The 72,089-nt window shown below is 37.8% G+C and overlaps 1 protein-coding gene across 5 annotated transcripts; it reads left to right on the top strand.

Moving 5' to 3' along the window:
* The first annotated feature begins 40,167 nt into the window (after positions 1-40,167).
* On the top strand, positions 40,168-61,277 carry LOC145119516 (homeobox protein knotted-1-like 11). 5 transcript variants are annotated; one of them, XR_013713883.1, is made up of 8 exons: positions 40,169-40,822; positions 51,833-52,147; positions 52,711-52,831; positions 52,938-53,131; positions 53,331-53,462; positions 53,571-53,707; positions 53,841-53,963; positions 61,152-61,277. XR_013713883.1 is itself a non-coding variant. In XM_079055181.1 (7 exons), exons 1-7 carry the CDS (start codon positions 40,325-40,327, stop codon positions 53,878-53,880), a joined length of 1,428 nt encoding a protein of 475 aa, XP_078911307.1. In that variant the 5' UTR covers positions 40,168-40,324; the 3' UTR covers positions 53,881-54,095. The 5 variants fall into 5 exon arrangements, 4 of the variants coding, with proteins under 4 accessions (XP_078911307.1, XP_078911308.1, XP_078911306.1 ...); XM_079055181.1 differs by lacking the exon at positions 61,152-61,277 and having other exon boundaries at positions 40,168-40,813; positions 53,841-54,095; XM_079055182.1 differs by lacking the exon at positions 61,152-61,277 and having other exon boundaries at positions 53,852-54,095.
* The last annotated feature ends 10,812 nt before the right edge of the window (positions 61,278-72,089 follow it).

Genomic DNA, 72,089 nt, shown 5'->3' with positions numbered 1-72,089 from the left:
CGGCTGATCCATGATGTGTCTCGGGCTCTTTTGGTCCGTGTATATGGTACAACGGACCCCGTAGAGGTAATGTCTCCAAATCTTGAGAGCAAATACCACCGCTCCCAGTTCCAGATCATGAGTAGGGTATCTCGTCTCGTGCGACTTCAGCTGCCGCGATGCGTAGGCTATCACTCGTCCTCTCTGCATGAGGACCGCTCCCAGTCCCGTGATGGATGCATCACAGAACACTACAAAATCCTCAACACCCTTCGGGAGAGTCAAGACTGGAGCCTCGCATAGTCGTTGTCTGAGGGTCTCAAACGCCCTCTGCTACTCGGGGCCCCACCGGAAATCCACCCCCTTCCTCGTCAGACGAGTGAGGGGTACTACAATCTTGGAGAAATCATGTATGAATCTCCAGTAGTACCATGCCAATCCCAAGAAGCTCCTAATATCTGATGGAGATTTCGAAACCTCCCACTACATAACCGCCTCAATTTTGGCCGAATCGACCAAAATCCCCTCCTGGTTAACGAGGTGTCCAAGGAACTGAACCTCTCGTAACCAAAACTCGCACTTCGAGAACTTGGCATAAAGCCGTTCGCGTCTCAAAACTCCCAATAGCTCCCGTAGAGGCTCCTCATGCTGCTCTCGGGTCTTGGAGTACACCAAGATATCGTCTATGAACTCGATGACCGAGCGATCGAGCATCGGCCTGCAGACCCGATTCATCAGATCCATAAATATTGTCGGCTTGTTGGTGAGCCCAAACGCCATCACCACGAACTCGTAATGTCCATAACGAGTCTGAAACGCGGTCATCTCCATGTCCTCCTCTCTAACCCTGACCTGATGGTACCCGGACCTCAGGTCTATCTTGGAGAACCAAGATGCTCCCTGCAACTGATCGAAAAGATCATCTATCCTCGGGAGTGGATAACGTTTTTCACCGTCAACTTGTTCAACTCCCGGTAGTCAATGCACATCCGGTGTGAACTATCCTTCTTCCTGACAAAGAGAATCGGCGCTCCCCACGGAGAAGTGCTCGGACGAATGAACTGCTTGCCCATCAATTCCTGCAACTATGATGACAGCTCCTACATCTCTGGTGGTGCCAACTGGTACGGCGCCTTGGCGATAGGGGCCGCACCTGGAACTAGGTCGATCCTAAACTCGACCTGCCTCTCCGGAGGCACTCCGGGTAACTCCTCTTGGAACACGTCAAAAAACTCCCTGGCCACTGGAACCTCTGATACTAAAACCTGATCCATGACCCGCGTGTCCACCACATACACTAGATAACCCGCACACATGTGCTGAATGTACTGTCGAGCTCTGGCAGCCGAACAAAACCCTGATCCCAATCTGGTGCCCTCGCCGTAGACAATCAGTTCTCCCCCACTTGGGGTTCGAACTACCACCCGCTGACCCTCGTATTCGATCATGGCACCGAAGCGACTAAGCCAATCCATTCCCACAATCATACATACATACCCCATGGGAATCGGGATCAGGTCTATCGGGAAGGATACCCCGAAGATCTCCAATACACAACCCCGATAGACCGAAGAAGCGGAAATCTCATGTTTGTTGGTGATAGAGACTCACAACGGACACTCTAGCTCTCCTACTGGCAAACCGAACTCCCTACTAAATGTCTGAGTGATAAATGACCGACTCCCCCCCCCCCCCTGAGTCTAATAATACCAAACCAGGTAAGGAGTTCACTAAAAACGTACCTAATTACAGGTAAAAACATATAAGCATAAAACATATATAATTAGTCAGATAAGGGATAGAAACATACGAGCGATCACGTCTGGTACTGCTCTGGCCTCCTCTGCTGTAAGCTGGAAGGCGCGTCCCTGAGCCCTCGGGGGTGTTGCTCTACCCTGACTCCCGTCAGTAATCCTCAGTGTAGCCGACGTTGGAGCCTGCGCCGGCCTGGCAGCGAGCCGTGGACAGTTGGTCTTCACGTGACCAACCTGATGACAGTGGTAGCAGATCCTGATATCTTGAACCGGGGCTAGCTGGCGACAATCCCTCACAAAGTGCCCCTCCTTGCCGCATTTTCGGCATGCGCTACCCGATCTGCAAACCTCTGAGTGACCCTTCCCGCACTTGCCACAAGTGCGGCCCTGCTGTCCCCCTGACCTGGAATTAGCGGTCTTAGACCGCTTTGGCGCCAGCTGCGACTGTGTCGGGGCCTGCCGCTTCTCCCTCAACTGCAGCTCAATCTCTAACTCACGTAGCCTAACAGCCTCCTGTAACTACAGAAGCGTATCAGAACGTTGGGTCGCCACAAACTGTCGAATGTCAGTCTTGAGCATGCTTAGATAACGTGTCATATGAGCCTGCTCAGAAGCAAACTCCGGGCAGAACATCGCCCTCATCGTGAACATACGGGTGATCTCCGTGACCGTCTCACCATCCTGTCTCAAATCCAGAAACTCCTGAGCTAGCCGCTCTCGCTCAACCCGTGGAATGTAGCGAGCACGAAACATATCCATGAACTGCTCCCAAGTAACTGTAGCTCTCTGGTCATCAGAACACGATCTAATCATCAATCTCCACCAGTCCTTTGCCCCAGACCTCAGCAGGTTCAGGGCACATCTGACCTTCTAGTCAGTGGGACATGAGCACGTGAAGAAACATCCCTCCACATCAGATATCCACCTCATAGCTTTTATGGGGTCCTAAGTCCCATCAAAAGTCGGGGGCTTCGTGTTATCGATGTCCCGGTACTGGAATGCCCGACTGGCTCTTCCCCCTGCCTCTTACAACCGTTGTAGCTGCTGCAGCAGTCGTCTCAGTGAGGGTTGCGTAACACTCATCGAAATACTCCATCATGGCGGTCTTGATAGACCCAAACATATCTGGTAACTAAGCCCGGAACATCGCAACAACCTCATCATGCAGGATCTCCCGAATCCTGGCGTCCATCTCGTCTGGCCCCATATGGCCGATAGTCTCGGGCACTACTGGTGCGTCCTATCCGCCGCCTCCCGATCTTGACCCGGATCCAGTTACAAATCATCGAGTAACCACCATGCTGAAAATATACTAGGAAGATATCAGATACTCTATATAATAATTCGGGAACCAACTCCCAATAAAACCCTAGGGGTTGTGACTTCCTTGCTACGTGTATGGGTCTTGTGATTTCAGTAGTACGGGCCCATACTACCTTCCACACCTACCCATATTTGTCTCAAGTATCATCACAACACCCTAACACTATACGTAACATGGCATGCGCTCACTCCTCACCCCTAGAGGAAGGCTAAGTATCTCATAACTGGCAGACTAATCCCAAACAACTCATCCATCAAACTTCCACCAACCCTGCAATACTAGTGTATGCTAGCCATACATAACGCTGGACCCTATAGCCATTCGAATACTCGGTCCTACTCTAAGCCCACAACCAGACAAAGAACAGGAAATAAAGCTAAACCAAATATTCTCAGGCTATAAGATCTTAATTATATACAACCTATGATGCATACACTAAGCAACTACAGTAATGATGTCAATTTCATATAAGGAAAACCCAAAGCTATCAGGCATCATATAATCAGGCAATTCTATCATGCAATTCCTGAAGATCCCTAGCCTAGCACTAGCATGTTGTTCTAACATATCACATAAATCAAATAATCTGTAAGGTATTTTGGGGTCTACTTACTGGCTCCGGCTGATCGTACACTTCCATCCTTCTTTAGTATTTTGAAAACCATTTTAAAAATAATCATTTTAAAATCTTGTCCTTAGTTTGAGACTAGAGACACATGAGTGTTTCCTCCAATTCACTCAAACCAAGGCTCTGATACCAACTTGTAATACCCACAAAAATATGCCAAATTTAAACCTTTTAAAACATTTCAAAACCAATAATTATTAACAAACTTGTTTTCAAAATGGTTTAGTGTTAGAGTATCCCAGAATCAAATCATAAAATATAAGGAAGTGCACGATCACGCCTTCGCCTTCCCGCGATCATCAGAAGTACCTGAAACAAAATCAACAACTGTAAGCCCGAAGCTTAGTGAGTTCCCCCAAAATACCAACGCCATACAGATATAACCATATCATATAAACAAACACAACATGCATAATGAGCCATCAGTTTGATTGGACCGCCTCACAGGCCATCAGTCTATCTGGACCGCTCTCCGAGCCGTCGGCACGTCCGGACCGCCTCTCAGGGCCTTCAGCCTATCCGGACCGTTTGTCGGGTCTTCGGCCTTACTAGTATGCCCTAACCGGGTCTGCAGTCTATCCGGTCCGCCCTGGGTATCTTGGCCTACAACATAAAGTAGGACCTGCCTCAACCCAATCCCCCAGACCAACAAACATGTGCACATACATATCATACGTTAGCTAGCAAGTACAGATAGTCATACAGATCTAACATATCACTAATCATGGTAACCATCCTATAACCAGGATACCAATCTAATCGATCACTAACATAACAACCATCCTATAACCAGGATATTGATCTAACCGATCACTAACATAGCAACCATCCTACTGTCACACCCCCGGACCAGACGGCGGAAACGTCCGGAGGCGGGTGACTTCATTGTGCAGTATCATAACAATTAAATATAAATGAAACAGAGCAGTCCAAACATCATACATTGAGATAACAAACTTACATTGTTTACATATTGTATTTGTTCTTCGAGTTCCACAAAAGAGATATAAGTGTTGGGTTATCAGCATTCTAACACTCCTAAGTGTACATGCAACCTTAAATACCTTGGATCTATGTTTTCTCTATTATACATACAATTATGAACATCCAAGGTATTATCCTAATCTAGCATACAAAATAATAAGTATAACAAGATAGAATACATACCTCTTTGATGTAGAATGTCTTCATGAAGCTTGAGTGCCTAGTGCCCCAAGTGTGACACCTCAAATGGTTCACACAACACCAAATACACTTAGAATAACTTGAGAGAAACTTGAACACTCCTTGAAATCGTCTAGCCCTCACACTCACACATTAGTGCACGATTTCTTGAGCCATGGGATTCTTTTATATGGTGGCTATTAGGGTTACACCATGTAACTCATAACTTTACCCATTCCTTATGCTCCATGGATTTTAACCTCCATGGAGTATCCATGGGTCACCCCATGGACTTAGTCCAACATAAGGAATCTTGGATCACAAGCCCACATATATAAGAATGAATGATTTACACAATCAACCCATATATTTAATTAGTCTCCTTTTGATCACTTAATTAATTCCAAATTAATTCTTGATCAATACTAATTAAATAACCTTATTAATATATTAGAACTTATAATATATTAACCAACCTTAAGTGTTATTTCTCTCATTATAGTCTATCCAAATGCATGATGCCATGCAACCCAAATGGACCATGCCGGGTCGGGTCAAGTCTTACCAAATATAGTTATGGACTTAGACATTAATCCAACAGTCTCCCACTTAGATAAGTCTAAAACTATTATTGCGTATGACTTCAGGAACCGATCAGCAATCGTAGCTCTCAAAAGCTTCTGTCGAACTCTGACCTTGTCGATGAACTCTGTCCATTAGATAAAGGATCATATATTCCTCCATTCTAGATATCATATGGACTGAGACATGGATTATCAATCATTCTCTCTGTCCATTTGTTGTTTCCCGATTTCCGATTCATGATGACTGACTGATTGAACAAATCAAATCAGTCCTGGCTTGGCCAAGCACTCACATGTATCATCTTTAAATCATCGAGGGGCCCACAGATATCGCTTTTATCCCGAAGGTAAAAGGAATGGATAAACTTCGACTCATATAGCTTGTTCTACTACTTGTTGAATCATACACAAAGGCACGTTTTATAACATCGAGTTACCAATGCGTTTTCGTGCAATCAATGTATAACCAACTCATAGTAACAACTCATATCTCTAGGTTTGAAGAATATAAGATATTATCGTCTCATGATCACTCGTGATAAAATCCATGAAGTGATTCAAATGAGCGCGGGTTGAATCCAATACTCAGAACTTATGAGCACTCATGAGTGTTGTAGCACCACTTTGTCCACCAACTTGGACCTCTACAAACCAACCCATGACAGTCTTGATTCATATCTACTTCCAACATATGACCGACTGTGGATGGTTTGAATAACTTAATCATTCAGGAAGAGCGACTTAGTTATTCTGGAAGTCAAAACATGCAAAGTGAAACACAAGAATAAATGAATCAAATATGGTATCAAACCCTATGAATATAAATAAACACTTTTATTTATCACCATACTGATTACTCATTATTCATTGTTTCGGTTTTATCAACTTTATACTTGAATTTAAAACAATAGTTGTCCCATGCTCCAAGCATGTACACTATGTTTTCTAAACACTAGTCATGCCATACACCAAGTATGCATACTATGTTTGTCTATGATCTTTACTTTGTAAAATAGATCAATTGAACATCACTCCAATGATCCTCTTTTCACAGTCCCAAATCCTTACTGCAAATGCAAGAATTCCAAATTCATGTCATTTACTGAAATCTGTTAGATTCTAAACTTATATGAATTGATCCTCTTAATGATTATGCACGAAGTCAGAAAGACTTGACAACAATCATTACAGAGCATTCCAAAGGAGATCAGCTCCTTGGAAACATCCTTCTTTCATTAAGTTTCCTAATCTTACACAGATTGAATAATTTCTAACTTTGAAACATTTCCATATTCCATTTTGACTATCACTTCTGAACAAGAGTTGCCTCCTTACAGATTATGTCAATATGGTCCTTCCAGAATTAACATTATACTTCCAACTGTCCTTGAGCAACCAATCTTTGGTAAACCTTAGATTGTCCTCGATAATTGCTTAATCATTTTAGTCATATCCAATTCTAGACCTTTTCCCTTCATAATGCCCCAGGCATTTGGAAAATTTTAGAAAGGATGAATATAGCACATGTAATCGATCATATATCTGAAGCATATGGGACACGATTCATGATGTCTCACATAAAGACTAAACCAGTCTTTTGCTATAATATTTCCATTTCAATTTGCCAAGTTCTCAAAATTCAGATTATGAAAAGGGATGCCGTAATCATAATCGAATTTTAGAACGCAAATAATGGACCCATATATAGAATTTCCTTATGTTGAGCCATTCCAACATGAAATTCATATATATATCCTTGATTAAATACGATTAAAATCTCAATCTAAGCTTTTAGAATTGAAATGAAGTATAATTTCCTCTCCCTCAATTATAGCAAAACAACTTTTTCAACCCCTGCAACCTCACAAATTGAAACTTTTGTTTTCTATAATTAACATTGCTAACTTGCAACCTTTGTCATAATTATCATGCTCCCACTAACATGATGATTATTAGCATAACACTTATGCTCCCACTAGCTTTGACATGTACTCAGAAATCAGCTGACTTTCTTACCAAAGTTCAGATTTTTGATACTAGATTGTTTTGATAAAACTTTATCAAAATCATACACCTCTCTTAGATAGCTCACATGTGTGTCTAAACAATTTTAGAACTATGAAAAGGGATGCCGTAATCATAGTCTCAATTGTTTAGACCTTTGCCACTTCTCACAAGTCCATGTTAGTGTGCCGGTAAACCACACACGCTCCACTAACGACTTTGAGAATGCAAATATCATAATTGCTATCTAGCTAAAATCTACTTAGTGAAAGTGTTTCCTCACCATCATTTTCATGAATCGGAGAGAAACCTTATGACACTTAGATTTAATAGTGTATGTGTTTTTATCCATGTGAATTTGTCAAAACCATAATCACAAGACAAGGTTAGTGACAAATCCAAACTCATATTGATTAAACTTGTGCAATCTTAAATTCTTGCCATTTGGCAGCTCAGGTGCCTGCCATTGCTTCCAAGTAGTTGTGCAACCAATTGAGAACTCTCAGAACTCTTATGCAAAGCCAACTTGAATAGGCACAAAAATTTCAAGACAATAGGTTATAAACCTCAAGTCGTGTGCTAGTGAAGGACTTTAGGTTTTATTCTTGATTAAGTCTTGAAACTTTCAAGAGCTTTAAGACTCCCACTGTCCTCTTGACATATAAGACTCCCTTGTCAAATATTCAAGAGATAGTGCGGATTCTTTATCAAGACTAGCACTTTACACAATTGGCCTAAGTTGGTCTCTGTTTTATCCAAAACATCACAACTTACCAATTTCAAATGTACAAGAGTACATAACCTTTTACTCTTACATTTGACTAGTGTTAACAAACCCTCTTTAAGATATGTCACTCAAGTTACAATCTTGGAGTATGACTCTAAGAATTGTTTTGGAACGAAGTATGACTCATCTTTTTGATTTAACCATTTCAACAATTCATGACTCCTCTTCTTAGTCATAAGAATGCACTAAGATGACTTTAGAGGACCAATTGTGATATGGTATCTTAATCATTAAGATGATCATAAACATGATACTAAAGTACTCTCCCATCTTTTCAGATTTGAGAAACTTTTATCTTTCTGCCATACTTTGATTCTTCTTATTCGTTCTGTCTCACATTGAAACTTCTCCAATGCTACAGACTTATACTTAAACTTATAAGTATAACCATATTTACTGAACTTAAGTAAATCATGACGAATAGTCTTCTTGATCTTTTGTGGTGGACTTGACCAGTGCACAAGAATGTGTACTCGATCCCTTAGTCCTTTCCTTATTCACATAAGGAATTAGTCTTAATTTTCCAAGCTGAAAGTTCTCATTCATCATACTATACAACTTGCATGATTCCAAGTTTCGGTCCAATTGAACCTTGGGTGATGAGAATCTTTCCTTATTTGGTAATATTAGACACTACCACAACCGAAAGAATCAAATCCATTTTTCCAATATTGCTATCAATGGAATCTTATAAGCAACAACTTTTCACAAATGCCATTGTAAGGATACTTAAAATAAATAAAATCAAAACCTTTTTCTTTTATTTTAAAACTTTGCGGAAAAACTTATCCTTACAATCCATATGAAAACCTTGTTGTTATCTATTCCTAAGCAATATAAATATCATAACTCTTAAGTAATAGCCCAAAATTCTGATCACCGAACCATGCGATTGAAATCCATCTTCGCGATCAGAATCAGCATGTACTTAATAGAGTTAGACAATGGACTTTACCTGAAGTAGAGCCAAACTTATTGACTATAACATCCTTAGGTAAATTTGGCAGCTTCGTAACCAATGCCCCTTCCTTTGGCAATAGTTACCTATGGACCCTTGATAATGGGACTATCTCAGACTTCGCCTCTCTCTTTACCATTGGGTCAACCGAGTTGACTATGGCCGATCCCTTTCCAATGGGAAGAGAGAGCTTTACTGGATATCCAATGTCATCATTGTCAATGTCCATAGCGTTTTAGGAAGTTGATCTTAGCAAATAGATAAGATCATTAAGGGTCTTGTCTTAGTCTGTTTCATAGGATTCCCAAAAGAACTCACTATGTGACTTAGAAAGTAATTGAGCCACCAACTTTCTCAAGACTTTGACACCCAACTCTCCCGGCTTGTCAATATGTGACTACATCTCCAAGATGTGATCACACCTAGACCTTGCCTTGCCAATAGGGCTTGAGTGACCTTAAACTTTTTAGGAACTTGTGGGTTAGGGAGAATAATTGGAGGAGGTGAAAGAAGTATGATATCCATGGGACATCATCTTCATTTAGGAAAGTTTGTTTCAAGAGATTTGGGAAGATCATAAATGTCTAGACCAGACATCTTTTTGGGAGATATTCAAGATAGTTGATTTAAAGTCCTTAATATGACACCCAATATGAAATATTAAGGCTAGGACCCAACAAACTATTTTATAACTTAGAAGAGGGATGCCGTAATCCAAGCTATAAAATATTTGAAGGTAGGTGAATGACGATTCACCAATTTCCACCATGAAAAACGAAATAATTTATTAGGTTTTAATTGGATTTGAAAGTCCTAGATCTTTGAGATTCATTGAACTGTTCAAAGGCATGTTTCAATCTCGAGTGTGCCCTTCAGGTTTTGTGACTGGGATGCCGAGGATCACAAAACAAGGTGTGAATAACCATGCAAATATACTTGGTACCCTTAATATTTACCCCTTAATCAGTGTGCCGGTTAACCACACACGCTCCACCGATACTATGATAAATATTAAGTTACCATTTGCCTACCTTGTTAAGTCCAGGTTAGTGTGCCGGTTAACCACACACGCTCCACTAACGACTTAAGCAAAGTGCAAAGTGTAATTTCATGGGTTAGCATCAAATTCACATTTTCCTAAGTAACTAAGATTGGGTATTAATAAGAGTTTAGTTACTTAGTATTTATCATTAATACTTTTAATGAAAGGAGAATTATAGTCCTTGTCCTACCCGTTCGGCTAACGACCCTCCACCAGTCAAGGAAGCGGTGGGTGAGAGTGGACACCCATTAAACTGTCATTTTATAGGCAGTAACCTTATACCCCCCCTTATAGACCGGCTTCGTGAATGAGGCCTACTAATGGTAAGACTGACTTTACTCTTATACATATATATAAATATTATTAACTTATAATATTATAAAGTATAAGGGTTGAATTTTAACTTTTAAAATTCTAAGGGCTAACTTGGAATTAAAGTATTCATAAGTGAAAACTTTTCAAATTCCAAAACTTGAGGGCAAGTTTTGAAACTATTCAAAACTAATTAATTCCATAACTTATGAGTTTAAAGTAGTTTTAATTAAAAAAAAACTCTTCAAGTTCCATAACTTGAGGACAAGTTATGGAAGACTTTAAACTAATTAATAAAAAAAATAACTTTTTTTTATTGTAACTTATGGAACTAATTAAGGTTACACTTTTTTTTTTAATTTAATGAAGAGACTCTTGAACCTCCATAACTTGAGGACAAGTTATGGAGTCATAAAACCATTTAATTAGAACTAGACTCTTCATTTTGTAACCTTTGCCAACTTTTATGAGTTTTATGATTCTTAAATGTGACTTTTCATATAACTTGAGGACAAGTTACAAAAACACACTTTGGAATCAACTCTTAAATTAAAATGGATTGAAAACAACTATTTCACACAACTTTTCTATTAATCTAAGAACCTCATAAGAACAAGATGATTCAAATCATCAATCTTCAAGAAATTAGCATGAACATACAAACTAATACAAATCTTGAAATTATGACAATTATCTTAGAAATTGGATTAGCATGAACATTACCACATCAAAAACAAGTTTATAAGTCCAAAAACATCTTAGGGTAATGTTCCTAGTCCAATTCCAGCCAAAACAATCGAATATATGCATCCAACTCGATTTTTCAGCTACTTTTGCAAGTATAACAAGAAAACAAGCCTAGGCTCTGACACCACTGTTGGGTTATGAGCATTCTAACACTCCTAAGTGTACATGCAACCCTAAATACCTTGGATCTATGTTTTCTCTATTATACATACAATTATGAACATCCAAGGTATTATCCTAATCTAGCATACAAAATAATAAATATAACAAGATAGAATACATACCTCTTTGATGTAGAATGTCTTCATGAAGCTTGAGTGCCTAGTGCCCCAAGTGTGACACCTCAAATGGTTCACACAACACCAAATACACTTGTAATAACTTGAGAGAAACTTGAACACTCCTTGAAATCGTCTAGCCCTCACACTCACACATTAGTGCACGATTTCTTGAGCCATGGGATTCTTTTATATGGTGGCTATTAGGGTTACACCATGTAACTCATAACTTTACCCATTCCTTATGCTCCATGGATTTTAACCTCCATGGAGTATCCATGGGTCACCCCATGGACTTAGTCCAACATAAGGAATCTTGGATCACAAGCCCACATATATAAGAATGAATGATTTACACAATCAACCCATATATTTAATTAGTCTCCTTTTGATCACTTAATTAATTCCAAATTAATTCTTGATCAATACTAATTAAATAACCTTATTAATATATTAGAACTTATAATATATTAACCAACCTTAAGTGTTATTTCTCTCATTATAGTCTATCCAAATGCATGATGCCATGCAACCCAAATGGACCATGCCGGGTCGGGTCAAGTCTTACCAATTATAGTTATGGACTTAGACATTAATCCAACAATAAGTTAGAAAATTCCAAGCTACAGCCAAATAGTTCTGCATCCGCGTCCCTTGTTACCTGCTTACTAGATCCCTGAGAATACAAGTCATTTTGAAAAGCGTCAACTAAAAACTTGGTGAGTTCATAAGCATTTTTGTATAAAATCGTTTACACTTGTTTAGAATCATTCTTATTGTACTTTCAGAAAATCCGACATTTTCTATGAAATCGTTTGAAGTCTTGCCTTGGAAATCATGGATATATGTGTGCATGTCATCTTTTATTCATCCTTATAAGGAGTGATTTTGAAAAGTAGAGTGATTTGTAAAAGCGAGCTGTGTACGAGAATAGTTCTTTTGAAAAGTAATAGTCAACCGTTTCCAGAAAGATCCCTTATTTTCAAAAAGAGAATATGGTTGAAAATCTTGTTCCTCTTATCGAGTAAAATTGAGTGTGCGTTCTAGTTCATCGTTATCAAAATTGTAGAAAATCGTTTTCTCCAGAAAATCCTATATTTTCTGCTATAAAATATTCGTAAGTTCTTGTTCCAACTATGTATATGTGTGGGTTAGATTATCGTTTTCAAAATCATTTACAAATGTTTTCCATAGATTCCTACGCTTTTTAATTTGTAAAATAGCAGTACTACGACTCTACACTTGTTAGGAGAAAGAATCAACATGGGTATTATGGACGTTCTACGCTATGAAAAAGGACAATCAACGCAACAAATGCGGGCCATCACTTATCACGTGTATGACAGTCGACACAACGTGCCAAAATTTATTTATGAGGTTTTCCTTACATAAATTTATAGTTAATATAACATATTCTAGTGAGCCGTTATAACCATACTAATCTGACGGAGTGCCTGTTTTGGCGTTTCTCAAGCGCCCTCGGTTTGGAAAAGACATTTGTCACCCTAGACTAGCATGTCTAGTTGTAGCGAATAGCGAAGGTGCGGGGTGTCAAACCCGTATAGATCTATACACAAATTCCCGCTCTCCCTCCAGGAGACTCTGGCTATAACTCCTTACAGGACTTAGACGTACACTAATATTTTTATATTTAGGTACTTTTGAGATTTGTCTGACTAGAATATTAACAACCTTCTGAGAAATCGTTATAGATCCATTATTTGTTAGATAAATAATGAAATTCGTACTTATTGAATAGAAATATCGTTCTCGTTCCATATCGTTGATTGTGCTCGTTAACTAGGTGCTCGTGTTCGTTCCTTTTTGTTTATTGAAAAATAAGTCATTTTAGTCAAGAGAAAAAGTGTCCAGTTATAATTTGTATAAATTTATAACTGCCGGTTATGACACGCATTTTCTGTTTTATGACATATAGAACGTTACTTATGTTGTTGGAGGTTTTACGATAGCAGTTTATGACATGCAAATATTTCTGTCATAAAGGCTCTATTTGTGTATTTTCTTGACGCAAACTTTTATATTGAATATTTATAAAATACTCCCTGACAGTTTGCAAAATAGTCACAAAGTTCCCATTTTCGAAAATCACTAGAAATAGTGTCAACTTATCAAGGTTCCTTTTTATAAGTTTTATTTCTAGACATGAAAGCATAGATAAAGGTCTTAAGTTGGACACATCCAATAGTTGGGAGGCTCTTTTGTACACAAAGTATCTTCTGTTTCTTATGAAGTTGTGAAATCTTACGTTCATGAGGATATTACTAAAATAATAATTTAATAATATTTCCACACACATACAAACATACGTATACATGCAAGTATGCAAATATTTAGGCAAAATTTCACTTGTAATCTCCCCCAAGAACATTAAAATATTGAAAAAGGTGGGGTATGAAGCTCACCTTGAGTCGGTTGAGGAGTTGTTTGGAGTTATGGAGTGAAGATCTCATGCTTAAACTTTGGCTGAGATGAGGAACTTCCTTGGGAGAAAGTTATCCTAAAGGTGATTTTTCACATATTATTATGAATAAAATAATATGGATTCATCTAGAAATTTATATAAAATGTTAGATGAGTGGAGAACTTACTTTAAAGCTTTCCAGGAAGAAGTTGAGTAATCTTGCTTCAGCAAGATCCTTGTTCTTGCTTGGAGATGAGTTTTGAGGGGAAATGGGAAATGTATGACAAAATCCCTTTACTGTCGTTGTATTAAGGAGTATAAGAAAAAGGGAGGGAATCTTTGGTGCATGGGGATCTGATGGTCCATGCATGGATATTTGGTGGGTAAAGCATGGAATACTGTGATTTGCATGGGAAATGAGAACTTCATCAAATCACAAAGTCAACCTTCCTTGTCCTTTTCTTGATTTAGGATAAGGTTTTCCTCCATCCTAAACCTTTTATTCTTATGTAAATATAATCTAAATAATTAAATTTGGTATAAAATAGAGGTTTTATGGGTCTTAGTTAAGAAAAACACGAGTTTGGTGGGATTCCCGACCTCAAAATACCCCAAAATGAAGAAAAGGTCCGGAATAGTCCAAAATCTGGAGCTAAAAGGTGAATTCTGGAGCTATTATGCGAATTCCGAAGTCCCTCTGAAATTTCCGGAGCATTTCTCATAGTTCCAGAGCCTCTTAGGAAAATCCGGAGTCAATTGGGTCAATTCCGAAGCTGCTGGGCAAGTTCCGAAGCATACAGTACTTTCCGGAGGACTGTTCTCGGATTCCGAAGTCAGGAGGCGATCAGGGGCGAAGCCGGCTGGAGAATCCGAAGCTGACACATGCGAGATCTTCCGGAGCGTAGTTCCGAAGCAAGAAGGAGGGTTCCGGAATGAGTGGTCCGGACGAGAGGCTTCCGAGGTGCGATTCCTCTTGGTTTCCTTAGAAGACATTCCGGACTAAGAGGTTCCGGACCAAGAGGTTCAGGACCAAGAGGGTTCCGGACCAAGAGGGTTCCGGACGAAGAGGGTCCTTTTGGGTTTCCTCTTCCGATTTTGAGCTGTTTTCGACTAAGGAAGGTGCTTAGAGAGATTTGGTAGAGATTTCACATACTTGGAGAGATTTCATATTCTTGGAGAGATTTAGGAGAGATTTCACATACTTGGATAGATTTCACAAGTGGGAGAGATTTCTCATACTTGGAGAGATTTGGGAGAGATTTCACATACTTGGAGAGAATTGGGAGAGATTTCACATACTTTGAGAGATTTGGGAGAGATTTCACATACTTGGAGAGAATTGGGAGAGATTTCACATACTTGGAGAGATTTCACATTTAGGAGAGATTTCTCATACTTGGAGAGATTTGGGAGAGATTTGACATACTTTGAGAGATTTGGGAGAGATTTCATATACTTGGAGAGTTTTCATTCTAACACTTCATGGCTCATTAGGAACTCATATTGTACACTTAGAAGTGTTAGCACAAGTCTCGCAATAGTCCTTGCTTACTTGAGGACGAAATTTCCTAGCCAAAAAGGCTAGTTGTGACATCATCCCCCCGTTAGAGGGAATTTCGTCCCGAAATTCTTTCGAAAGATAGGGTTATGAATGCGAAAATAGGTGAGGGTACTTTTGAGTTATTTGGTCCTTACGTTCCCAAGTGAATACCGGTTCACGCCTAGCGTTCTCTCGAACCTTCACAATAGGGATGCGGCTTTGTTTTGTGAACTTAACCTTCCCGTTCATTATCTTGATAGGTTGATCAATGATTAGGAGTTTCTAGTTCACCTTAGTCTTGTCTAGTGGGACTGAGAGGGTTGTCTGATAGACACTTTTTAGGTTCGATACGTGTAATACAGGGTGTGCGTTACTAAACTCGGAGGGTAATTGGGTTTTGTAGGCTACCGGGCCGATCCGTACGAGGATCTCGAAGGGTCTAGTGCATCAGGAGTTTAGTCTACTTTTCCTTTTGACTCAAGTCACTCTTCTCCGAGGGGAGTTCTTAAATAATACCCCGGTCTCCTACTTGGGATTTCAAGGTTTTAAGATGCTATCAGTATAGTTCCTTTGTCGGTGTTACGATGTTTGGGGCCGTGTTTGGGTTTGGACCATCCTTTCCGTGGTTTATCGAATAATCTCGGGTCTAGTGAGGGTGCTATTCGGTTTTTGTCATCTTGTCGGTTGGGTATCTCCCACCTCATCTTAACAGAGGATGATCTGCACCTCTGGCCACATAGGGCCTCGAGGGATGCAACTCCTATGTTCGAGTGGTAGTTGTTGATATATGAATACTCGATTAGAAGCAAGTGGGCATCCCAAACTTTGTCAATGTCCACTACACATGCTTCTCTTCGGGATGTGGGTTCGTGTTTACCTTGACCTTGACAGGTGGAATTTCTAGGGTTTCTGTGGTCTGACACTTGTGAGTGTTGAACACATGGAAAGTGAAATGTCCAAAACTAGTTTCTTATGTTAATCGGAGAGTATGAGTTATCGGACCCTTTCTTGGCGAGGCCTTTTGAATGGTCTTCTAGGGATCGGGATCCTGGTGTCCTAGAAGTAGAGTTTTCTGGGTCTTAGGAGTTGGTACTATGGTCACCAAGGTTGAGTTTGCGTGATATAGTTGACCTAATGAGCCTTAGATTATCTTGGGAGTTTTCTCCCTAGGGTTTTTCCAACCTAATGGTAGGTCAGCCTCTGCCAGTTCTTGTTGTTGGTTAAACATGTCCCGATTCGGGGTAGGGAGTATCGATTCTTAAGGATGGGCTTGTTTGGCTTATTCGTAGTCGGTGGTGCCTATGGTAGTTTCGTCTTTCTTCCTTAGGAGTTAGATAGGTGCTTCCTATGGTTAGGGATTGGGTCTGATGTTCACTTTATCTATTATGTCGATCTTGCGATCAGACACTATCTGTTCTTGTGACTGTGCTAAGTGGTATCGGGTGTTTGGTTATTGGGGTGGTTTCAGGAGTCGGGGTGATTCTACTTCCGCTTAGCACTTGGTTGAGGTTTCCAAGAGGTTTTGGGAACCATTGGAGGAAGGTTGGAAGCCTTTCGGATTCCCTTGATGCCCTTTGCTTCTTGGTTTTTAATCTTGATTGGGGCTAGGGAAAGTGTGTGATATTTCTTACACCAGGACTTAGGTGTCTGGTTGCTAGGGATTTCTCGTTACCGGCTGAAAGAGTTTCATCACCCGGTGGAGTAGGACGAAAGTCTATTTGTAGTGCTCAGGGTTTGTAAGGTGAGGATCAAGCCCGTCCGTTCCAATTGATGGCATTGGACTTCTTGTTGTTACGTCGATTCGAGGAGCACTGGTTGCTAGGAATGACAGGGTGTTCTATGTTCATGTTCTTATCTTTGCTAGTTTTGTTTTCGGTGTTACCATTTGGGTCTATCTCGTTTCTGCTTGTTAGGTGTTCTAGTGTTCGTGTTTTTATCGTTGCTAGTTTCGTTTTCGTTGTTACCATTGGGTCTATCTCGTTTCTTCTTGTTAGGTGTTCTAGTGTTTGTGTTCTTATCGTTGCTAGTTTCGTTTTCGTTGTTACCATTGGGTCTATCTCGTTTCTGTTTGTTAGGTGTTCTAGTGTTCGTGTTCTTATCGTTGCTAGTTTCGTTTTCGTTGTTACCATTGGGTCTATCTCGTTTCTGCTTGTTAGGTGTTCTAGTGTTCGTGTTCTTATCGTTGCTAGTTTCGTTTTTGTTGTTACCATTGGGTCTGTCTCGTTTCTGCTTGTTAGGCGTTCTGGCGACACGAGGGTGCTGCTATAAGGCAAGGGAATTCGTAAGCCGAATTCTGCCAGGTCCTTCCGCTATAGATGAAGGTGACCTAACCGTACATACTTAGGATCTTTAGTGATGGTTGACTGGGGTTCTGTCCTAATCGTTATTCAGCCCAGGGACAGAAAGTAAGGCAGAATCGCACGTCCTTAGTTTGCGGAATCCTGATCATAGGTGATACTAACGTTCATATGGGACCATCATGGTCCATTCGTAAGGATCCCTAGCTTCCCGTAATCTACAGGATTTGTTCTAACGAGACAAATGTTTTTGGATTATGTTTTTAATTGACAAAAACTTTTGTAATAACTCAATGCCTAAAGTTTATTGTTTGAAACATACCAAAAATCTCGGTAGGGTTTCTTGTCATCAACTCCTGTCTAGTTGTCAACTCCTTCGTTAGTCATCTCTGTTGGACAATCTCTCTTGAAATGTCCTGTTGCACCGCACTTGTGGCAAACTGGACTTACTTCTGATTTACGGGTTGGAGTAACGCATGGGGCCGGGGCCCTACAGTAGCGGGAGGTGTGCCCCATCTTGTTGCACCTTTTGCAACAAAATGTCTGGCAGGCTCCCCAATGATGGTATTTGCACTTGTTGCAGGGTGGATTGTTCCCAAGGTATGATGGTCTCGATGGGGGAGGCGTAGGGTTAGTGGGGGTAGGGACTGATCCCGCTTGTTGTCTTTTAGTAGGCCTCTGAGTCGAGCTGCCTCCTTTCTCGTTTCTGAATTTTCGTTTCTTGAGCTTAGGTTCAGGTTTTATGGTGCATTGGTGAGTTGTTTTTCGTTGGTTTCCCTGGTCGTTGTTACGATTGAATTTATCGATATTGCTTCTGTTTTCGTTCGTGATGTTGGCATTGAAGTATGCCATGGCGGCTGCTACGGCAGTTGTTACAGTGGCCTGGAATATGGTGGAGTCTATTTGTAGGACTGGTGCATTGTCAGGGTACTGGTTATCTCCATGGTAAGACATGACCCTGTTGCACACGAAAAGTGAGCTCGTAAGTATTTGTAGCTAGTTTCAAGTGGGTTTACCCCTATAATCTTAACGTACTGGTGCTAATTGTGTCAACCTACATCCCCATGATGCAGTTATGGTATTGAGTGGGAACATGTGTTGTCTGACGTAACGTCCGTCAAAATAGCACATAACTAGCACTATAGTTAACGGATTCGGTTGTATGGATTCTTGGAGGATGTACCCCTCTTGGTTTACTACTGTTGGTTGCGATTAAGGGCATTATGAACCTAAGGCGAGTAGTGTGGTGATATTCTTTTACCGACATGGCGCACAAAGTGCTTGGCCATTTCAATTATATTATGAGTGCCCTTTTTGTGTTCCTTACGCTGCTAAGTCTATCCTAGCCTTGATTGTTATGAGTTGTGGTCTCCAAATGACCACTTCCTAGTTTTCTGGTCTGACTTATGGGTTTCGTAGGCAATTGGAATGGTGTTTTTGTTACTTGTGGGGGGATCGGATTTACATTCCTATATATCGGGCTTTTGTTTATGGTCTCCATTACTCCATGGCAGAGGGTTGGAAACCGGGAGTCACTTTGGGTTACTCGTGGCCCAAACGGAGGTGATGATTGATTTGGCTATCGGAGTTCGGTGCACATCTATTGTGGATCGGGTGTCTTTCATGAAGGTGCGCTCTAAATTGGATAGGAGCCAATTTCTTAACTTGTTTTTGTGTGGGTATCGTTTGGTTTCTAGGTATGTCTATTCCAGGAGTACCTATATGGGGTGTTTATGTATCTGGGAAGAGAAAGGTGAAAAGGTCTCTGGTCTACTACCAATTGTGTAGAGCTTTGCCAAGGGTTTCCTCAGCGCTTTTATCCTTGTTGGGTTTTTGCTCATGGACTTCTTTCGGTCTCTCCTTGCCCCATCCGCAGTTCATCGTGACAGGGTAGCAGAAGTCTTGGCGAGGAATTTCAACTACGTTTTTTGTGCTAGAATCGAGGTACAAGATGTACGGGGAAAGTTTAGGTATGGGAGGGGTTTATAGTATCCTAAAATACTCCTATAGTATTTTAAACTTGATGTTCGATTCTAGTATTCTCTTGTACTCATAGTTGGTAGGTTTTATGTTTGTTGCAACACCACCATCACTCCCAAGCACATGTTGGTCATATCTCAAATAAATATAGTTGATCAGGCTATATTTATCCCATATATGATTACATACTGCCTAGGTTTGACTGTAGCGTTCAACCTTTAGTTACTTTTGTTTTCTTCTCGTTACGATACTGTGTTAGTAGATATGTATACTTTCATAAAATACTAGTCTTTTTAAAGTATACTTTCAGGCAGAGTGTGTTTTAGTCTCATTGTATTTATAGTTGTATATCTTGTATGGCTAGATATACCAGTTCACTAAAAACAATGCTCTGATATCAATCTGTCACACCCCCGGACCAGACGGCGGAAACGTCCGGAGGCGGGTGACTTCATTGTGCAGTACCATAACAATTGAATATAAATGAAATAGAGCAATCCAAACATCATACATTGAGATAACAAACTTACATTGTTTACATATTGTATTTGTTCTTCGAGTTACACAAAAGAGATATAAGTAGAGAATTCCAAGCTACAGCTAAATAGTTCTGCATCCGCGTCCCTTGTTACCTTCTTACTAGATCCCTGACAATACAAGTCGTTTTGAAAAGCGTCAACTAAAAAGTTGGTGAGTTCATAAGCATTTTTGTATAAAATCGTTTACACTTGTTTAGAATCGTTCTTATTGTACTTTCAGAAAATCCGACATTTTCTATGAAATCGTTTGAAGTCTTGCCTTGGAAATCATGGATATATGTGTGCATGTCATTACTTTTATTCGTCCTAATAAGGAGTGATTTTGAAAAGTAGAGTGATTTGTAAAAGCGAGCTGTGTACGAGAATAGTTCTTTTGAAAAGTAATAGTCAACCGTTTCGAGAAAGATCCCTTATTTTCAAAAAGAGAATATGGTTGAAAATCTTGTTCCTCTTATCGAGTAAAATTGAGTGTGCGTTCTAGTTCATCGTTATCAAAATTGTAGAAAATCGTTTTCTCCAGAAAATCCTATATTTTCTGCTATAAAATATTCGTAAGTTCTTGTTCCAACTATGTATATGTGTGGGTTAGATTATCGTTTTCAAAATCATTTACAAATGTTTTCCATAGATTCCTATGCTTTTTAATTTGTAAAATAGCAGTACTACGACTCTACAGTTGTTAGGAGAAAGAATCAACATGGGTATTGTGGACGTTCTACGCTATGAAAAAGGACAATCAACGCAACAAATGCGGGCCATCACTTATCACGTGTAGGACAGTCGACACAACGTGCCAAAATTTATTTATGAGGTTTTCCTTACATAAATTTATAGTTAATATAACATATTCTAGTGAGCCGTTATAACAATACTAATCTGACGGAGTGCCTGTTTTAGCGTTTCTCAGGCGCCCTCGGTTTGGAAAATACATTTGTCACCCTAGACTGGCCTGTCTAGTTGTAGCGAACAGCGAAGGTGCGGGTGTCAACCCCGTATAGATCTATACACAAATTACCGCTCTCCCTCCAGGAGACTCTGGCTATAACTCCTTACAAGACTTAGACGTACACTAACATTTTTATATTTAGGTACTTTTGAGATTTGTTTGACTAGAATATTAACAACCTTTTGAGCAATCGTTATAGATCCATTATTTGTTAGATAAATAATGAAATTTGTACTTATTGAATTGAAATATCGTTATCGTTCCATATCGTTGATTGTGCTCGTTAACTAGGTGCTCGTGTTCGTTCCTTTTTGTTTATTGAAAAATAAGTCATTTTAGTCAAGCGAAAAAGTGTCAAGTTATAATTTGTATAAATTTATAACTGCCGGTTATGACACGCATTTTCTGTTTTATGACATATAGAACGTTACTTATGTTGTTGGAGGTTTTACGACAGCAGTTTATGACATGCAAATATTTCTGTCATAAAGGCTCTATTTGTGTATTTTCTTGACGCAAACTTTTATATTGAATATTTATAAAATACTCCCTGACAGTTTGCAAAATAGTCACAAAGTTCCCATTTTCGAAAATCACTAGAAATAGTGTCAACTTATCAAGGTTCCTTTTTATAAGTTTTATTTCTATACATGAAAGCATAGATAAAGGTCTTAAGTTGGACACATCCAATAGTTGGGAGGCTCTTTTGTACACAAAGTATCTTTTGTTTCTTATGAAGTTGTGAAATCTTACGTTCATGAGGATATTACTAAAATAATAATTTAATAATATTTCCACACACATATAAACATACGTATACATGCAAGTATGCAAGTATTTAGGCAAGATTTGACTTGTAATCTCCCCCAAAAACATTAAAATATTGAAAAAGGTGGGGTATGAAGCTCACCTTGAGTCGGTTGAGGAGTTGTTTGGAGTTATGGAGTAAAGATCTCAAGCTTAAACTTTGGCTGAGATGAGGAACTTCCTTGGGAGAAAGTTATCCTAAAGGTGATTTTTCACATATTATTATGAATAAAATAATATGGATTCATCTAGAAATTTATATAAAATGTTAGATGAGTGGAGAACTTACTTTAAAGCTTTCCAGGAAGAAGTTGAGAAATCTTGCTTCAGCAAGATCCTTGTTCTTGCTTGGAGATGAGTTTTGAGGGGAAATGGGAAAAGTGAGAGAAAATCCCTTTACTGTCGTTGTATTAAGGAGTATAAGAAAAAGGGAGGGAATCTTTGGTGTATGGGGATCTGGTGGTCCATGCATGAATATTTGGTGGGTAAAGCATGGAATACTGTGATTTGCATGGGAAATGAGAGCTTCATCAAATCACAAAGTCAACCTTCCTTGTCCTTTTCTTGATTTAGGATAAGGTTTTCCTACATCCTAAACCATTTATTCTTATGTAAATATAATCTAAATAATTAAATTTGGTATAAAATAGAGGTTTTAGGGGTCTTAGTTAAGAAAAACACGAGTTTGGTGGGATTCCCGACCTCAAAATACCCCAAAATGAAGAAAAGGTCTGGCATAGTCCAAAATCCGGAGCTAAAAGGTGAATTCTGGAGCCATTATGCGAATTCTGAAGTCCCTCTGAAATTTTCGGAGCATTTCTCAAAGTTCCGGAGCCTCATAGGAAAATCTGGAGTCAATTGGGTCAATTCTGAAGCTGCTGGGCAAGTTCCGAAGCATACAATACTTTCCGGAGGACTGTTCTCGGATTCCGAAGTCAGGAGGCGATCAGGGGCGAAGCCGGCTGGAGAATCCGAAGCTGACACATGCGAGATCTTCCGGAGCGATGTTCCAAAGCAAGAAGGAGGATTCCGGAATGAGTGGTCCGGACGAGAGCCTTCCGAGGTGCGATTCCTCTTGGTTTCCTTAGAAGACATTCCGGACTAAGAGGTTCCGGACCAAGAGGGTTCCGGACAAAGAGGGTCCTTTTGGGTTTCCTCTTCCGGTTTTGAGCTGTTTTCGACTAAGGAAGATGCTTAGAGAGATTTGGGAGAGATTCCACATACTTGGAGATATTTGGGAGAGATTTCATATTCTTAGAAAGATTTGGGAGAGATTTCACATACTTGGAGAGATTTCACATGTGGGAGAGATTTCTCATACTTGGATAGATTTGGGAGAGATTTCACATACTTGGAGAGAATTGGGAGAGATTTCACATACTTTGAGAGATTTCACATGTGGGAGAGATTTCTCATACTTGGAGAGAATTGGGAGAGATTTCACATACTTGGAGAGATTTCACATGTGGGAGAGATTTCTCATACTTGGAGAGATTTGGGAGAGATTTAACATACTTGGAGAGATTTGGGAGAGATTTCATATACTTGGAGAGTTTTCATTCTAACACTTCATGGCTCATTAGGAACTCATATTGTACACTTAGAAGTGTTAACACAAGTCTCGCAATAGTCCTTGCTTACTTGAGGACGGAATTTCCTAGCCAAAAATGCGAGTTGTGACACCTACAACCAGGATACAAATCATAAAGGGTCGGCCTTGGTGCCTTAGACCTTGTTGATATAGTGAGAAGAACTCACCTCACAAGTAGCTCGAAGTGATAAAGTCAAACTCCACCAAATGCAGCTCCAAGTCCAACACCTACATCCACCAATGATCCACTTCCATAAATTCCCAAATTACCAAAATACCCCTATAAGTCAAACTGGTCAACTGTTGGTCAAAGTCAAAGTCAACGGCCAAAATCAACAGTCCATGTTGATCCGACTCATCGAGTGCAGCTAGCAACTCGTCGAGTTCCTTAAGAACTCATAAATCACCAAAACCCTAATTGACTCGCTGAGTTTCCAACCAACTCGTCGAGTCCATGTGTGTCCAGATGTCGGGGAAAACCCTAACTGACTCGCCGAGTCCTCTTACTGACTCTCCGAGTTCATGCATAATCAAATACGGGTAGTCTTCATTCGACTCGCCGAGTCGGCTATGCGAATCATCGAGTTCATGCAGTCCATTTCTTATCCAGACGTTTTTAAGCCACCCAAAACTCCATATTGCAGATCTAACCTTCTAGTGCATGGTTTCCACGTAAAGTTGCAAACTTCACGTACATGCATGGTCCTAAATGCCAAAACCAAGCTAAGGGAAAGGTTTAACCCAAAGAGAAAGGCCCAAGCTTGCTAAATCTAATAACTTTATGGCTATAGGGACTTAGAGAAGTCCAGAACTGAAGTTACAACTTCAGATCATGGCCAATACCCAAAATGGTTCACATATATGCTAAAATGGACCTAAACTTAAGCATGGAGAGATCTAGCTAGAGGAAAGTCAATGTAACGACTTGTTACCTTCAAAATGATGCCAAGATGAAGTAGAGACAGATCCACAAACTTTCCTTTGCTCCAAGCTCCATAGACTTCAAGCCTTCTTCACCAAAACCACTTTCCAAGCTTCTTCACACACACAAATGGAGGGTATTCGAGATTATGGTTTTCTGGACTCAAGGGGGTCGGTAAGGGAGGCTGAGGGAGGCTGTCACACCCCCAAACCAAGGATGGCGGAAACGTCTGGGGGTGGAGGACTTCATGTATAGTATCATAACAACAATTTTAATAGTGATCAAAGTAAACACAACCAACATAAATATAATTGAAAAAGTTACACCATAGTATATGTTTACATGTTTCTGAATCAATTACATTATGTTGACAAAAATACAATGTTTGACGCCTTAGCGTTCCATCCTCAAAAGCACTTGGTTACCTGTTTATTGATTTCCTGAGAATACAAGAAGTTTTGAAAGAGTGTCAACAATTAAGTTGATGAGTTCATAAGCTTTTGAAGGAGATGCTAAAATCCTTTTCTTGTAAAAATAATGTTTGTTCAAGAAAGATCCCATATTTTCTTATGTAATGCATTGTAGTCTTAAAAGTCAAGACCGAAGTGTACAAGTATTTTACCATACTTAAAGAAATTTATGCAAGTTTAAATTGACATAAACTCGTTAAATTTAGAAGTAACACCCGTAAATCTTATGTTTTGTTAATACCGCATGTGAGTTATTATAACCATACTATGACTCAGACGGCCTCGTAATACGACGTTCTTCAGGCGTCGCAAGTTAAATGACACTTGTCACCCCAGACCTGCCGGTCTAGCTGTTGCATGCAGCTCAGGTGTGGGTTTGTCAGACCCAATATAGATCTATACACAACTATCACGTTCTCCCTACAAGAGACTCTGGTTACAATTTACAGGACTTTTGATTTCGTTACTTGGATGTAACGCGAAGCGAATGTCTCACAAATTTATTCATTGACAGATTTACGTGAACTGAAAACCTTAGGTAAGGAGTTTGAAATGTAATGAGACATAAACTATACCTATTATAGTTTATTATAATCGTTTATAATGTAAAAGCAACATAAACTATACTTCCATAGTTTATCAAATTTTTGTATACAATGGAGGTAAACTTTATTTATAACAATAAATTAATTACCATACTTGTGAAGGTAACTCCATTTGTTTTCTGATGTATGTCAATTCATCAAGACGAAATGACACATAATGTAAAAACATATATTCACATGATGATACATACCTTGCTCAACAAGTTACAAGGTGCAAATGAAATTGATAACATTTTTCTAGTATTAACATTCCTATTACTGTTCTTAGAAAATTTATAGAAAAATCATCAAAGGTCCAAATCAGAATCTGTAAATTCTGAGAGTTTGGAAAATGAGTCTAGTTTGTTCATAAATTTTATTATGATTTTTAGTGACCTCCAACTTGTGTGCAAAAGTCCTTAATCACAGACTGGTCCGGCTTTGTTCTTGAAATGATAGGCAGTTTTGTAAAAATCACCATAAATTGTAGAAAACTCGTATGGAGATGTACAAGTAGTCATTTTAAAGGTATGAACCTGAACTATTTGCAGCTAATACAATTTTGAAAACTAAAATGTTTAAGTTGACCAAAACAGTCCGTGAATGGAGTTAAACTTTTCTGATGAAGGATGTTAACTGAGTTTAGTTGTGTTCTTGGTGTTTTAACTTGTATCCCCCCCCCCTTAAAACTTAAGAAAAACATGAAAAGATAGGGGTATGAACTCACCTTGTGTGTTCTTAGTGGATGGATGTTGAAGAAAAGAAGTGTTCTACTCAAGAATACTAAGAAGATGCCTTGGAGGTTCGAAGATCTAACATGAATGTGATGATGTTTGTGTAAGATATCTATGATTTGAGTAGAAGGATGTGAAATAATCATAAGGAGGATAATATCACTTACCAAAAATGAAAGAAAACTTGATGATCAGCCCTTGAATCTCGAATTTGAGAGAGAGAAGTGAGAGAGAAAGGTGTTTGTTCTTTGGTGGAAATGAGAGAAATGAGAGAGGTGAGATAATGATTCTACCTTTTGTTCAAGTGTATGGCTGGAAGAAAACGATGGGAAGGATGATGGAAGTGACTAGGTATGGTGGAAGGACAATGGCTGGTCATGGAGTGGGCATGGGGTGGTTGCTTGTGTCATACACTAAGGCAAAGTCAACACTCCACCACAAGATCTTACTTAATAGATTTTTATTCTTAAATAAGGATTTCCCTAAAAATATGCTTAATTTATGAATATATGGGGTCTTATATGTCAAAATATAAGTTTGGGTGAAAATCCCTTGTTAAAATAATTAAAAACGGGCTTAAAACGGAGTCGTGGTCGAAAACCGGGTGGAAAACGGGAAAATTCGCAGTCAGGGCGAGGTTCCGGTCTTAGCAGCCTTAGAACCGGAGTGATGTCTTGGTTGGTGCATTGGAACCGAGGGGGAGGGACTTCGGTCCGAGCAGGTACCGCAGGCGGACTCATCAGAAGGGACCGAAGGCGGGGGTCAGGTCCGGTGCTCCAGTCTCGAGTTCGGTTCCGCGTTGCGGTCTTCATCAGCCTCGGTCCTCAGCAGTTCTGGTCCTTAGTCGTTCCGGTCCGATGGCTGCGGTTCCTTAAGGGGACTTCGGTTTTGGTTCTTGGAGCTTCGGCTCAAGGAGGGTTTGGTCCCTATAGAGAGACTTCGGCCCTAAAAGGCTATTTTCCAAGGTATCATCCCGTTTCGAATGGTTTTTCACCAAGTCAAGTGTCGGGATGCCCCAAATGATTAAAAAAATCAAAAGAGGTTTTGAGAGAGATTTGGGAGAGATTTGACATATTTGGAGAGATTTCGCATACTTGGAGAGATTTGGGAGAGATTTGACATACTTGGAGAGATTTGGGAGAGATTTAAGATACTTGGAGAGATTTGGCATACTTGGAGAGATTTGGGAGAGATTTAACATACTTGGAGAGATTTGGCATACTTGGAGAGATTTGGGAGAGATTTGACATACTTGGAGAGATTTGGCATGCTTGGAGAGATTTGGGAGAGATTTGACATACTTGGAGAGATTTGGGAGAGATTCCTTTTGTGGCCTTTTTGAGTGTTTGGCTTTGAAACGCAAGGTCCGCAAACCCCGTTTAGCCATGTTTAAGAGTCTTACACACCCCCAAAGGGTATGTAATAGTGTTTTATCGCTTTGCTACCTCACTTACCCCGATTAGGGTTCAAGAAATCTAAAAATACAAACTTTTCAAGTGATGATTTCTTATTAAAATAGTGAGTTGTACAGTAATTTCATAAAGTGAACCCTAGTATACAAGAGTTAGTAGAGTTGACGGGTTTGACTTGTTGACTTTATTTGACTTTGACTAGACTAGAATTTGACGGTTGTCACATCATCCCCCAGTTAGAAGGAATTCCGTCCCGAAATTTGCTTTTTGACTGGGACTTCAAGAATTTGGGAAGAGATGTGGATACTTTTGTTTCATCTGATCCTCGCGGTCCCAGGTGAATTCGGGTCCTCGTTTAGCATTCCAGCGGGCCTTCACAATGGGGATACGACTTTGCTTTGTTCTTTTGATCTCTCGATCCATGATTTCTACCGGTTCTTCCACGAAGTGGAGACTCTCGTTGATTTCAATTTCGTCGAGAGGTATCACGAGGGTCTCGTCGGATAGACATTTCTTTAAGTTCGATACGTGGAAGGTAGGATGTACGTTATTAAGTTCCTGTGGTAGGCGAAGCTTGTAAGCTACTGGGCTAATCCTAGCGAGGATCTCGAATGGTCCGATGTATCTAGGGTTCAGTTTTCCTCGTTTACCGAAACGTATTAAACCCTTACAGGGTGAGACCTTTAATAGCACGCGATCCCCAACCTGGAATTCCAAGGGCTTTCGTCTGTTATCCGCGTAACTTTTATGTCTGTCTCTAGAAGCTTTTAACCGTTCTCGGATTTGAACTATCTTCTCTGTTGTTTCCCTTATTATTTCCGGGCCAGTGAGGGTGCTATTAGGGACTTGTCCCTTAGCTAGTTGTGTGTCACCCACTTCAGCCCAGCACAGAGGTGACCTGCACTTGCGGCCATAGAGGGCTTCAAATGGTGCAACCTTGATGCTAGTGTGATAACTGTTATTGTACGAGAATTCGACAAGTGGTAAATGGATATCCCAAGATTTACCAAAGTCTATCACACACGCTCTAAGCATGTCTTCTAGCGTCTGAATGGTGGGTGATAGGCTGTACTCATGTCCAGCCTAGTTCCCAAGGACTTCTGAAGTGATTGCCAGAATCGCGAGGTAAATCGACTATCCCTGTCTGAGATAATGGATTTTGGCACGCCATGCAGTCGTACAATCTCTTTGATGTACGTCCTAGTCAGTTTCTCCATTTTGTCGGTTTCTTTTAATGGTAGGAAGTGCGCCGATTTGGTCAATCTGTCTATGACTACCCATATGGTATCAAGCCCGCCCGCGGTCTTGGGTAGCTTGGTTATGAAGTCCATGGTTATCCGTTCCCACTTCCACTCAGGTATATCAGGCTGTTGTAGAAGTCCTGAGGGTTTCTGATATTCTACTTTGACCTTGGCGCAAGTCAAACACTTGCCTACATAGGTAGCCATTTCGGCTTTCATGTTTGGCCACCAGTACAACTTTTTGAGATCCAGATACATCTTATCTGAACCTGGGTGGATGGAGTATCGAGTCTTGTGTGCTTCGTTCATGATGACGTCTCGGAAACCACCGAACTTCGGTGTCCAGATTCGGTTCATGAGGTAACGAACTCCGTCGTCTTTGACTTCTAGGTTTTTATCCATTCCTCTTAATGCCTCACCCGTCACATTTTCCGGTTGCAAGGCCTCCAGCTGAGCCTCTTTGATTTGTGTGGACAGGTGTGAATGGATTGTCATCGTTAATGACTTTACTCGGCGCCCCGAGTATTCCTTTCGACTTAAGGCATCTGCTACTACGTTTGCCTTATCTGGGTGATAACGAATCTCACACTCGTAATCGTTCAGTAGTTCTACCCCATCGTCTTTGCCTCATGTTGAGCTCCTTTTGATTGAGAATGTGCTGAAGGCTCTTGTGATCGGTAAAGACAGTACACTTTGTTCCGTAAAGGTAGTGCCTCCAGATCTTTAGGGCGAACACTAATGCTCCCAATTCGAGGTCATGCGTGGCGTAGTTGACTTCGTTCGTTTTCAATTGCCTCGATGCGTAGGCAATGACCTTTCCTCGCTGCATTAATACACACCCAAGCCCCTGATTTGATGCGTCGCAGTAGACTACAAAGTCTTCGGTTCCTTCTGGCAGAGACAGGATTGGTGCGCTGCACAGGGCTTGTTTTAACGTTTGGAAGGCAGCTTCTTGTTTATCTTCCCATTTAAATATCACACCTTTTTTAGTCAAGGTGGTGAGCGGTTTAGCGATCTTGGAGAAGTTTTGGATGAATCTTCGGTAGTATCCAGCAAGCCCCAAGAATTGTCGGATTTCCGTTGGTGTTGTAGGTGCTGACCAGTTCTCGATTGCCTTGATTTTGGAGGGGTCCACATGTATCCCTCTCTCACTGACCACATGACCAAGGAAATCCACTTCTCGGATCCAGAATTCACACTTAGAGAATTTAGCATAAAGCTTCTCAGCTCTCAATGTCTCTAACACTTGTCGCAGGTGTTGGCGGTGCTCTTCCTTGCTTCGTGAGTAGACCAAAATGTCGTCGATGAATATGATCACCAACTTGTCTAAGTAGGGTCGACACACTCGATTCATCAGGTCCATGAATACCGCAAGTGCGTTTGTTAACCCGAAGGGCATCACTACAAACTCGTAGTGCCCATAGCGAGTTCTGAAGGCTGTCTTGGGGATATCTTCTTCTTGAACTCGTAGCTGATGGTAGCCCGACCTCATATCGATTTTTGAAAAGTAGCTTGCTCCTTGAAGTTGGTTGAAGAGGTCGTCGATTCGGGGTAGAGGGTATCGGTTTTTTATGGTAAGCTTATTTAACTCGCGGTAGTCGATGCACATGCGAAAAGATCCGTCCTTCTTCTTCACAAACAGGACCGGTGCTCCCCAAGGTGAAAAGCTCGGCCTGATGAACCCTTTGCTTAACAGCTCGTTCAATTGACTGTACAATTCTTGCATTTCTGTCGGCGCTAGGCGGTATGGAGCTTTGGCTACTGGGGTAGCTCCGGGGACCAAGTCGATTCGGAATTCGACTTGCCGTGCGAGGGGTACGCCTGGAAGGTCTTCAGGGAATCCAGCGGGAAAGTTGCACACTTCTGGAATGTCCTTGATATCCTTCATCTCTTGTTTCTTATCTACTACGTGAGCTAAGAAGGCGTGGTATTCCTTTCGGAGATACTTTTGAGCCTTGACGCAAGAGATGATTTGTAAGTTTGCACAGGGTTTATCACCGTAGACGAGAAGGGTTTCGCCACTTGGCAGATTGAGGCGAACGGCCTTTTCGTAACATAGAATGTCGGCACGATGAGAACTTAACCAATCCATACCGATGATTATGTCGAAACTTTTTATTCTTACCGGCATTAGGTCGATTTTAAATGAATGATTATCTAGAGTGAGGGACACCCTGAGTATATATCGCTAGCGCGCTCTGCCTTTCCGTTTGCCATTTCTACAACGTATGTGTCTTTTAGCAATTGGGGATCTTGTTTAAGTAAATGTTTGAATTGATGGCTCACAAAACTCCTCTCCGCTCCACTATCGAAGAGTATGCATGCGTATGAGTTATTGAGAAGGAACGTACTAGTAACCACCGTGGGGTCCTTGATTGCTTCTCCATGTCCTATAGCCAGGACTCTCCCCACGCCACCAGCATTAGGGGTTTGTGCCTTTGGGCAGTTTCTTTTGAAGTGCCCTGTCTCCCCACAGCCGTAACAGGTTTGACTTGCCCCCGTATTGGTGACTTGAGTGATTGGTTGGGCTGGCTTCCTACAGAAGCAAGCGGTATGCCCCTTCTTGTTGCAATTTTTGCAGTGTATTTCCCGACAAGCACCGGTGTGGTGGAAATTACACTTGTTGCACTTGGGAAGGTTTCCAGCATATTGCCTCTGTGGTGTTGGAGTGGCAGGCGTAGTGGCAGCGTGGATAGCAACTGTATGTTGCTTTTTGGCGGAGTCCGGCACCGACTGCTTCTTTTTGTTGTTCCAGAATTTTCTTTTATTGCTCCCCCCTTTAGCTTGATCATGGGTGGTAGTAACAGTACCGTGGCTGGCTCTATGGTCGATAAGTTGTTGTGCCAATTCCTTGGCACTGTCAAAAGTAGTGGGTTTCGAGGCCAGCACACTATCTTGAATCTGGGATGATAGCCCCCAGAGGTATCGTTCCACCTTCTTCTCTTCTGGAGTGACCATTGCTGGGCAGAGGAGTGCGAGGTCATTGAATCGGGTAGTATAAGTTTCAAGGTCTGTGCCCGACATCTTAAGGTTCCAGAGTTCTTCTTCCAGTTTTTGCACTTTGCCCCTCGGGCAATACTCCTTTAGCATCAAAGCTTTCAAGTCCTCCCAGCTGATAGAGTTAGCCACTGCAGGAGTAAGTGACTTAACTCGGCCATTCCACCAAGTGAGAGCTTTACCGGTGAAAGTGAATGTCGCATACTTGACCTTGCTTGCTTCGGGGCAAGTGCAGATTTCGAAAACTACTTCAGTCCTCTCGAACCATTGCATTAGCGTGACCACTCCCCCGCTTCCATTAAAAAAATCAGGTTTGCCATTCATGAAGTCTTTGTAAGAACACTCTTTTGTACGCCCCGTACTGTCCCCGTGGTTAGAGTGCGTAGCACCCGATCCAGAACCACCAGCACCGTTTGTCCCTATCTGCGACATTGCGGCCGCCACGGCTACTGTTACTGCAGCCTGGAACATCACGGAATCAAACTGTGGAGGTGGTGGCGGAGGAGGCGGTGCTGTGCTGCCGGAAGGTCTGGATCTTTCCTTGGCGGCATAGTTCTGTCAAAAGTTATAAGGATGAAAAATCGGTAAGTCTTCAATTGTAAGTCGGAGTTTATTGAATTTGATTATTTGTTATATGTCTCGACTTAAAACATTCAGAAATGATTTATGAAGAAAGTTCATGCGCTCGAACTCCCCGAATTTAGTAGTGACCCCAAATGTAATTATGTAATCTTTGGTCATGCTTGGTCCTTTCCTATGATCTCTCGATGCACACCAGTTATTTGTGATTATGGTCCAATAGGTCGTTGAACTTAATGAGTCTATCCTAGGCCCACAACCAAACAAGGAACAGGACCTAAGGCAGACTCACCATTTCTAAGTCGATCGTCTCAAAATTACAACTAACCAGGAGGTGTACATTAAGAATCTCAGAAACACCGAGAGCAAATTGTTTGCACTGTCATGCTATGAGATTTATCATAAACTCGCAATGAAATAAAGTACATGCCAATTTCATTGATATAATTTGATACATATTGTTTAGGAGAATTTGACCTTTAAGCAGGTCTACATCAATGTAACGGAAAATTTTGGCATAACATAGCCCCTTGAGTAGTGTAATCACTTAATCGCAAGGTTAGCTTACATGCAAAAGAGTAGCACCAACGCATACTCAAAATCCTAGTTTATAACAAAATGTGAGTAGTGTAAGAACTACTTGTGGCAGGTGGAATCTGGTCCATTGTGGCCTTGAGATGAGGTCGAGGCTCCCTGAAGCTCTGCAATCCGGCGTTCGGCCGAGATTACTCTCTCCTCGAGAGCTGCGTGCCTTATCTGGTACTCCCTTACCTCCCGCCCGAGCGGTGGTAAGGTCCTCGATGAGTTGGTCAATGGGGTAGAAGTCTCTTTCCAAGTCCCTGGTACGAGCATCCGAGGCGTCTACAGCAGCGTTGAGATCCCGAACCTGATTTGCCATTTCCCTATTCTGGTCTCCAAGGTTCGTGATATGTTGGATCACGACTGGGAGGGCTCTATCAGCCGGTCCCCCATGACTAAGGTCGTAGTAACCCCATTGATCACCAAATGGTGATCGTTGTCGTTGTTGACGGCCCCATCGCTCGATCACTGTTGCCCAACGGGGCTCGGGCCTGTTGTAGCCAAAACGGTTTGCAGGCACCCTGGCGATGTAAGGAGGGTTGATGACCTCCTCCTCTGGCTCTTCTTCTTCTTCCTCTTCGTCCTCCATTTCCTCTTCCTCCTCGGGTTCCTCTTCTTCCTCAACCTCTTCGGGGTCTTCCTCAGGATCCTCCTCGATCATTTCCTCGGGTTCTGCCTCGAGCCATCCAGCGTTTCCCTCATTAGGGAAGTAAGGGTCTCCAGGTAGATGGAATCCCGCCATGTTGTCTGTACGAGAATAGGGGTGTAAGAGATATGAAATGAATCTAAAATGTCGAGTTATAAATTTACAAAATACTCCTATAGTATTTTTAAATGTTATGTTTGGTTCTTAGCGTATTCATTATAGGGTGATGTTAGGTTGTCAGATTTGTTGTCCACTACGACTATCCCCTAATACATGCAAGTCACTTCTCGGACAGATATAGTTGATCAGGCTATATCCATCCCAAACTTGACCACATATCCCAAGGCATACTCGTAACGTACAACTCCTCCTATTTTACCTTATGTTTTTCCTAGTTATGACACTATGCGAGCATGGATGCATGTACTTATACTTTTAACAAGAAACCGTTTACTTTCTAAAAGTATAGCCATTTGAAAATGTTCAATCAGAGACTTTCAGTCCCAATTGTGTTTATAGTTTGTATATCTTATGTGGTTCGATATACTTATTTCACTATAAACATTGCTCTGATACCAATCTGTCACACCCCCAAACCAAGGATGGCGGAAACGTCCGGGGGTGGAGGACTTCATGTATAGTATCATAACAACAATTTTAATAGTGATCAAAGTAAACACAACCAACATAAATATAATTGAAAAAGTTACACCATAGTATATGTTTACATGTTTCTGAATCAATTACATTATGTTGACAAAAATACAATGTTTGACGCCTTAGCGTTCCATCCTCAAAAGCACTTGGTTACCTGTTTATTGATTTCCTGAGAATACAAGTAGTTTTGAAAGAGTGTCAACAATTAAGTTGGTGAGTTCATAAGCTTTTGAAGGTGATGCTAAAATCCTTTTCTTGTAAAAATAATGTTTGTTCAAGAAAGATCCCATATTTTCTTATGTAATGCATTGTAGTCTTAAAAGTCAAGACCGAAGTGTACAAGTATTTTACCATACTTAAAGAAATTTATGCAAGTTTAAATCGACATAAACTCGTTAAATTTAGAAGTAACACCCGTAAATCTTATGTTTTGTTAATACCGCATGTGAGTTATTATAACCATACTATGACTCAGACGGCCTCGTAATACGACGTTCTTCAGGCGTCGCAAGTTAAATGACACTTGTCACCCCAGACCTGCCGGTCTAGCTGTTGCATGCAGCTCAGGTGTGGGTTTGTCAGACCCAATATAGATCTATACACAACTATCACGTTCTCCCTACAAGAGACTCTGGTTACAATTTACAGGACTTTTGATTTCGTTACTTGGATGTAACGCGAAGCGAATGTCTCACAAATTTATTCATTGACAGATTTACGTGAACTGAAAACCTTAGGTAAGGAGTTTGAAATGTAATGAGACATAAACTATACCTATTATAGTTTATTATAATCGTTTATAATGTAAAAGCAACATAAACTATACTTCCATAGTTTATCAAATGTTTGTATACAATGGAGGTAAACTTTATTTATAACAATAAATTAATTACCATACTTGTGAAGGTACTCCATTTGTTTTCTGATGTATGTCAATTCATCAAGACGAAATGACACATAATATAAAAACATATATTCACATGATGATACATACCTTGCTCAACAAGTTACAAGGTGCAAATGAAATTGATAACATTTTTCTAGTATTAACATTTTTATTACTGTTCTTAGAAAATTTATAGAAAAATCATCAAAGGTCCAAATCAGAATCTGTAAATTCTAAGAGTTTGGAAAATGAGTCTAGTTTGTTCATAAATTTTATTATGATTTTTAGTGACCTCCAACTTGTGTGAAAAAGTCCTTAATCACAGACTGGTCCGGCTTTGTTCTTGAAATGATAGGCAGTTTTGTAAAAATCACCATAAATTGTAGAAAACTCGTATGGAGATGTACAAGTAGTCATTTTAAAGGTATGAACCTGAACTATTTGCAGCTAATACAGTTTTGAAAACTAAAATGTTTAAGTTGACCAAAACAGTCCGTGAATGGAGTTAAACTTTTCTGATGAAGGTTGTTAACTGAGTTTAGTTGTGTTCTTGGTGTTTTAACTTGTATTCCCCCCCCCCCCTTAAAACTTAAGAAAACATGAAAAGATAGGGGTATGAACTCACCTTGTGTGTTCTTAGTGGATGGATGTTGAAGAAAAGAAGTGTTCTACTCAAGAATACTAAGAAGATGCCTTGGAGGTTCGAAGATCTAACATGAATGTGATGATGTTTGTGTAAGATATCTATGATTTGAGTAGAAGGAAGTGAAATAATCATAAGAAGGATAATATCACTTAACAAAAATGAAAGAAAACTTGATGATCAGCCCTTGAATCTCGAATTTGAGAGAGATAAGTGAGAGAGAAAGGTGTTTGTTCTTTGGTGGAAATGAGAGAAATGAGAGAGGTGAGATAATGATTCTACCTTTTATTCAAGTGTATGGCTGGAAGAAAACGATGGGAAGGATGATGGAAGTGACTAGGTATGGTGGAAGGACAATGGCTGGTCATGGAGTGGGCATGGGGTGGTTGTTTGTGTCATACACTAAGGCAAAGTCAACACTCCACCACAAGATCTTACTTAATAGATTTTTATTCTTAAATAAGGATTTCCCTAAAAATATGCTTAATTTATGAATATATGGGGTCTTATATGTCAAAATATAAGTTTGGGTGAAAATCCCTTGTTAAAATAATTAAAAACGGGCTTAAAACGGAGTCGTGGTCGAAAACCGGGTGGAAAACGGGAAAATTCGCAGTCAGGGCGAGGTTCCGGTCTTAGCAGCCTTAGAACCGGAGTGATGTCTTGGTTGGTGCATTGGAACCGAGGGGGAGGGACTTCGGTCCGAGCAGGTACCGCAGGCGGACTCATCAGAAGGGACCGAAGGCGGGGGTCAGGTCCGGTGCTCCAGTCTCGAGTTCGGTTCCGCGCTGCGGTCTTCATCAGCCTCGGTCCTCAACAGTTCCGGTCCTTAGTCGTTCCGGTCCGATGGCTGCGGTTCCTTAAGGGGACTTCGGTTTTGGTTCTTGGAGCTTCGGCTCAAGGAGGGTTTGGTCCCTATAGAGAGACTTCGGCCCTAAAAGGCTATTTTCCAAGGTATCATCCCGTTTTCGAATGGTTTTTCACCAAGTCAAGTGTCGGGATGCCCCAAATGATTAAAAAAAATCAAAAGAGGTTTTGAGAGAGATTTGGGAGAGATTTGACATACTTGGAGAGATTTCGCATACTTGGAGAGATTTGGAAGAGATTTGACATACTTGGAGAGATTTGGGAGAGATTTGAGATACTTGGAGAGATTTGGCATACTTGGAGAGATTTGGGAGAGATTTGACATACTTGGAGAGATTTGGGAGAGATTTGACATACTTTGAGAGATTTGGGAGAGATTCCTTTTGTGGCCTTTTTGAGTGTTTGGCTTTGAAACGCAAGGTCCGCAAACCCCGTTTAGTCATGTTTAAGAGTCTTACACACCCCCGAAGGGTATGTAATAGTGTTTTATCGCTTTGCTACCTCACTTACCCCGATTAGGGTTCAAGAAATCTAAAAATACAAACTTTTCAAGTGATGATTTCTTATTAAAATATTGAGTTGTACAGTAATTTCATAAACTGAACCGTAGTATACAAGAGTTAGTAGAGTTGACGGGTTTGACTTGTTGACTTTATTTGACTTTGACTAGACCAGAATTTGACGGTTGTCACAGAGGCTAATGACCCTTTAAATAGGGTGCAAAACCCCAGAAATTAGGGTTTCATTTTCCAGCTCTTACTCATCGAGTCTGGGTCCTCCGACTCGCCGAGTAGGTCCAATAATCCACGCGGACTAACCCGCCTCTACACGACGAGTTGGGGCAACCAACTCGTCGAGTAGGTCCATAAACATGTATATAAGGTTTTAAAACTTATACCTGGGAGTCGGGGTGTTACAATGAATCTGACTGAGCCCTTCTAGTAAATCCAATCGGGTAGGCCACCTTGCTCACCCTTGCAATCACTTAGAAAGGCCTGATAAACCTGGGGCATAGCTTGCCCCGCTTCCTGAACCGGATAACACCATTTCAGGTTGATGCCTTCAGGAACACCATATCCCCAACCTGAAACTCTAACTGAGATCGACGTGTGTCTACATAACTCTTTTGTCGGCTCTACGCTTCTGCAGTCTCTGCCTGAACTGCTGAATGAGCTTCGTCGTCTTGAGTACCATCTCAGTATTCCCCATCACTCTTTGCCTCACCTCTCCCCAAAAAATAGGGTTCCGAAACTTCCTTCCATAAATAAGCTCGTATCATGGTGCACCAATGCTGAAATGATAGCTTATGTTGTACGAAAATTCAGCCAAGGGAAGGTAGGAATCCTATCTCCCACCAAAATCGATGACACATGTTCTCAATATATCTTCAAGTGTATGAATAGTCCACTCACTCCGCCCATCAGTCGGCGGATGATATGCAATGCTAAATTGTAACCGAGTACTCAACTCCTAATGGAACCTCTTCCAAAACATGGAAATAAACCAAATATCTCAATCTGAAACTATAGAAACAAGCACACCGTGACGAACAACAATCTCACAAACGTAGACGTCGGCAAGTTTCTCGACAGGTGAGCTCTCCTTAATAGCAAAGAAGTAGACACTCTTGGTCAAACGGTGCACGATCACCCAAATAACATCACACCCATTGGCCGTCCTCGATAACTTCATCATATATATATATATATATATATATATATATATATATATATATATATATATATATATATATATATATATATATATATATATATATATATGAAAGTATTTTTTATATATTTCTATTATTTTTCTCTGGTTTCTAGAATTTATAGGGTTCATGTATTTTTTTATTGAACTATCTCTCTCTCTCTCTCTCTCTCTCTCTCTATATATATATATATATATATATATATATATATATATATATATATATATATATATATATAAATCTCCGATAAAGTCTTAATAATTTGGATCAGATTATGGTTTAATCTAAACTTTTATTTGTGAACAGAATAGTCACAATTATTTTATATTTTGACCTAATTATTTTTTTCAACAAAAAATGACATATTATCATATAAAATTAGATAAACTTAACTTTCCTGTTAAAAAAAATAAATATTGGGATTAAACCGTCAAGTAATCCAAAATATTGAGATTTTTTCGAAGATTTCTCATATATATATATATATATATATATATATATATATATATATATGTTTAGGTTCTATGGAAAACAAAAAACCCTAAAAATCAAAAAAATGCCTAAAAAAAATACTTAGAGATCACAAAACTTTTTTTTTGAATTTTTTTTTATGAAAAAATCGCAGCTTTTATTTTGAATTAATTTCTTTTCCACATGTCATTTTATGGGGTTTTCTATTTTAATAAATTCCACATAATATTTTAATGTAATAATTACAATAAATATAGTAATAAATGAATATCAATTTCATTAATAGACTTACATTTTTATTTCAAAATTCATAAATTAAAGCTCATTAGTTTATTTTGTTTATTTATTTAAATTTAAAAGAAAAATCAATTTTAATAATTCATTATTTTTCTTATAAATCCAAAGTTTTAATATATTTAGACTTTTATATTTAATTTTTTTAATTAACTCATGTAATACATGAGTCTTACACCTAGTATTCTAATAAAAGAATATGTTTAATCTCATATTGGCAAGTGGCGTACAATTAGAACTTCTCATTAATGTTATATATCACATATCATGCCACTTGTCAACCTATTAATTACCCATTTCAAATTTCAAATTTTAAATATCCACTTTAATTACATTAAATTAATAATTGATTATCCATTTCAAATTTTAATTTTTAAATATCTCATTCTAATTACATTAAATAAATAATTGATCTTCATTTTAAATTTTCTCACTGTAGTTATATTAGATTAATAACATTAGATTGAAAATTAAAATTAATACATATTATAAGATGATATAGCTTTATGTATTTATTTAAATCAACGATTATAATTTTATATAATTAAAAAAATATCTATTAAGTAATAACTTATTTCAAATAATTGACTAATAATTTTGATTTTTTAATATGAAAGTTTAATTAATTTTATAACCGTGGTTTTTACAGGTTATAAACCAGTTAGAATGAATGAATAAATAAAAATCATATTGCAAATGTCATAATGCATGTAAATAACTATATATAATTATATATGCTCATAATTTACCCGGCAATGGTTAAACTGTGACTCGCGCTATAGGTGTATGTATAGTGTAGACAGTACACCTTCAAATTATTTTATTCATTTCATCTCTCTCTCTCTCTCGATTGGTAGAAAGCAAAGACTGCTGCAGCACCTCCGCCGCATCATCGTCACCGGCCAGATCGATTGTTACACTAGCTACAGTATACGGTGTAGTCTTCTAATGGCATATCATCCTAACCATATCTCGCAAGATATGGCCCTACAACAACATTTCTCCGACACCGACAACAATTCCGTCCTCCGAACGATTCTTCCAGAACATCACCACCTCACATCCGCCGCACAATCTTCCTCTTCTTCCCGTTCCGCCGGAAAAGACCACTGGCTCAATAACGCAATTCTCCGGCAACAAGGCAGATTCGGTGGCGGAACCGGCGACGGTAACAATAATATCTTCCTCAACCTGCAAACGAACCACAATAATTCAGATTCTGCAGCTACGACGTCATCTCAGCATCACCACCATCAACAGGCTGCTAACAATAACAACAATCAGTGGCTATCGAGATCGATATTGCAGAGGAACGTTAGTGATGTTAGAGGAGACGACGGAGTTGCGGAAGTTTCTACTGACTCAATTATCGCCGCCGCCGCCGTGATGTCTTCTCACAGTTCACCTGATCTGAACAATCATTCTAGAAACATCGCTGTAAGTCAGGTTTGAACGTTTCCACTATGAATTTCAGATTTACACAAGTTTTCGTATATCCTTCATTTTCAACTACTTCCGTATCATTCAAAAATGAAGTATAGATTTAACTTTTAAGTTCATGTAGGTTTATTAATTCATAAATTATTAATTAAGTCTCTCGTTTTTCCCCATATTTCATCTAAAAAATCATTTCCCCTAATAACAACCATTCATATAATATTATGATTCTGATTGAAAGATACGATCGAAATATTAGGTTTTCCCCTTATCAACCTCATTGTTTCACGTCATTAACTTGAATAGTAGTATTTGATTTGAAACAAATTTCTGACTTCCAAAATTATGCATATATAATAAGTTTGAAGTAATATTCTATAGGACTGTTTTGATAAAAGAAAAAAAATCATATACATTTACAAAATTAAACGTACAAAAACAGGTGTTGGCATTTCAATTCATTATGATTTGTTTTTAAGTAATTAACCAAACTATTTTGTAGAATGAAAAGGAAAAGATTTCATTTAACAAAAAAAATATATGATGCCAATCATTAATTCATAGTCCTGATAATCGTATACCAGTATACCACAGTTATTATCTCGATATTCTTTCACTGAAAACCGATAACACAAGATTCATAAAGCAAAAGTTAAAAAAGACATTATTCGTAAAAAAATAACAGTAAAAAATATATATTAATGTTTTCTTTCTTCAACTTTCCCTGAGATAATGCCTTGATTTTTCTGATAAGACGATCTAAATTTATTTACTTGGTCATTTTAAGTCATTAAAGGCTGTTGGTGACATCGATTTTAATGCATGGAGTTTTCTTCGTTTTCTAATGCTGAAAGTAACAATAAATATTAAATAATTAATGATGAATCTTACTATTTTTTATTGATGAAATCATTTTAAACACAAATTCGATGACAGCCATCAAAATGATAGTGAACCTAAATATATAATGTTTATTTTTTATAAAAATAAAAATAAAAAAATTATAAGAATCTAAACAAAGAGAAAATATAAAAAAATTTATGAACCACGATAAGCACCTTCAGTTTATTTGTCTATTGATAATTGATAAAGAAATTTTTTATTAGTTTTCAAAAAAAAAAAATGCTACCTCTGTTCTCATTCTTATACGAGAGTCACATAATTAATGTCTATTTGCATTTTAAAAGAGAAAATAGACAATTCTAGTCACAAAACTTTTCAGTAAAAGTAATAAGCAAATAAATTCTTATTTTGATTCTTTAAGCCTAAAATATAAACAATAATTTTTCTTATTATATTTTTAGCATTGGTGTGTAAAACACTATTCTTTTTTTTTTCGAAAGTTAACTGAATTTCTATCTTGATAATTTATACGTACTAAATTATTTGATTTGGTTAACTTTGAATTCTATATTATCTTTCTTGCAACTTTAGCATGTATGAGTTTGGTTTTTGGCTATGAATATATAATTTTTATAGTATATATCTTGATAGTATAGCTATTATTAATCAACATAACAATAAAATACTACATTGAACTTCATCAAAAGATTTTAATAACCACATGTATATCTAAATTATTGATAGACATATTTCATAAGGAAAGTATATTGAGACAACAGTTCAATATATAGCATCTGGTGTGTAAAAAGCAGAATATTTTCATATCTTCTACAAAATAAATTAAACATATTCATCAAAACTAAATGTGAAGTAAAGAAATATAAAAGGCATTACTTGAATTTGTTATAGAGAAAAAAAATTAAATGTGGTATCCAAGTAGTAGTCTTTGTAAGAATTTGTTAGTATCACATATTCGTGTTGAGTTGTATTAAAAAATATTAAATAAAATAGACTCAGCATGTCGAAAATACTCTGAAAAAAGATTAAATTAATTCCTCATTATTTTAACAAGGGTAATAAGAATTTAGTTATATATACGTGTAATGAGTACATAACAATTAATACAAATTAATCTAAACTTAATTGTACTATGATGTAATTGATTAGCTTGTATAAAAGATAAATTGAAAAAAAAAATACCTTAATATTTGTCGATAAAAGTAATCACATTTAGATTCATTATTAGTAGTAATAGTCTTATTTAAACTAAATTTGTAGTTAAATAATTAAACAATCATGTTTTAACAAGTACGTATATATATATATATATATATATATATATATATATATATATATAATTGCACATACATGTGAAACATTAATGATTTCTTTTATAAAGCTATCTAAAATGTGAGTTTTTACAACAAATCTTAAAACATAATATATTAGTTGTTTCTATGATTACAAATGTGTTTTGTTTTATAATCTACTTCATAAAACCAATCATTGCTTCAAAATTGCAATTGTTAAATCATTTAAATATTAACTTTGTCCTTGGCTAAAAATAGTCACGCTTGCGAAAAAAAATTCATATGAAGTAATCATGTTCTAAGATGCTTATATTCTCATAACTATCAATAGTGTTTTAGAACTATATATGTTATCATATAAGTAGTTATATCAAAAATTACATGATAAAAATAACTTATATTTTAAATTTTTATATTATTATATTATTATTTTTTAGATTACGTAGTAGTGGAAAATAATCCTATTTATTATTGTGTGCTGTTAAAAAAATATCACCATTTTTTATCTGATGAAGTTCATTTAAAGTTTCCATATCAGAACTAATTTATCTAGTTGGATATAAATAAATCATAAAGTATATAGTAATTATGTATAATGTATTACCTATGAGTTAAACATAATGTAAAAACTCTCTCCGAAAAATAAATAAATGCAGATATAAAATTTGTTTGTTGTTGTACTTAGTGCAATTATATAAGTCAAGGGCACTATCAAGACTTAACCCTACAATAAAACAAATTTTCAAATGTAAACAAATCAACATCCTTTAATTAAACCAAACTACATAACTATTGACTAAATGTGAGAAAATGTAGAAAAAAAAATAAATGGAAAAGATATTCTTACATAGATCAAACTAAATGAGGAGCATGAAAATAATAATAAAAAAATGTTCTTGTTTAGCATTTATTGGTTTCACGTCTTTATGCGAAGAATCAATATGAGTAGAATTAATACATTATGTTGTTGCTTAACTTTTTTAAGTGAATGATGCCATAACACTTATCGTCCTTTATGACTTGTTAGTATCAACCCTAAGAAAGAAAAACATGTCACATGGAGTATGAAAGAAGAATGTAGGAGGATATGTCCAAAAACTACTTTGATTACCTTCATTTGGATATGTGGTTGTTATAAACGAGGGGATGTCTTCTATTTATGGTGTGATACCATCTCTTGGAAGAATCTAGGATTCTACTTTTGTCCTCATTCTACAAAGTTCTTACATAGAGCATTACATTATGGATTAACTATATTACAAATTTTAGAATTCTACATTCCATGATAATCGACTGCTAACCATCATCTGAGTTGCCTAGAGTAGAGGAGTTTAAGAATAAACCCTTCATAAAAGAAGATTTGGGTTCAAATCTCATCCCAAAAACCTCAAAACCTAGGGACCTCGTAGTGGATGGTATGGGAAACCCATGATATCTATCGTTCTTCCGTCCTAAGTTTTCAATGTAGAAATCCATGGCACCAATATTATATTATAACAATGAATTATCTTCGTCGTTAAATCGATCAATATTGTTTTCTTAGTTTTCTAGTGTTGGTAAAAGACTCGTTCTCTACAACTTCTTAGGTCATTGTAGAATATTTTGTCTACTCAAAATGCAATATTTTGTATGGTAAGTGACACTCTTCCCACTTATTCTTGTGATGCCTTTGTGAACATCTTGCAGCGTTGAATTGCGTTAAGGAAATTCCCAATTTGGATCTTATTCAATCTTCCAAATTGATTCACTTAGTAGTAATCCTTCCATTTGATCAAGCATGGAGTACTTGGCGGCTTACATATTTGTCGTGTGACTTTACTCGACATCACTTCTTCAACTTCATTATTGAACGACTTGATTATACTTGGGAATGCTTATATCGTGTCTTCATCGCATCCGGTTAAAGTTTTCTCTTAAAGTGTCTTAAGTAACATCCGGCTATGCAATATATATTATTCTGATCATCCATTTATGGTGAAGACTTATAATATAATATATTTATATGGTTATTGTTAGTGATTAGGATTTAGGCCTAAAACTTTTAGGGTTTATATGAAGTTTAACCTCACTATTTATCAATAAAAACAATCTACTATCTTACATGGTATCAGAGTTCTAGGTTAAAAACCCTAATGCTGACAATAACTTGCAGTCGCCGCCCTCCACCTCCGGCGACCTTTTTTAATAGTCGTAAGAGGTGTCTTCATTATGTTCCTTATTTTTCTGTTTCTTCTCTTCTCCGCCTAAATAATAAAACAGTCGGCTGACACCAAATCAGAGCCCTTTCATCAGCTTTTCTACTACCTCATCTACTTCTGCCTCCTTACCTCCCGCCTCCTCCTCGGTTGGCCACTTCTACAGATCTCTTTTCCGATTCATCCCTTTCTGATGGTGCGGCTGTCTCTCTCCGATGGCACCTTCTCCACTGAGTAGTCTTTGATCTACAGTCGTCTCTTTCTCTATCCACATTGCAGTCGCCGATCTCGCCGGAATTGGCTCCGTCCGCCACAGCTCGAGCCCTCTTTCTTTCTCGTTGCCTTTCTTCGGACTCCTCTGTTGTTGGTCTCATGATCATCATCATCGTCGTCACTCCTCTCTTCTTATATAAAGGAACCGTTGCTTCTTCTCTATCCTTTTCCGACGAGCAGTTGTTGTTAGTCGTCATCGTTAGAGCTTTGTCACCGCCACTGCTACTGTCTTCATTTATGTTATGTTATGTTTTTGTTTTTTCAGTTTAATCGTCCCTTCCCGATCAAACTGCAGGGGAATGTTAGTGATTAGGGTTTAGGCCCAAACCCTTTACGGTTTAGATTAGGTTTCTTATGTATCTCTATTTATATTAAGTTTAACTTCACTATTTATCATTAAAAACAATAAGTTATATCCATGAAATACCTTCATATACCTTTATCGTGACTAGATTGCATCGATCATTTATAAAATTATGTGAGAGATCATAGCGTTTCACCATATTTTTTAAAAGATAGTGAGGTTGCCTCATCAATTATACAACCTTTAGACATTTTTAGAACGAGCTTATATATAATTATATAAATATAACTCAGGATTGTCACTAATTAGGGAGGAGGGAGTTGTTTCCTCGCAACCCACTGAACCCACTGTCACATCAGTTTTCTTTCTTTCATTTTTCTTAATTTTTCTCAACCCACAACATATGGAAATCCTATCTTTATCAACTCACTCAACCCCCTCAATTAAAAAAATACAAAACAACTAAGGTACAAGTTTTAAAACACATGGTACAAGAAAAAATGAGAGAGAGAGAGAGAGAGAGAGAGAGAGAGAAAGTAGAGAGAGAGGATGAAGTGGGTTAGTGAAACCAATTAAACAATCCGCTGAAAAGGGAGTGGTAACGGTGGTAACTCTATTGCTAGTTAAGATTTTACCTTGATTGTTTTGTATTTTTTTTAATTGAATGGATTGAATGGATTGAAAAAGATATTATTTCCGTGTGTTGTGGGTTGGAAAAAATGAAGAAAAACTGATGTGGCAGTGGGTTCAGTGGATTGGGAGGGAATGACTTCCTCCTCCCTTATGTGTACATAGCATAGCCCAAATCCATAACAAATTAAGTGACATTATAGAAGAATGTGTCATATTTAAAAAAATATTAATTTTATGTATTTGGGAAGAAAAACCTCAACAAGCAAAATTGATCCTTCAAGGTCAATTTAGATATAAGAGGTAGAAACTATATATATATATATATATATATATATATATATATATATATATATATATATATATATATATATATATATATATATATATATATATATATATATATCAATGATAGGCAAATATAAATTACAATACTTACAATGTAATTCTGACTTTAAATAAGTTTAACCAACATGATGATCCATATGAATGAAACTTTTTTTCCTTAAAGGCTCATTGACGCTCTAAAATGCTACTATTGTCAATAACCCTCGAATTTGATGGATATTAGATGTTGTTGCCAATAGCGATGACAACAAAGGTATTGCAACGTAGAGGATTGGAAACCATAGAAAAGACAACGTTTTCTACTGCCATCGTACAACAAAAAATAAAGAGGATGAAATTAATCAAAGAAATAAAGGGACCATTAATTTGACTAGTATTGTGTAGTGTGTAATATGTAGTTCCCAAAGCATGTATTAAAAATACATGAGACCATAACAATTAAGTAAAAAATCTAAAGGCAATTAACTCAATCTCATTAAATATCTCAAGCATTTACGAAATTGTCCAAATCATGATCATACCAAATATTGGAAAGCAACAGTCATCAGTTCCTAAAACATCCAACATCAACCTTAGGACAAGTAAGTGATGAAGTGTGTTTAGTTCTAGTGAAACTTTTTTGGCACCACTAGTTGTTATAGTGACTTTCAGCATTGATATGTTCATGTTCAATACATGTTATCTTCTAGAACACATTTCAAGTTAAAATGAAAATGCTCCAAATATTATGTTGTATATATGTGCAAAGTGCACAATCTGTGTATACATGCCGTTACGAATTTCACAACGTACGTCCATACTCACACCACACACGGGCTTGTATGGCACCCTATCATTCATCTAAATGGGCAAATGGAACACTTCCCTTATAAACCTAATAGTAGTTTTATTTTTCTACATATATGTAACATCCCTTGATGAAAAGTTACAATATGTATGTGGGATGACGGGTGAACAATGTTTCCAACATTTACCCACAAAATTTCCAATAACCCCCACCATGTTCAAATTTTAGATGACATTCCGATAAATGATGTTACATAGCTGGTATAAAGATTAAATTTTATTTGATTATGATTGTGCAATAAGAGATCAGTTCCATGGTATCTTTTTTGATTAAAATCGGAAACCTAGTGACCTCTTTGGCCCACCCACATACACCACCTACCGTCTTTGCAATCTTAGTTAGCATGAATATGACCATGCTAAAATTTTGTTTCATGACCACATAGAATAGAAATGGATACTCTGTAATTTGAGGTAACACCAACTTTACACCATATACGCAAAGTTCATATAACATCTTTGATGCTAAGATGTCTCAAAACTTTATTAAGAGATTAGACCCAACCTTTACTCAACAACGATGTACTCTTTATACCTTACATTGGTTTATCGAATAATAGTACCTTATATCAATCAAGTAACTTGTTATTATCAACTAAAACTAGGAGATAAGATCAATAAATCCAATTCCTATTCCTATCACTAATTGCTTCCATTATGGTTTTAGACTCATGTATCTAACTATAAAACAATGTACTATTTATACTTTAAACTAGCTTATCATTTATAGTACCTTATATCAATCAAGTGACTTGTTATTATTAATTAAAATTGGAATATAAGATCAATAAATCCAAGTCGTGTTCCCATCAATAACTGATTCTATTGTGGCTTCAGACATGGGTCTGGCATTAGGTTCTACCAAATCTCTCGATAGAGGCTTGGTAAGGGGATCAACCATGTTTCCATACGAGTTAGACAAAATAAACACTAATGGTACAATTCTGAATTGTCTCACATAATTTTTTTTAATACTAATATGTCTAACTTCCCCTTATATACAACATTCTACATTTTAGACAATATACCATCATTATTACAGTGCATAGAAATAAAGGGCATTTAAGCATCATACATGCGAATTTCAACAAGAATTTATGTAACTTTACTTGGCTTTTCCGCATACATATAAGGCACTAAAGTCGACTTCCATAGTCACGTGCGTTATACATTTTTGTTTTTTGTTTGACTAATAAATTGTTCCTCTAGTTAGAGTATAAATTCATCCACTTGTGGATTTAGAATCACTTGTGTCATTTATCTCGTTTGTGTCGTAATATCCTTCTTAAACTCCTAGGTACAACCAAGAGCGAATCTAGAATAAAAAACCATATAGTTCACTAATTTTTTTATTAAAAAAAAATTCTATACAAATTCAATATTTTATTGGTAAGTTAAATCCTAAATTTTTTCTAAGGTAGGTAAAAAAAGTTTTAGAAATTTTAGATAAGTTAAAAATATTAGGTGGGTCAAATTATGCATAGCATCGCCACTAGGTACCAAGTGTATATCAATTTCATACATCACAATATGTGATGTATTCCAACATCACATATTCCTGGTGAGATATTCCAACATCACAATATGTGATTAGAATTTAGATTCTACATCTTTTGAAAACTTATCTTTGAAGAATTTTGTAGATTATACGAATAATACATGGTCTCTTATCTAAGAGCCATTAAGCTTTTTTTTTTTTTTTTTTTACATAACCAACAAATATTATTTTGATAGATTTGGCTCCTAGCTTATAACTCTTAGTATCGATTGTTTAATAATATGCTATATACAATATTGAGAACTGAGAAGTAGCTGGAAGTTGGTTGTTATCCAAACAACATCTCCTATTTTCATTACAAAGATAAATTATAATAAGTTGTTAATTATACTTAATTTATTGATATTTTGTGATTGTTGAAAATTGTGAATAATCTATGAGTAAATTTCATGAAGTGAATAGGACATTTTTTTTTATAAATTTCTAATTTTAATATTTGTTTTTATTTATCAGCAATATTACTATAATAAGTTGTTAATTATACTTAATTTATTGATATTTTGTGATTGTTGAAAATTGTGAATAATCTATGAGTAAATTTCATGAAGTGAATAGGACATTTTTTTTTATAAATTTCTAATTTTAATATTTGTTTTTATTTATCAGCAATATTACTAGAAAATTAATAAGATTGATTTTTCTTAGAGTTTGGTTTTCTCTTTTCTTCTTTACAGTTAAATTCCATAAAACTCGGTATCTTTTTTTTAACAACTGACTTTTTTTTTATTAAACCACTATAGTTTTATTTTTGTTAAAATCCTTTTTTTTTTTCAATTTTCCCTATAACTTTTTTTATGAATGGAAAAAATTAATCGTAAGATTAACTTTCTAGTTAAAGATGGTTTTTATATAAAAATTTAAAATTTTAATGGTTAATTCATACAAAAATCTTCAGAGTGGTAAAACAAACCAATTTTTAAACTATAATGTTTTTATAAAATTTAAGATTTTATTTAGTGATTTTGTTTAAAAAAAAAAGATTAAAGTAGAAAATTTCTTTTGATGGTTAAAACAGGATAAAATCCAAAATACGGAAACTATTCTCGAATTTGTTCTTAAATTTTTGTTAAAATTTTGATTAATAATATAATTATTTTAAATTATACATAAATATGTTAAAAAAAACATAAAGACAAAACTGCACAAATGATCCATGTGGTTTGTTCAAAATTGATACTTTGGTCCAAAAAAGTTTTGACTAGCACCACAGGTCCAAAGTTTTCATTTTGTTGCGAGTTTGGTCCAGTTTTCTATAAACCTTTTCATAATGACTGTTTTGCCCTCACTGGATCGAAAACCACTCCACCAACATACCTCAGACCTTCTTCACTCTCTTCCATCCTTTTTCTCGTCCATTTTCTTCCAAGAAACACAAAGGAAAACATGGCAGCCACCACTCGTCACCCCACTGCCACCTTCTGCCATCATGTACCACCATTTCACAACCCATTATCCCTCCTTCTTCCGGTGACACAACAACCCCCAAGCAACCCTCCAACCTGCTGCCTTACCTCTTCCTACTTCCCCTCCGATGATCATTGCCGATATAAGCTAAAAGGAAGCAGCCGATAGACTGTCGGGCAACCTCCTGCCATCGTAGAGTTGCTCTTGGTCACCACCATCTACCACCTCTGTTATGTTGTTGCTGCTGCTACTACGTAAGAATGACAATGAGAGGTTGAAGTCGCCGACAATACTAGGTTTAGGAGGAGAGGTACGCTACTCATGTCATCTGAATTTCGAGTTGCAGGTACGTTATCATTGTTGCTCCAATTGAGGGTTTCGGAGCCCTAATCACACCTAAATCAAAATTGTCGGGGCAAGCTTCAATATCTGGTAAAATCACACCGCAAAGAGAGGGTAATTCGAACCCTAGATGGATGAAGCAGGAAATGATGAGGGAGCTGTTTGGGAATCGAAACAGGAGGCAAAGCGGAAGATACTCGACTACCTTTCTTCTCCGGTGAATAAAGAAACATAGCTGCTTGTGATCGGGACTGTTTCAGCAGAGATCGACCCTGATCAGAGGGTGTTTGGGTTCGCCAGTCGACACACGAGGGAGAGGCTGGATAGCTTGATCGGAGGCAGCAGCCTCCGGTCTCTGTTTTGGGTTTCTCGACGAGTGAAAGAAAAACGAGAGAGAGAGAGAGAGAGAGAGAGAGAGAGAGAGAGAAAGAAATTCTTTTTTATTTTTCTTTTAATCAGAAAAAACATTTAAATAAATAAAAAAATAGAAAAAGAAAATAACAAGGGTAAATCCGTCATTTTAAATATTTTTAAATCAAATTGGACCAAACTCGCAACAAAATGAAAACTTTGGACCTTTAGTGCTAGTCAAAACTTTTTTGGACCAAAGTGGCAATTTTAAGCAAACCACAGGACCATTTGTGCAGTTTAGTCAAACATAAATATGTTCTTTTTATCAAGTGAAATGGGGAATGAGAGTTTTTTTTTTTTTTTTCAAAACAAATGGTAAAAAAGTGTTCTGAACGTTTTTACGCTTTTGTGTTTTGTCTATGGATATATCCTTTTTCTTTCTCCTACCTTTTCTTAACAAATCTATCAATAGTTTTATCATTTGCGCATTAATAATTGTTCCTTTCGCATCATTCCTTGTACATTAATGACAAACCCAAGCAGCCAAATAAAGTGTCATTCCTCTAAAAACCAAATCCGTCGGTTACGATTCTCATAATGATGAAACCATCACAGGTAGATAACAATGTCGGAGGAGGAGGAGGAGAGCTCGGAGAGAGTGAGGCAGGTGGCGGCGACGGCGGTGGTGGTGGTGGTGGATCGTTAATGAATTGGCAAAATGCTAGACAAAAAGCAGAGGTACTGTCGCATCCGTTGTACGAACAGTTACTAGCGGCTCATGTGGCTTGTTTGCGCATCGCAACGCCGGTGGATCAGCTACCGAGAATCGATGCACAGCTTGCGCAGTCGCAGCAAGTGGTTTCGAAGTATTCCGCTCTTGGAGGCCATGGTAATCTTGTTCATGATGATAAGGAGCTTGATCAATTCATGGTACGTTTCTTCATTTCATTTTTTCCTTAAAATATTATCTGTAATGATCGTTAAAATCGGTGAATCGTTTTAGTAACTTCTGCTTAATCTGAATCTGTATGTTGCAATGGATTTATCGGTTTCAGCTGTGCAGAAAAAACATAGCCTTAGAGAATTTGTTAATTCTGATGTCGAATGCCATAATTATTTCTAATTCCATTGAATCAGTAAACTGTTTGCTTATCAAAAACCAAAAGCACTCTTATCATTTCCATAATGAGAGCCTTCTGATCTTTGATCTAGACATCTAGGACCACATATAATTGACAAAAGTTTCAGAAAAGTTTATGCCCACATATAATTGTGTGAAGATGTAGATGGCGTTTACAAAAGAAGATTTTGATTTTAAAAGATAAAAGTATCAATAATTGATAGTTGTCATTGTATATGTGTAATCATCACAGTTACGCTAGTTATAATATTGTTTTATATTCATTTTTCACAATTAATTAGATCTTAAAAAGGCACAAAACTAAAATTGATGTAACAATGATATTATGTACTCTTATATATTCACAATGCAGACACATTATGTTCTGTTGCTTTGTTCTTTCAAAGAACAATTACAGCAACATGTTCGAGTTCATGCAATGGAAGCAGTAATGGCCTGTTGGGAGATTGAACAGTCCCTACAAAGCTTAACAGGTGACGTATAAGGTTTTTCTCTTCTTTACCAAAATCAATTCAAACAAATGTTACATTCTTGAGTTGTTACAAAATTGCCATAATTTATTCTTTTTGGTTGAAACAGGAGTGTCCCCTGGAGAAGGCACAGGGGCAACAATGTCCGATGATGATGAAGATCAGGTGGATAGTGATGCCAATTTATTTGATGGAAGTCTTGATGGACATGACACCATGGGATTCGGCCCTCTTGTCCCAACAGAGAGTGAGAGGTCATTGATGGAACGTGTTAGGCAAGAGCTAAAGCATGAACTCAAACAGGTGAGACAAATGAGCTCTACACCTATTTTAATTGATGACGGTAACAAGGGCATTTTTGTCTTTTACACAGACAATAAATCAATAGTCAATCCTTGTCCCATCTTTTGGCCTGAACTCAAACACATTATAATCTGTTTTGTCATGTACTTTATCATTACATTGAATCCTTGATTTTTTTTATTTTTTTTTTTGTTATTAGGGTTACAAGGAGAAGATTGTGGACATAAGAGAGGAAATATTACGCAAAAGGAGGGCAGGAAAACTGCCTGGTGATACTACCTCTGTTTTAAAAGCTTGGTGGCAATCACATGCCAAATGGCCATACCCTACTGTAATTTTTCGGCCTACAACTCTTTTAAGCATCCTTTAAAATCATGAACTACTACTTTACTTTACTACTTTAAAAGCTTGATAGCTTTTGAATTACGTTATTGTGTAGGAAGAAGACAAAGCACGATTGGTTCAAGAAACAGGGCTACAATTGAAGCAGATAAACAATTGGTTTATCAATCAGAGAAAACGCAACTGGCATAGTAATCCTTCCTCTTCTACAGTCTTGAAGAGCAAACGCAAAAGGTATTATTATATTTTAATGCAACATCATCATCATCATCTATTTAATTTGTATAAAAGAATTATAGAAATTAGTTTCTTATGTACTTTTTATAAAATAATAAAAGGGGCACCCACCAACACTAATCACAAAAAGAAGCAATGCAGGTGATCGTGATGGTGATCATATCATGTAAATCAAGCAAACCTGTACATGTAATCTACGAGCCCAACCCACACACAGATATGCAACAAATCTCAAACCAAAAAGATGAAAATGGTGAGATTTGCATTTTTAAAGTTATATATATGATGATCGATTAATACTATATATATATAGCTTTTAACTGTATTATTGTTGTGTTTTTGATAGCAGTTGTATATCATAATAATTATGTTAGTGATTCTTATAGTTTCTATGTGTGCCGATTCATAGGCACTCTTCGTATTGCTTATGATATTTTGTTTTTTTATTGATTTTTTAACTAATAAACATTACAAATGGTTATGTGAAAAATTAAGCTTAGAAAATCAAATTGTTTTTAACTAAACTGTCTCAAAGATGCCTTTTGGAAATATATATAAATGAAAAAAGAGTCAAATTACATAAAAACCAACCATTGTGTTTTGGTCATTTTTCTGGTTTAACCAATATGTTTTAAGTTTCGACAATGAAAGTCACCAACGTTTTACAATGTTGATCGCTCAATAGAAAACTTTGTCAAAGTTTAATGGCTTTAGTGAAAATTTTGACATTAAATATTCAATTAAGGCCACTAAATTTTTGATAAAATTTCTATTGCAACTATTTTAACCTACAATTGAAAAAATTGGCAAACTTGGTGATCTTCATTAACCTTAAATAATTATTAACCAACAAAAATAGCCAAAGTATAGTTGTTTTTATGTATTTTGTCAAATAAATGAAAATCATAAATGATAAATCATTTGATGGAACGATGACTAAAAAATGATAGAATGCGCATTCGTCTTGTCACGGTCATCTGATGTACCTGAAACCATGAAACCAAACTGTAAGTCAAAACTTAGTGAGTACCCCCAAAATACCATACACAAAATACAATAACAATTACATTAAGTGCATATAGGGTTTGTTGGCCCAGGGCCTCAACCCAACCATCTGGGTTTGTTGGTCCGCCGCACGAAGCAGTATCTCAACCCAACCACCAATATCTCGACGTATGCAATAGATAAACAGAAATCAGCAAGTACAGACAATCATACATATCTACCAATATAACAGGTAACTACAGCATAACAACATCCTATATACCAGGATACATAACATAGTGGGCTGACATTGGTGCCTTCGACCCACGAGTACAGTGAGAAGAACTCACCTGAACCACTTGACAGAAGCCCAATAGCTACCTCAGCAACAACACAGCCAACCCAAACTTCCCAAAACCAAACCGAGACCATCCTTTAGTCAAATACTAAATTTTACCCAAGTTTGACCAAATGTCAAACTAGTCAAAAAGTCAACGGTCAAAGCTAAGGTCAAAATTGCCAACAACAGCTCTCCGCGTCGTGGCCTTCTTTGGCCACGTCGTGGGATGCCAAAATAATCGTTGACTCTCCAGTCACCACGTTGTGGTAGCCTAAGGCCACGTCGTGGGGACTAGTCTGAACCGCTCAAACGAGCTTAATCCATTTTCTTCCCATTTCAAGAGCTCCAAAGCTCAGATCTGATCCTTTCTAAGGTCTTAATGGATAAAGTGTATAACTTTATCCATTAGGAAGGTCCAAACCACCAAGATGTGGACTTTAAGTCTCAAAGTGACCCAAAATGCATCTTTCTTAACTTAATCCATTAAGTCCATGTCTTTAACCTTTATATCTGGATCAACATGTGTTTAGATGGATAAAGTTTCCAACTTTATTCATAACAAAGTCAGTAACTTTCAAGATCTAAACTTTAATACACCAAAATGACCTAAAGGACCAAGATAACTTGTATGACTAGAAGGGAAGGCAAAAGGTCATAACTTTCTTAGTCCATGAGGTCCAAGAAGCATTCTAAATTGATCAAAATATGTTGGAGTCCACTCAACTTCAAGACCACCCATAAAATGGACCAAAAGTGTCAAAAACCCCAAATGACAAGATCTAAATAACTAGATGACAAGATTGGAACTTTATACTTACAATAGTCTAGAAATATAGTGTTTTTGACGGATCCAAACTTGAAGCGTCATTCCTTGCAACCAAAAGAACCTTCTTGATCTTTAAACTTTATCAAAATAACATAAAAAGCATCCAAATGAGGAGAGAGAAGAGATGAGAAGCTCAAATCTTGAAGGTGGAGGCTAGGATTTCTCCCAATGGGTCCTAGAGGTGGTGGAGGCTGCTAAATGCCCAAAAATGCGGAACCTTATGCTTAAATACGTTGAAAACCCTAAAATCATGGGTTTGGGCCTGACAGACTACCACGCCATGGGCTCTAATCCCCACACAGTGGCGATGGTTTTCACCCAAATCCACCTCAACTTCAAACAGTCATAACTTATTTGTTTCAACTCCGTTTTCGATGATCTTTATATCCACGGAAAGGTATTGACGAGTCCCACACTTATATCTAGTTAATTTTGGCTTAACATATGTCGAACTAAAAACCACAATCCATGAAGGAAGTTCGAAACATCATTTTCTCATTTTACCATTTGACTCCAAAACACAAACCAAGGGATTAGATCACATAATCAATATTATCAACATCCAATAGGGTCTAAACCCATTCTCTTGAATCCCAAGGCCTTTACTTGATCCATTTATTGTCCACAATCCCGAAATAAGAAACTTCTCGAAACAAGATGTTACAGAAAGAGTACGTCACATAGCATACTCTCTCTTCAGTGGCGGCCCTGGGTGTGTGCGAGTTGTGCGGTCGCACGGGGCCTCCGATTTTAAGGGGCCTCCAAATTTAGGGAATATATATAGTAATGGTGTTGCTTTTTTCATAAAATACATTTTTATGTACTTTTATTAAAGAACAATAGCAGTTAGTTCTATACACAATGTAACATTTGGTTGCAATCTTAAAGTAAATTTAATTGTGAAAAAATCAAAGAAAAAGAAAAAAAATCAAAATCTTACCATAAATTCTATAATCTATCAAAAATTTGAGGAAAGTATCTATATAAGAAAAATACATATATGTTTCTAATATAAGTTCAAGCAAATGTTATAATTTTTATAAGACTCGTCAAAAGATCAAACCCTAACAAACCTAATAACGGTACTAGTAGATTGCCGATGTTGCCCGTCTCTCTTGGCGGAAACTGCCGTTTTTCTATCTTGAATCTTGATATCTCGCCGAGTTGTTGATAGTCTCCTTGTTCTTCTGCAATCCTCTAATTGACTCCCAAACTACGGGTTATTGTCTCCTATGTCTTTAAATTTCCCAAATCCCACTCGTACTTAACTTCTTTCTCTCCCATGCTAAATGCCCCTTTTTATTTGAATGATTTATTTATGAATTCATAATGAAGTAGAGAAAGTAAAAAAACAATGTTCTTGGTTTTCCCTTATATATATTATAATGTCTTGTGAATTGTGTTTATCATTCGATCACTATGTTTTATAGCTTTAGCTTTTCAATGTTTGGTATAGAGGGGTCATAGTAGAGCATTGACAAATTTTAGGGTGGGGTGGGCGAGGGTGGCAATGGCTTCCTATTTTTTGGCTTCTAATATTAATATAATATAGTCTAATACTTAGAAAGGTTATAAAACAAAATTTTGTTTGATGCTCTAACTGTTTTAAACATTAATTTTTTATAAATATTACAAATATTTATTGTTAAGTTATTAACATTGATTATTTTTTTGTTAAAAAAAAGATGTCTCTAACTTTAATCGAGTTGTTCTAAACGTAAAAGAAAACAAAAAGAATAACAACTTATTCATTGTCAAAGATGATATGTCAATCGATTTATCGTCAAACAAATGTCAGAATACCATCGTAACGAAGAATCATTTGTGAAAGAACATAGAGAAGAAGAAGCTGAATTACGTGTGTCAGAAAACATGGATGAAGTTCATGAACCTGTGGAAAAACCTAGTGAAAAAATTCATGATGGTGTGGACGAACCTAGAGACGAAGAAGTTGAACTGCAAGTGCCACAAGATATGCCTTGTGTGGATGAATACATAGCCATCTTGAATGGTAATGATGATGACAAAGAATATATTCCACGAACACGTATGATCCTAGAAACTAGAACATCTAACGAGTGAATACATTCAAGAAACTAGAACATGTATGATCCTAGAAACTAGAACATTTAACGAGTGGATACATGATGTTATGGTAATGAATTTACGAGATGTTTGTTAGCAACTTTGAGTTTTGAATTTAGTGATAGCAAATTTACTTAATAATATTTTACAAGAAAAGATTTTATGGGGGGCTCACTTTGATTTTTGCACAAAGCTTTCGACATGTCAGGGTCGGGTCTGTCTCTCCTAGCTAACACCCTTTGGGAACCCAACTTTATTTAGACTAAAATTTATTTAAATGTTCAATAAAAACAAGTTGGTTGCTGAAAACTAGTCATTAAATTATATGGCTTATCCAACGATTTGGCTAATCTATTCCATGACTTGTCCACGGTTAATCTGGTTAACGGGTGTGACCAATGGAAGAGCAGACCGGATTCAGATGGTTACTACACAGTAGGAGCATTAAGAAGGCTAACTGACCAACAATCTATCCCTAGTCAATCACAACCTCCAACGACATGGCTTAAGGAGGCACCGATCAAGGTGAACTGTTTTTATATGGAGAGCATTACAAAAGAAAATACCTTCTTTGTTGGCTCTGAGTTCGCGTGGTATTGAAGTAGACACAACATATTGTGGGGCATGTATCAATGGTGTTGAGTGCGTTGACCATATTTTAGTGACATGTCCATTTGCCAGTGCAGTGAGGAATAAAATATTCGATTGGTGTGGTATAAGACATCAAGCACTCCATAGTGTCAGGACCTGATAAGCTTCGCTGCAAACTGGAGTCAGTGTCCAAGTAAGAAAAATAGATTCATGACGATATGTTACAGACTGATCTGGAGTTTATGGAAGTGTAGGAACGATCAGATATTTAAAATGGCGTTTATTAGCCCCTTTGGCGGTGCTGAGCAGATAAAATCATTGGTGTACTTATGGATCAAATATAGGGGGAAGGGTGTCTCTTGTAAGTAGAATGAGTGGTCATCTTCTCCATTCCATGTTGCTTAGCTTCTTACTTTCTCTTTGTAATTTTCTTTTCATTAATTTTGAAGTTTGTGTGTTTTCCTTTTCTACTCCCTTGCTAGTTACTTACTAGTCGGGGTTCATTTTAATAATATTTTGCCGTTTCTAAAAATATTATATTGTATTATATGGTGAATAGTTAAGATCTTAATGAAATGTTCCTTTGGTAATTAAATGATTTCACCAATTCAGTAAAATTATATATGGTATTTAATCACGTCCTCAAATTGATTTCATTGCTTTTGTTTGTCTAAAATTTTACTTTTGTATTAAGCTTGTAACAAGAGTTACTTTTTCTGAATGTCTCTACATCTTTAGGTTTCCAACTGCGGAACTGTCTATTAATTTTTACTAAAGATCCGAACCAATACCTAAAACTCCATGAGAAATGAAAGGACATGAACTGGCCCGTTAACACTATTCATCGGACTTTTGCTCATAAATCAGGCCCAACGAAACTACAAATGTTAATCCACCAATCCACATGAATTAAATATTGACGTCTTATAGTGGATCGAAAACATGAAACGACCTGATCTATCAACCTTGTTTGTGACCTTTTAATACTTTATATAAAAATATTAGTTTATCACTTTGAGATAAAAAAAAACTATATAAGTATGGTATAAAATAATCTATGATGTTATAATCAATTATGTATTTTCTTCTGTCCAATTATATATAACTTCTACCGATAAAAGCAACACGTGTGTCGTCGATATGACTCAACTAAATGCATTATATATGCGGTGTGTGTTGCTTTGTCGTCACATAATCTCAATCGACATCATTTGTTTTCTTAAAATTTTTGACATTTTATTTATGGGAAATTTTAGTTTGGTTATTTTTAGGTTTCACCATTGAAATATATATTTTTTATGTTAACCACTAATAGTAGAGGGAACCATACCACACACCGCATTAAGTTTTGAGAATCCTACTTGTAACACCCGGTTTTCAAGTATAACTTTGTACACTGTTTTGGAATCATTAAGTTTTGAGATTTCCTCTTAGTAGCAGTGCAACCAAGTTAAGGGTCTCGATACGAATTTTTCACGGTGCGACCTTTAATGAAGCTCACGACGCAATGGACCCAACCCTTGAAGCCTCAATATTTGGGCCTATTTAGTGGCACAAACCTCTAGGCTTTCATCATTCACTTAGCCTCCATCTCATAGAAACCATCACATGCAAACCCTAGCCTTTTCTTGAGTTTTGAGTTGTTTTCTTCCTTTGGTGAAGCTTGAAGGTGTTCTTTGTTGCAATAAGTTGTTGTTCAAGTCAAATGCAGCAAGTGTCAACCCTCTTTCCTTGCTTAAGACCTTTATGAGTATTCAAGTTACATGCTTTTTCTTCTTGAATGATAGATTTAGGCTATTTTGGCTGGGGTTTGGTCCTTTCTTGTTGTTTGGGTGGAGTTTGGAAAACTATAGGCCCAAGGTTTAATCTTGGGGTCTTCTGGACCCTTTATGACAGATTGAGATGATTTTTATCTTGCATTTGACGTCATGCAAGGTCATGGGTTCATTTTTGGTCTCTTTTGACATGGGTTAATAGATCTTGGCATCTAAGGCACCCAAATGGACAAAAGTTTGGAACTTTATCCATTAGGACCTTGTTTTGATAGGTTCGGGAAGGATATAGTTTAGGTCTTGAAGGATTATGACCTTAGGGAAAAGGTGGATGTTAAGTTGGGTTTAGCGGTGCAACTACCTTGGTGTCACGACGCAACATCAAGGGTCTCACGACTGTTTTGTCACCTAGTGATCACGGTGTGAGAAATAGTTGGTCGCAGTGTGATGGTCATTGACTGTTTCCTTTTGGTGATTATTGACATTTTGGTCAGTTTGACTTTTGGTCAAACTAAGCATTTTATGTTATAGACTGAGGTTTGACCTATGTTTAGTTTAGGTGGTGCTTATAGCTGATTGTGCGTGACTTTGAGTATTATCATTTCAGGTCTTTGATTTAAGTGAGTCTTCTCACTATACTATGTAGGACACTGGTGTCGATGTATGATTGTTGTATGTATAGCTAGTTGTTTGTATGCTTACATGCTTGTTGGGTGAGGACCGTTGGTTGGGCCCGCATGATTGAACAAACACGTTAGGTTAGGCTCGTTATTTGTATGATATGTGGTATTTTGTGGAACTCACTAAGCTTTGTGCTTACGGTTTCAAGTTTAAATGTTTCAGGTGCTTCATGTAGAAAAAGGGAAGGGCGCATCGTGATTACATTGCATATGTTGTTATGTAGCAAAGGGAAGTACACACAGGCGCAACTTTATGTTTTATTTTAGGATGTTGATTTGATTAACTTTATTCCGCTACTTTTAACCGTTGGTTTTTGGAACATAGTTGAATGTTATTATTATGATTGTTTCTGGTTAAAGATTATGGTTTATATTAATGGTGAAATGAACTCTATTTTAGTATTTTATATTAAATAAATGGAGATTTAAAAACTTTAAATTTATTGTAATTTTTGGGACTTTACAAGGGTTACATCACTAAAGTCAGCCATACAATCTGCTAATGCTTGCGACTTTATTGCCAATCTTGGTTCATACTTGATGTCATATGTGCTTAGCTTCACAGACCATTTTTCCATTCTTCCTGGCATCTCAGATTTTCTCATAACATTTGAAAGATAGAGTAGGAGTGGTTCTCCATCTAATGGTTTTACCAATAAAGGTGTTGAACTTAAATACTTTTTAAGTTCCTGGAAGGCATTTTTGTGCTCCTTGGTCCACTCGAATCTTTTATTCTTCTTCAATATGTCATATAAAGGTTTACACCTCTCTGAGGATCTTGAGATGAATCTATTTAGGGCTGCCACTCTTACTGTTAGTCTTTAAATGTCTTTGGTTGAGGATGGGGATTTTAGATCAATGATAGCCTTGATCTGTTATGGGCTTGATTATATTCCTCTTTTAATTACCATGTAACCTAGGAACTTGTCGGATTTCATTCTAAAGTGACATTTGGAAGGATTCAACTTCATGTTATACTCGTCTAGTATATCAAAGGCTTCTGCAAGATCCTTGAGGTGATCTTCAGCTCTCTTGGATTTGACCACCATGTCATCAATATAGACTTCCATGGTGTCCCCCAATTTGTCCTTGAACATTCGGTCTACTAGCATCTAGTATGTTGCTCCTTCATTTTTAAGACCAAAATGCATGGCAATATAGCAGTATGTACCTGTAGGGGTTATGAAGACAGTATCCTCTTGATCGGATGGTTCCATCTGTATTTGTTGGAATCCTGGTGAAGCGTCCATGAACGTCATTAGCTCATGTCCTGTCGTGACATATATCATCGAGTTTATGTGTGGTAAAGGGAAAGGATCCTTAGGATATGTATTGTTGAGATCTGTGTAATCCACACACACTCACCATTTTCCATTCTTCTTTTGGACCACCACTACGTTGGATATCCATATTAGGAACTTCACTTCTTTAATCATCCTTGTTTTGAGAAGTTTTTCAACTTCTTCTTAAATGATTTGGTTCCTATCAGATGCAAATTTCCTTATTTTTTTGGTGTATAGGCCTAAAAGAAGGATCTATATTGAGTTTATGAGTTATAATTTTCTTATCTATACCTGTCATATCCTCGTGCTTCCAACCGAAGGTCTTGTTTTTTATCTTTTTGGAACTTTATTAGTTCTTGTTCAATTTGCTATGGTATTGAGGATCCTATGAGGACTTTAGCTTCAGGATCCTTGAGGTTTAGGGGCACTTCCTTTACGTCTTGCTCTCTAGTCTCTAGCACACTTCATTCCCGCTGCTCCCCGACAATCTTCATTGTTCCCCATGGGGTAGGCATCTTGATGCACTGGTGGTAAGTTGATGGGATCGCTTTCATGTCATGAATCCATGGTCTACCTAATATAACATTATAGGAAGACAAAGCATCAATAACACAAAAAAGGTTGTATCGAATTTACCCCTTCAATGTAGATGGGTAACTTGATTTCTCCAATGGTGTTCTTTGTTTCACCACTGAATCCTATTATGACCAAGGATCTCTTGATTATTTTTGATTCCGATATGTTCATCTTGGTTAGAGCATCTAAAAGTGTAATAGCCACTGAGGATCCTCCGTCTACCATGATCCTTCTGACAAAGTGATTAGCGATATATAGAGTAATCATCAACCCATCATGGTGAGGATCCAATATGTTTTCTCTATCATGTTCGTCAAAGATGATCTCCTTGTTGTTTGTTATCGATGTACTTTTTCGGGGTCTTTCTTCCTTTTCCGTCTTGGACACTTTGGCGTGCCTTTTAACTACAGAATAAGAAGTTCCACAGATATCAAATCCTCCGGAAATAACATTGATTACCTTGCCATCCGAGGGAGGGGGTCCTGGCTTTTCCAAGATCATAGGCGGATCCTGATCTTTCTCTCTGGATCTTTCATTTCTTCTTACTAGGATCTCTTTGAGGTATCCTTTGCTTAGGAGATAGTGAATCTTATTCCTGAGAGCTATACAATTCTTTGTAACATGCCCTAAGTCTTCGTGGTATGCACACCACTTAGACTTATCCTTCCAGCTGGTGGACTTTTCCTTTCTATGGCGACCTTGCTCTGTCGCCGAGATCCTGCAGAACATAGATTATACCTAAAACATCCAAAGAAAAACAATAATCAGTGGTCTTGGGGAATTCATCTTCATCTTCTTCATCCTCAAGGGCATTATGTTGGATAAGGTGTCTAAGTCCATAACTATTTCTGGTATGTACTTGACCCGACCCGGCATGGTCCATTTGGGTTGCATGGCACCATGCAATTGGATAAACTAAAATGAGAGAAATAACACTTATGGTTTATTAATATATTATAAGTTCTAATATATTAATAATATTATTTAATTAGTTTGATCAAGAATTAATTTAGAATTAACTAAGTGATCAAAAGATAACTAATTAAATATATGGGTAGATTATGTAAATCTTCCATATCTTATATAGTGGGCTAAGAGGCTCCATGGATTATCAAGTTGGGTTCCACCCATAGGATGCTCCATGGATGCTCCATGGGAGTTACAAACCCATCGGTCATGGAAATGAAGAGTCATGACACATTAGGGTTTACATGGTGTAACCCTAGATGTGTCAACACTATATAAGAAACTCATTCTCCACCAAAATTGGCTACACATAAGAAACAAGAGGGCTAGAGCCGATTTTGCAAGTGTAAGATTCTCTCAAAGTTTACTCCTTTGCATTTGGTGTTGTGTGAAGCATTTGAGGCATCACACTTGGGGTGCTAGGCTCACAAGGTTTCAAGGATGATCATAATCAACAACAAGGTAAGTTATTCTATCTTTCATTCAAATTAAAAATGTTCCCCATGTATGCTAGATAGGAATATAACCTTGGAATTCAACTTTGCATGATTATTAGACAAACATAGATCCAAGGTTATTAAGGTTGCATGTACACTTAGGAAGTGTTAGAATGCTCAAAACCATTAGTGGTATCAGAGACAGGTTCGTTTGTTGGTTTTTTTTTTTTTTGTGTGCAAACAGCTTGAAAAAAAATCGTTTTTCTGTTTTCTGCTCGTATGAAAGTTTGCACATTTGTTGTTGGAAATGGACTAGAAACATTACCCTAAACTGTTTTGATGTTTTAAAGCTTGTTTTAGATGGTGTAATGTTTATGCTAATCCATTTACAATAGCAATTATTAAAATTACAAGTTTTTTTTAAGTGTAATTTTTGATTCTTGAAAGTGTTCATATTCATGTTCTTGAGCTTATGAAGATTAGATGATCATAGGAATTGTTTGTAACTTTCATGGTAGTTTAATTCATGATCATAATGTGTTTTAATGGAGTCCATAACTTGTCCTCAAGTTATGGAAAACCAAAAGTCTCACTTTTATTAAAGCCATTAAAAGAACACAAGAGTTATAAAAATGAAGAGTCTTCATTTTTATTACTCAATTAATTCATAAGTTATAAGAAATGAAAAGTTTTGGAAGTTTACAAAACTTGCCCTCAAGTTTTGGAACATGTAAAGTCTTGATTAAAACTTTAGTTCCAACCCTTAGAATTTTAAAAGTTAAAATTCAACCCTTATACTTTATAATATTATAAGTTACTAATATATATATGTATAACGTCAAGTCGTCTTACCGCTAGTACGCCTCATTCACGAAGCCGGTCTATAAGGGGGGTATAAGGTTGTTGCCTATAAAATGGCAACTTAATGGGTGTCCACTCTCACCCGCCGCTTCCTTGATCGGTGGAGGGTCGTTAGCCGAACGGGTAGGACAAGGACTTGTAAATTCTCATTAAAAGTATGATGAATGTTATAAAATAACTAAATGCTTTTATTAAATTCTCAATCTTAGTTACTTTAGGAAAATGTGAATAAGGTGCTAATCCATGAAATTACACTTTACACTTTGTTTAAGTCGTTAGTGGAGCTCGTGTGGTTAACCGGCACACTAACTTGGACTTAATAAGGTAGGTAAAGGGTGACTTAAAGTTTATTATAGGTCGGTGGAGCTCGTGTGGTTAACCGGCACATCGATTGAGTAATAAACATTGAATGTACCAAGTGATTTGCATGGTTACTTCACACCTCGTTTTGTGATCCTCGGTATCCCAGTCACAAAACTTGGAGGGCACACTCGAGATTGAAACATGCCTTTGAAAAGTTCATTGAATCTCAAAAGAATCTAGGAATTTCTAAGAACCAATTAAAAACCTAATATTTATATTTCGTTTTTCATGGTGGAAATTGGTGAATCGTCATTCACCTACCTTTCAAATATGTTATAGCTTGGATTACGGCATACCTCTTCTAAGTTATAATATATTGTGATTGGATCCTAGCCTTAATATTACATTTGGGTGTTCTATTAAGGACTCTCTTAATATCTAAACTAATCTTGTTCTCTTCTTTCATATGTCTTCAAACAATGCTGCTTCTGGCTCTAATCCTAATGACTCCTTTACCCTTATGAACTTGTGTGGAAAAGTCACTTTTGATGGATCCAACTTCAATGAATGGATCAGAAACATCAGGATGATTACCCGCTACGAGGACAAAGAATATGTCCTTGACAAGGAGCTTAAGGAGATTGATGAGACCACTGCAACTCCCCAGGAGATCGCTGACTTCCGGGCACATGAAAGGGATGCTACAAAAGTGGCATGCATCATGTTGGCTACATGCAGAAAATGCAAAGGTATGTGGATCGGTTGCTGAAGCTAAATGTGAACTTCCCTGAGGAGCTTGCAATAGATATCATTTTGCACTCCTTACCATCGTGCTATGATCAATTCCGCATGACATATCACATGAATAAGGAAGAGGTCACACTCAGCAAACTTCAGGGACTCCTCAAGACCGCAGAAACAGGTCTTAAGGGTAAGTCGGTTGTTAACACTCCTACTCCAAACTCCGCCCCGGTTTTGGCAATCGGGAAAGGTAGAGGGAAGAAGAGGAAGAGCTCTTCGAAGGGTACCAAGGCTAGGACCCTTGATGGCTCTTCTTCAAGTGGAACCAAGAAAGGTTTTGTCACTCCTTCTTCTGACCCTAAAGAGGCTGAATGCTTCTATTGCCATGAAAAGTCACATTGGAAGCGGAACTGCCCAAAGTACCAGCAAGATGTGAAGGATGGGAAAGTTAAACCCAACCATGCAGGTATTTACACTATCTTATCTAATAACTCACCCCATTCTAACTCTTGGGTCCTTGATACCGGTTGTGGTATTCATATATGTTCTGATTTGCAGGGACTAAGAAGAAGTGAGAATGTGGAGCATGGAAGAATAAACTTAATCATGGGGAATAGGAAAGCTTTACCTGTCACCAAGATTGGAGTTTATACTTTATCGCTAAGTAGTGGGTTTAGTTTAGATTTGAATAAATGTTGTTATTCGCCAGAAATGGCAAGAAATATTATTTCCTTTCATGCATTGTATAAACAAGGTTTCACCTTTTCATTTGATAATGAAGTTGGTTCGATTAATGCTTTCTTTAATAATGTTCTTTATTTTAAAGCATTACCTTGTGATGGTGTGTATGAAACTGTATCTGTGGTTGATAACTTAGAAAATAATGTATTGTGTATTGATTCTGTTAATGATAATAACTTGGATAAAGCATCATTATGGCATTGTCGTCTTGGACATATAAGCAAGAAACGCATAGGCCAACTCCAAAAGGATGGAGTATTGGAGTCATTTGACCTAAAGTCAGATGATAGTTGCGAATCATGCTTACTTGGAAAAATGACAAAGTCACCCTTCACAGGTTCTTGTGAAAGGGGTGAAGGTTTGTTGGATCTTATACACACGGATGTGTGTGGGCCCTTCAAACATGCCACAAGGGATGCTAATCGTTATTATTTGACTTTTACTGATGATTACAGTAGATATGGATATGTCTACTTAATCAAGCATAAGTCAGAGACTTTTGAGAGGTTTAAAGAGTTTAAACAGGAAGTCGAGAATCAATTGGGCAGGAACATTAAGATGCTTCGATCCGATCGAGGTGGTGAGTATCTTAGTTCAGAGTTCCTCGACTATCTTAGGGAATGTGGGATTGTCTCACAATTGACACCTCCCAGGACACCGCAGTTGAATGGTGTAGCTGAGAGGCGTAATCGAACCTTGTTGGATATGGTTCGTTCCATGATGAGTCGAGCTTCGCTACCAATCTCATTTTGGGGGTATGCCTTAGAGACTGCCGCCCATATCCTTAATCTAGTTCCCACAAAGAAAGTTGCCAAAACTCCTCATGAGATGTGGACTGGTAAAGTACCCAAACTAGACCACATTAAGATTTGGGGTTGCGAGGCTTTCGTGAGACGCGAGACTCATGATAAGCTCGAACCTCGAAGTGAGAGGTGTATTTTCATCGGCTACCCACAGAAATCCTTTGGTTACCTCTTCTACAGACCTAGTGAGAATGTGGTCTTTGTAGCTAGGAGGGCTTTCTTTCGAGAGAGAGAGTTCATAAGCCAAGGAGACAGTGGGAGGCAAGTTGACCTTGAAGAAATTCAAGAGTCAAGTGGTGAAGGAACTTCAAACCCTAGCACTCAACTTGAGGAGGAAACTTCTGTTGAGCCAATTGACAAGTCTGTACCTCTGAGGCGTTCCACAAGGGTTAGGAATGAACCTGAGCATTACTATGGATTCCATATTACTGCGGAAGGTGATACACTTATCAGTGATGAGACACTGATAGGTCTGGATGAACCTAACAGTTACGCGGAAGCCATGGCAGGCCCTGAGTCAGCCAAGTGGAAAGAGGCAATGGACAACGAGATACAGTCCATGTATGACAATCAAGTTTGGAACTTGGTTGAGAATGTACCAGGTCGTAAGACTATAGGGTGCAAATGGATCTTCAAGAAGAAGACCAACATGGATGGTAATGTACACACTTATAAGGCACGACTGGTTGCAAAGGGTTTCTCACAAACTCCGGGAGTTGATTATGATGAGACCTTTTCTCCAGTGGCCAAGATTAAGTCTATTAGGGTTCTGTTAGCCATAGCTGCATTTCATGACTATGAAATATGGCAAATGGATGTCAAAACCGCTTTCCTTAATGGAAAGTTGGCTGAGGATGTTTACATGAGTCAGCTAGAGGGTTTTGTCAATACAGAGTACCCTAATAAAGTGTGTAAGCTTGAGAAATTCATTTATGGGTTAAAACAAGCACCTCGCAGATGGAATCTTTGCTTTGATGAGAAAGTCAAAGAATTTGGCTTTTCTAGGAGTGAAGATGAATCTTGTGTATATGTCAAGGCTAGTGGGAGTATAGTTAGCTTTTTGGTATTGTATGTGGATGACATACTACTCATAGGAAATGACATCCCAACTCTGCAGGAAGTTAAGTCCTGGCTTGGGAAGTGTTTCTCTATGAAGGACCTAGGAGAAGCTGCCTATATTCTAGGGATAAGGATCTTGAGAGACCGGAGTAAAAGACTAATTGGACTTAGTCAGAGTACTTACTTGGATAAGGTGTTGAAGAGATTCGGCATGCAGGACTCCAAGAAAAGAGAGTTACCCATCCAGAGTAATGCCAGATTGAGTAAGACACAAAGCCCTAGTACTGAGGCTGAGATGGCAGAAATGAGTCGAATACCTTATGCTTCGGCTGTAGGATCGATCATGTATGCTATGACGTGTACTCGACCTGATGTAGCCTTTGCTTTGAGCATGGTTAGCAGGTATCGGGGGAACCCTGGCAAGGCACACTGGACTGCGGTAAAGAATATCCTCAAGTACCTACGGAGGACTAAGGACTGGGTCCTTACCCTCGGTGGGAGTGAAGACTTGAGAGTTGTAGGGTATAGTGATGCTAGCTTTCAGACTGATAGGGATAATTTCCGCTCTCAGTCAGGCTGGGTCTTTACCTTAAATGGAGGAGCAATTTCTTGGAAGAGTTCCAAGCAAGAGACAGTGGCTGATTCAACTTGCGAATCAGAGTATATAGCAGCTAGCGAGGCAGCAAAGGAGGCGATATGGCTGAAGAACTTCATTGGAGACCTTGGAGTTGTACCAGCTATTAAAGAGCCAATGGAAATTTTCTGTGATAGTGAAAGTGCAGTTGCCTTAGCCAAGGAACCAAGGGATCACGGGAGATCCAGACACATCGACAGAAAATACCATTTCATCAGACATCGAATAGAAGAAGGACTCCTCGTGGCAAAGAGGGTATCATCGGATGAGAATCCAGCAGATCCCCTCACGAAGGGACTGACTCGGGTTAAGCATCTCCAGCATGCTCGGAGCATAGGGCTGAAGGATGATATTAGATTTAGTAGTTAGATAACCTTGAAATTTGTAAAGTGTAATTGACATTAGATGATGAATAAAAGGTGTTTTATTTATGAGTAAAGTGTTGTTATCTCTTGTCGATCGTTTACTATATTTCTTTTGCATGTTTTGACTTCCAGAATAATTATGTTTGGTATATCATATTATTCGAACCTCCACAGTCGGTCATATGTCGGAAGTAGGTATGAATCAAGACTGTCATGATTGGTTGCAGAGGTCTAAGTTGTTGGACATTGCTACAACACTCATGAGTGCTCATAAGTTCTGAGCATTGGACTCAACCCACGCTCACTAGAATCACTTCATGGAATTTATCTCGAGTGATCGTGAGACGGTAATATCATATAAGTCTTCAAACCTAGATATATGATTTGTTACTTATGAGTTGGTTATGCATTGATTGTACGAAAACGCATTGGTAACTCGATGTTATAAAACGTGCTCTTGTGTATAATTCAATGAGTAGTAGAACAAACATATGAGTCGAAGTTTATCTGTTCCTTCTTGGATTAGAAGCTGATATCTGGGCCCCTCGATGATTTTGTTTTGACCTATGTATCGGGCCCAGTTAGAACTAAGTTGATGTGTTCAATTGAGTTCTATGTCAAACAAATCGGAAATCGGGAAACAAACTGCTGGACACAAAGTAAGACACTGCTCCATGTATTTGTCCGGCTGATATCTAGAACAGAGGATTATATGATCACCTATCTTAAATGGCGTATCATCATCTTCTCAGTTCCGAGAGACCCGACCCGGCATGGTCCATTTGGGTTGCATGGCACCATGCAATTGGATAAACTAAAATGAGAGAAATAACACTTATGGTTTATTAATATATTATAAGTTCTAATATATTAATAATATTATTTAATTAGTTTGATCAAGAATTAATTTATAATTAATTAAGTGATCAAAAGATAACTAATTAAATATATGGGTAGATTATGTAAATCTTCCATATCTTATATAGTGGGCTAAGAGGCTCCATGGATTATCAAGTTGGGTTCCACCCATAGGATGCTCCATGGATGCTCCATGGGAGTTACAAACCCATCGGTCATGGAAATGAAGAGTCATGACACATTAGGGTTTACATGGTGTAACCCTAGATGTGTCAACACTATATAAGAAACCCATTCTCCACCAAAATTGGCTACACATAAGAAACAAGAGGGCTAGAGCCGATTTTGCAAGTGTAAGATTCTCTCAAAGTTTACTCCTTTGCATTTGGTGTTGTGTGAAGCATTTGAGGCATCACACTTGGGGTGCTAGGCTCACAAGGTTTCAAGGATCATAATCAACAACAAGGTAAGTTATTCTATCTTTCATTCAAATTAAAAATGTTCCCCATGTATGCTAGATAGGAATATAACCTTGAAATTCAACTTTGCATGATTATTAGACAAACATAGATCCAAGGTTATTAGGGTTGCATGTACACTTAGGAAGTGTTAGAATGCTCAAAATCATCACATTAACCCTATGATGATCAGGTTTGGAATAAGGTTTTGACTTATAAGATCTTTGGACCGAGGATTCGGCCTTCCTATTGGGGTTATCGTATAAGTTAGGAGGGTTGCTCCTCTTCTTGATCTCTTTGTCCTCTTCCAGCCTGATAAACCTTAATGCTCTTCTCCTAAATCTGTCCATCCTTTTGCATGGAGTCATTTCAAGGTCTTCATAAAAATGAGAGTCCTTCTTCATACCCATTTTAAGGCTTCTACGGCAGTTGCTATATTAATGTTTGGGATAGTCAAGGCTTCCCTGCCAAACCTATTCACAAGTCCTTAAGGGATTCCTTAGGATCCTGGATTACCCGATAAAGATCTCTAGTGATCTTTTCAAAAGTTCTGCTACAAGAAAATTGATTGTTAAAAAGATTAAATAATGTGCTCATCAAGTAATAGAGTAAGGAGGAACATTAAATAGCCATTTTAAGGCAAATCCTATGCGGTTCGAACCAAAACCCTTACACAGGCAAGCTTCCTTCAAGTGTGAGGGAATGGGGATGATCTCCATTCTTTCCCTATATTGTGTCACATGTTCTTCAGGATCTGTAGTCCCATATTAAGGTTTCATTCTGGGAGTTTGGAAACGTTTTAGGACTTCAGTTTCAGCTATCACAAGAGCAAATCTCGAGATCCTGTGACTGGTGGGAGATACTTCAGGTATAGGCTGGACTATCCCTGGTACACTTTATATCATCTTCCTTAGTTGTTGAAGTTCTTTGGCCATGACCAGACTTATTCCTGCATTGAGATCTATGGAGTTAGTACTAAAGGTATTATTATTCATGAAGTTACCATGATCCTTGTT

This window comes from Lactuca virosa, chromosome 6, assembly GCF_052849685.1.
Source record: "Lactuca virosa cultivar CGN04683 chromosome 6, Lactuca_virosa_CGN04683_v6, whole genome shotgun sequence".
In the NCBI taxonomy this organism is placed as follows: domain Eukaryota; kingdom Viridiplantae; phylum Streptophyta; class Magnoliopsida; order Asterales; family Asteraceae; genus Lactuca; species Lactuca virosa.
This window is presented reverse-complemented; position numbering and strand designations above follow the sequence as displayed.

Coding starts and splice junctions, on each gene's coding strand:
- LOC145119516 (XM_079055179.1), top strand. CDS start 40,325: ATGGCATATCATCCTAACCATATCTCGCAAGATATGGCCCTACAACAA. Junction 52,832..52,937: donor GTCCCTACAAAGCTTAACAG/GTGACGTATAAG, acceptor TGGTTGAAACAG/GAGTGTCCCCTGGAGAAGGC. Junction 53,132..53,330: donor TAAAGCATGAACTCAAACAG/GTGAGACAAATG, acceptor TTTTGTTATTAG/GGTTACAAGGAGAAGATTGT.